We start from the raw sequence: 72,089 nt of genomic DNA, 5'->3' as shown, positions 1-72,089 counted from the left end.
AGTTTTCTGTACTACAACGCCGTTTTCTTCTATCTCTTGAAATAAATGTGCACCTAGGCCTTTGTATGATGAGTCCGTCGCCAAACAAAATTCTTTAGATAAATCCGGATGTGAAAGAAGTGGAGCAGCAACTAAAGCATCACGAAGTTGTTCAAATTCTGACTGAGCTCCCTCATCCCAACACCAATTAGATTTCTTTCCAGATAGTTCACATAAACGAGGTGTGGCCAAATCGTCCAATCTAACAAAGCGTCTAAGAAAATTACAGACACCAAGGAAACTACGAACATCACGTTTTGTGGTAGGAACAGCATAATTACGAATAGCATCTAGTTTCTCTGGATCAGGAAGAATACCTTCTGTAGATATAATGTGACCGAGAAATTTCACCTGAGAACGACCAAATTCAGATTTTTCCAAGTTCACTGTCATGCCAACTTTTGCAAAGATACGTAATAATGAGTCCAAAATTTTGTTGTGTTCACTCCAAGAACGTTTAGCGATAAGAATGTCGTCAACATAAGAAGTAACATTGTCACGAAGATAAACAGGTAAAATTTCATTTAAGCTACGAATGAATGCTGCTGAAGATACAGTAAGTCCAAACGGTAATTTTCGAAATTGGTAACAGTTACCAAAAGCTAAAAAGGCAGTATATTTTCTACAGTCAGGGTGGAGTTCTATTTGCCAAAAACTTGCGCGCATATCAATCGTGGATAAAACTTTAATTCCATGGAAATGTTGAAGAAGTTCATCTAAATTTTGTGGGCGGTCAGTTTCAGGAATGATGATGTTATTTATCTGTCTGGAATCCAGAACCAAACGAATTGACCCATCCCTTTTAAGAACAACGTGTAATGGGCTAGTATAAGGACTGACTGCAGGCTCAATAATGCCCTGATCTAACATGTACTGAAGTTCATTCTTAACCTTGTCTCTGTAAGCCAAAGGAATAGCGTACGTTTTTCCGCGAAATGGTGTGTGTTCTTTTACTTTAAATAAATATTGTAAGCCTTGTATAGTTCCTGTGTGATGACTAAACACTGTAGCATGTGAAGTCAAAATGTGGTGCAGCTCTTCTCTTGCAACGTCATCTGGCACTTCAGCTTTCTTAACCTTTTCATTAATTAATTCTTCGCTATTAATTATATCATCCATCGCGTCCCTGTATCTATTGTCATTGTCATGAATAAACACATTGTCGTCATAATGCTCAACGAAAACATCAGAAGTAAGAAACCTTAAACATTTTGTATCTGACTCAGATCTTGTTAAACACTCGAAGAATTTTAGACATTTCGGCATTCCAGCAACAGTCAAATTTACACTTCCTTCTTTAAAGTTCAAAATTGCCTTATGTGCGTTAAGAAACTCCATACCTAATATAATTTGTGTACTGAGTAATGGAACAATGATAAAATTAGCAGAAAATTCGTATCCTTGACAAATGAAATTTAAATTGGTCTGTTGTTTGACCTCCACACTTTTTCCAGAAATCGCACCTCGAATTGTAGTTTTAGAAATAGGTAACACAGGACAAGCGATAGTTCTTACACATATACGAAAAACTGATTCACTAATGACATTCAATGGGCTCCCAGAATCTAATACTGCAGTGAACTTATTCTTACCCACACATATTTCAATAACAGGGTGTAAAAATGCGTCTACATTATTTTCCTTTTCGTCTAATAAAATGTCTCTCATGTCTTCCAGGCGTACGTAGTGTAAAGTCGCAGTGTCATTACTTTCTGAGCTGTCTATATTGCTGCCAGAAGCCGAAGCTACAAGTCATTGTCGATTGTTTGCGTCACGTCTTTGATTATTCGCGTCATTTCGCGGATCAATTTCAACGATTTGTACTTGTCTCTCAGACGTTCTGTCACGTGGAGGATGCCAATTAGGTCCCTCCTGTCTGCTAGATGCAAATTCTGGGTTGTGTCTGTTATTAAAATTTCTATTTTCCTGTCTGTCTGCATAACTACTTCTTGTATAATTTCGACTGTTACTTCTGAAATTATTGTTGTATCTACTACCCTGGTTATTTCTGTAGTAAGAATTTCTATTACTGTATGAATAATTTCTGTCCTGATGATACCGATTACTGTTTCCGTATGATTGATCATTCCGGTACGAATTACCGCTATTGTCTGTGTAATTTCTGTTAGAACGTCTGTTATTGTCATAGGGCTGGTATCTATTGTCGTGTCTGTTACGTCTGTCATTCTCAAAATTACCCATATAACGCCCGTTCCGACCACTATCACTTTTCTCTGAAAATCTATTGTAATTACTGTTACTGAAAAAGTTACAAGAGGTCCCGTCGTCGTTGTCATACTCCAGTTCTTGCAACAAAGTCTTAAAAGTCTCAGTGTCGTCTTTACACCTTCCAGCTAGAGCAATTTGTCTTATGAATTGTGGCAGCTTAGTTAAACAAATGCGAATTAATTCAGTCGGGCTGTAAGGGTTGGACAGGAACTGATTCTTTCGAATCATGTCTTCAAAGTACTCTGCCGGCGTGCGGAACTCAGACTGTTTAAAATTACGCTGCATAATCAGACTATGTTTGACTCTGTCTTGTGTGTTTTCGGACCAGTATGCCGATAGAAATGCATGATAAAAATCATTTAGATTATTACAATCTCTAATGAGTGCACGCATCCGCGTCGCCGGTTCGTTTTCTAAATATCCACACATAAATTCCAGTTTGTGACTTAGTGGCCAATTTGGTGGAAGTGCGTACATAAATTGATCTAACCATGCACATGGATGTATGTCATTCTTAGAGTTGCGGAAGATCTTAAATTTCCGGACAGTCAAAAAGTGTTTATAGTCAAAGTTTTCGCCCCGTGGCGACAAAGACCTACCGCATCTGTCCCAGTCCGAATGTCGATTATTGTAAAGTTCGCGCGCCTGGCGCTCTCTTGTTGCATCCCGTAAATGAAACAAATTATTTTCTTCACACCCTTCTGCTAAACTAACACTTGTCAATTTATCTGAGATCTCCTCAACTCTTTCCGATGAGTCACTTAATTGTCCTTTCTGTTTATTTACGTCTTCCGTAAGTGTCGCGACTCGGGTTTCGGTATTGTCACATTTAGTAGTTAAGTGTTCACACTGTTGCGTTAAGTTATTTATTCTGTCATTTGGAACGGATTCCTCGATTCTCTCAATTATTTCTTCCTTATCGTGTGCACGTTGTAAATTTAATTCTGAAAATTTTTGTACTATCACGCGATCTTTTTCTTCCTGTTCCCTGTCCTGTTCCTCTTGTCTAATTCCTGTTGAAATTAAACTATTATTGTGAGCCTTCAAAATCGGTTGTACTTCTTCTCTAATTTCTTTATTTGATTCGTCATTCGTGTATTTGAAAAATGTCCCTGTTCGTGAGCCTAACTGAGTTTCCATTGTTCCCCTATCAGTTTCTAATTCAGATCGTAACTGTGATCCCACTGCTTTCATCTCGGTTTTAGTTGTTCCTATTTCTTTTTCAATTGTTCCTATTTTTGAGCAAAACCGTGTTGTCATTGCTTTCATCTCAGTTCTAAATGTTTTTATTTCAGATCGTAAAGAGTCTAACTGCGTTTCCATTGTTCCCATTTGTGATCCCAGATTTAATATTGCACCCATCAACTGCTCTATCTCTTCTGTCGTTAATCTCGTAATCTGTGAATTTTCTGATTGAGAAAAATTTTGAACTGTTTCCGGACTATTGTCCTTGCTTATCAAATTGTTTTCCACTACATTATTCATGACACTGTCTTCCTCTGTTGGCGAGTTCGCCATGTTAACAATTTCGTTATTCTGACTATTCATCATTTTTGCCTGTTTCATTGACCGCGTAATCATTTACAAAATATACGAAAAATTCGTCACTGTACGAAAATTACACCCAATGACTCTTTATCTCCAACAATACTATTCACATGAAATGTCTCCCTCAGACACGATCAGTCGAACAATTGAAATAATTGCACTAATTTGTCAACCGCGTATACAAGGCAATAAAAATTAAATTTTGAAAAATACCATTAGAAGAATGCCAATTACCAAATCTACACATGCAATATAACCTACAATTACTAAACTACAAATTGCTACAACAATACTACAGTCTACAATTTTCACAATCAGAAGAATCCAAGGGACGATCCGAAGCAGCGGTCGCCACGTGCATGGGGGCTTAATTAAATATATAATGAAAATGATTTTAGTAGCTGTAGCTGTATGTCCGATTACGCAGTGTCTCGTAATCGGTTGACCCTGACTAGTACTATTACGCTATCTGACTGCAACAAACAATGTAAGAAAATTTTCGTAAACACAGTTAATTAATTAAGTCCCCAGCAACTATAAAACCTACAACACCAATAAGCACAAGAGTAACTGTTCTGTATGTGGGAGTGTGACTCAACGTCCACATCTGGCACGGTTCTTTTCCAACAAGACAAGAATTTTTAAATACCAACTATACTGAGGTGACAAAAGAAAATTAGAAAACTATAATTACGCAAGAAAACCAGAATTCACTCTAATACAAGAACACAAGCCAGATGCTTTGTTGACTGAACCTGTAGTGACGCATTATTTCAGACACACAATTAATAAAAGAACATTGTAGTTTTTACCTTCATATATATTGACGAAAGGCACTCATTACAACAACATCTGCTATCTCTCCCATCAAATAACTGCATAAAACAAGGAACAACACTCTTTACTACCACATCTCACTCCGACTTCACGACAAGCAGTGCCCACTAGCACATCTCGGTACGAACTCTTAACACACACACTGTCCTCTACGAGCTCTCTACTAGCACTGACTGCTACGAGCTCTCGACTATCACTTCTCCGATCTCCTAACAAGCACTGACTGCTATGAATTCTCGACACGCACTGTCTGCTACGATCTCTTAACACGCACTGTGGAGGCGGCTTAATAGTACTCTTTGGCGCACTCTCTGGCGCAGTGGCACAGTGTAGCCACCTTTCAGCGTAACCCGAGTAACTTAATACGGCATCCGAGGCTGTTTATAGCAATGATACCGACGCGACGCGACTCCCGACACAGATGGTGTGCTATTCAGCGTCTGGAGAGAACTGGGGCCTTACGTCCTCACGCAGCGTTCTTATATATAAAGCCTTGGTGCGGACGGCTAAGGGAACGCCTGATCAAATCGGCTCTCCCGACTAGCCGCTGGGCTAGTAATGCACCACTTTAAGTTATCGAATAAATCATAGCTTCTTTTGCTGATGGTCGATGAAGCTCTCAATTTAAATGTGCATTCAGCACACAGGTAAGTAGTCATAATAAAAGTTTGACGTGGCTAAGTTAAATATTTTGGGCGAGAGAATTAATTTAATTACACTACACGCAGTAGACGAGCTCTGAACTTGCCCTTTGGAGATACGCTATCGCTATAGTTTTATAGTTATTCAATTGAAATTTCTCACATCTTTATGATTATAGCGAATCTCCCTTCTACTTAAATCTAAACATCCAAGCCTATTTATTAGCCTACTTAATCTATCTTGCTTCCTTAATTTTTAAGATAAAAACCAGAAAATATTGAATTTCAACTAAAATCTTAATTTGTGAAATCCAAACGACTGTTTCTATTAAATTATTATGAAGAAGGAATATAAATATAAAATTTTAAATCTCTAGCTCTTTTCTGTTGCGCCAAATTTCAAAAATGGTTAAAGTTATTGAACTGACATTCAGCACATATTGATTTAGTATTACTCCTGACATGCTAGAACCGTTTCAGGTTATTTGCTTGATTTTAAAAGTATTGCGCAACATTTATGACGTCAGAGCTAGATACAGCTGGCACACAATGGAAAGACTGACGTGAATTTATTACAGCGTGAGTAGGCTGCTTCCCTACAACGGACTCGACTGATATCTGAAGGAATGCTGGACATTTACCACGATTCTACCAGCACCGAAGGGTTGGGTCCCTTGTCTCCCTCTCCTCCTCCTCCTCATCGCTTACTGAGCCTTTCCGCTGGTTTACTTATGATAGAACCAGAATCTCTTTGGATTTTCCGCCACATTTCTAGAGAGAGTTTCGTTATGGAAACTATTAAATGCATCTCGCATTGAAATCCGCACCAAATTTCGAGCCTCAGTAAAAAACTTCGCCAGCCTTGGAGATTTTGCGCTCGTCTAAATTATACTTGCCTTTTTCGGTGCTCCTCCAGCAGCTCTTTGTCGTTTTTTTCTTTTTTTTTTTCGTACCATGGCGGATCACTTCCGTCTCTTATTAATTTATTTGGTATGAATCTCTCCAGTGCTGTTGATACTATTTCTTTGATCTTAATCCACATATGGTCTTCACTTGCATAGTTTCGAAGGATTGGAAACTGTCTTTTAGAAAGACGTCAACCGAATTTTTAGTTGCTTTTATAAACATATATATTTCGCGTTTAGTTTTGGTGAATTTCTTTGTTACGGAATTGAGCCTCACCACGACTGTTTCCCGTATTACACTCCTGAACCCACCGATTCCATATTCTGCTAACAGTCATGGGATCTCAACCAACGCGAGTAGCCATGTCGCGATACGATAGCCCGCAATCGCGATAGGCTACAATCCGACCTTTATCAAAGTCGCAATCGTCATGGTACGCATTTCTCCTCCTTACACGAGGCATCACAACAATGCTTCACCAGGCAACATCGTTCAACTACTGTTTGTGTGTGAGAAATCGGTTGGAAACTTTCCTCGTGTCTGCACGTTGTAGGTGTCGCCACCGGCGCCAACCTTGTCTGAATGCTCTGAAACGCTAATCATTTCCATATCACAGTATCTTCTTCCTGTAAATTAAATGTCGCGTCTGTAGCACGTCATCTTCGTGGTGTAGCAATTTTAATGGCCAGTAGTGTAGTTACAACTGAGGCACTGAGAACTATAAGGGCCTAAAGCACACCGGCCTAAAGCACGCCGTCGTTCTCCTGTAGACTGTTGATCTGATGGTGGATCAGTTTATCCGTACCTGTAGCCTTACACTGTATGTATGAACGTTCACGAAAAACTGTTTCACTGATCTCTCCAATATTCATTTCCACAAGCGCCAAAAACACAAAGCAAAATTTTGTTGCTCCGTGCTGCTCGTTGTTGACTAGAGTTGACAACATAATTTAGTGTCCATATCATGTACATAGTAGTAATACTTCATAATCGGAAATGTATTGGCAGTTTTACGTGAACATCAAGGCACAGAAGGTGCTCGATGAAACTGATGATTACGAAGAAAACAAACTGCTGCTTGGCGGCCGCTGTGGCCGAGCGGTTCTAGGCGCTACACTCTGGAACCACGCGCCCGCTACGGTCGCAGGTTCGAATCCTGGCGCGGGCATGGTTGTATCTGATGTTCTTAGGTTAGTTAGGTTTAAGTAGTTATAAGTTCTAGGGGACTGACGACCTCAGAAGTTAAGTCCCATAGTGCTCAGAACCATTTGAACAAACTGCTGGAACAGGTCATAACTGTGTGTGTATGGTCCATTTTGTATTTGTATTTCTATTACTAATTTTTGAGAACATTTCTCGTGCACAATGCTCTGATTGTAATTTCGCATTAGGTAATGGCGGCGAAAACACTGTGCAAATTCGAAAAATCTCAGAAAATGCTTGTCAAACGACAAAAGTGGTAGCACACCACAAACTATCTAATGAAGAAAAAATAACATAAAATCTTTGTTCTGGGCAACAGGCCTATACGAACATCGTTCTACGGTTGATTTCACGCATGGTACAATTCTACGGGCTTCATAGTGATCGACCTTTCAATTTTTGCAGTGGTTGGATTCACGTTATGAGTAGGAGATATTAGGTACTTAGGTACCAGGATTATATTTTCCCGGGTTCGATTCCCGGCGGGGTCAGGGATTTTCTCTGCCTCGTGATGGCTGGGTGTTGTGTGATGTCCTTAGGTTAGTTAGGTTTAAGTAGTTCTAAGTTCTAGGGGACTGATGACCTAAGATGTTAAGTCCCATAGTGCTCAGAGCCATTTGAACCATTTGATTATATTTTCAATAATCCCACTGTTGTCGCATATCAACATTGCATCTTGATATTTGATAAACACCCCGCTCACTTTCTGCACGAACATGGGGGAATACTGAGTAGGCTCAGCACCCACATGGTAAACATTGTCAAATCCTCATAGTTGGGGAAAACACGGAGGACGATTCAGTTCATCATATAGGAGCTCTAATTTATGGGGTTAACCACCGATAGGGATGGCACCCCTATCTAGTCACCGCGCGCCATCAAATTATGCCTCGAAACTTGCGGTTTCAAGCGTACATTTATTTTATCTTCACTTCATTTTTAGACGTTTAGGCTTACATTTGAAACTTCCTGACAGATTAAAACTGTGTGCCCGACCGAGACTCGAACTCGGGACCTTTGCCTTTCACTGGCAAGTGCTCTACCATCTGAGCTACCGAAGCACGACTCACGCCCGATCCTCACAGCTTTAATTCTGCCAGTATCTCGTCTCCTACCTTCCAAACTTTACAGAAGCTCTTCTGCGAATCTTGCAGAACTAGCACTCCTGAAAGAAAGGATACTGCGGAGACATGGCTGAGCCACAGCCTGGGGGATGTTTCCAGAATGAGATTTCCACTCTGCAGCGGAGTGTGCGCTGATATGAAACTTCATGACAGATTAAAACTGTATGCCCGACCGAGACTCGAACTCGGGACCTTTGCCTTTCGCGGGCAAGTGCTCTACCTTCTGAGCTACCGAAACCTCATTCAGGCTTACATTTACTTACGCATCGTGAACATTGTATCTTTACTTACAACGTTTTACAGTAGCTATCCTAAAAATTTCAGTTGCAAAACTTTTCACCGCTGTTAGTAAAGAAACAATGTTCACGACACGTAAATAACTGTAAACATCTGAAGATAGGTTTCCAGGCATCTTGAAATGTCATCGTGGGAAAATAAATGCCTATGAAATTTACTGCTTGCAGCAAATTTATTATGAAGTACAACAGTTGCAGTGTTTAGTATTTTATCCATCTTCAGCAACTGTAGTAGTGTTTATGGGAATTATCAGTAATCGGTGGCAAAAAGGAAATTTTATTTCGTTAGTGGTTTTCGGGCATTTATTGCCCTTCTTCTGTACGTTATAACCAATAAAAGAAGTGCCTAAAACCGGTTAAGGAAATAAAATTTCTTTTATGCAACTGGTTGCTGATTATTTCGATAAAATTATTGGATACAGTTCCCGCCTTTTATGCAACATAATGTTTTTTTCTTGTTACCCAAACGTGTTTCGGCAGCTCTGTGCTATCATCAGTGAGTTCTGTTTATTGAACCACTTGATTCTACATTATATACTTTGGAGGACCATCCGTATGGTGTCCAGCCCTGATAGCTTGCCATGTTTTGTCGTGATTGATCCTTCTTCTTCCGCATTCCAAGGACATTGTGCACACACATTAGATGTACATTGCGTAATTTCGGTTTTACAAACGTCTTTTCACTTCGCAAAACGTGGTGTACACGATGCTGTTGTGTGTCTTAACAAAATAAGACTTCGCAAAAACCGAAATAACGCAAAGTACATGTAATGTGCGTGTGCAGTGTCGTCGGAATGCGGAAGAAAAAGGATTGATCAGGACAAAAAATGACAAGCTATCATTACAGGACACCATACAGATGGTCCTGCAAAACCATATGATGTAAAATCAAGTTGTTCAATTCACTGATGATGGGAGTGAGCTGCCGAAACATGTTTAGGTAACAATAAAAAACAGTAGGAAGTGCAAAATAGCTAACCAGGGATGGCTAGAGTACAAATGTAAGGATGTAGAGGCTTGTCTCACTAGGGGTAAGATAGATACTGCCTACAGGAAAATTAAACAGGCCTTTGGAAAGAAGAGAACCACTTGTATGAATATCAAGAGCTCAGATGGCAACCCAGTTCTAAGCAAAGAAAGGAAGGCAGAAAGGTGGAAGGAGTATATAGAGGGTTTATACAAGGGCGATGTACTTGAGGACAATATTATGGAAATGGAAGAGGATGTAGATGAAGATGAAATGGGAGATAAGATACTGCGTGAAGAGTTTGACAGAGCACTGAAAGACCTGAGTCGAAACAAGGCCCCGGGAGTAGACAACATTCCATTAGAACTACTGATGGCCTTGGGAGAGCCAGTCATAACAAAACTCTACCATCTGGTGAGCAAGATGTATGAGACAGGCGAAATACCCACAGACTTCAAGAAGAATATAATAATTCCAATCCCAAAGAAAGCAGGTGTTGACAGATGTGAAAATTACCAAACTATCAGTTTAATAAGTCACAGCTGCAAAATACTAACGCGAATTCTTTACAGACGAATGGAAAAACTGGTAGAAGCGGACCTCGGGGAGGATCAGTTTGGATTCCGTAGAAATGTTGGAACACGTGAGGCAATACTAACCTTACGACTTATCTTAGAAGAAAGAGTAAGAAAAGGCAAACCTACGTTTCTAGCATTTGTAGACTTAGAGAAAGCTTTTGACAACGTTAACTGGAATACTCTCTTTCAAATTCTGAAGGTGGCACGGGTAAAATACAGGGAGCGAAAGGCTATTTACAATTTGTACAGAAACCAGATGGCAGTTATAAGAGTCGAGGGGCATGAAATGGAAGCAGTGGTTGGGAAAGGAGTGAGACAGGGCTGTAGCCTCTCCCCGATGTTATTCAATCTGTATATTGAGCAAGCAGTAAAGGAAACAAAAGAAAAATTCGGAGTAGGTATTAAAATTCATGGAGAAGAAGTAAAAACTTTGAGGTTCGCCGATGACATTGTAATTCTGTCAGAGACAGCAAAGGACTTGGAAGAGCAGTTGAATGGAATGGATAGTGTCTTGAAAGGAGGGTATAAGATGAACATCAACAAAAGCAAAACGAGGATAATGGAATGTAGTCAAATTAAATCGGGTGATGCTGAGGGGATTAGATTAGGAAATGAGACACTTAAAGTAGTAAAGGAGTTTTGCTATTTAGGGAGTAAAATAACTGATGATGGTCGAAGTAGAGAGGATATAAAATGTAGACTGGCAATGGCAAGGAAATCGTTTCTGAAGAAGAGAAATTTGCTATCATCGAGTATAGATTTAAGTGTCAGGAAGTCGTTTCTGAAAGTATTTGTATGGAGTGTAGCCATGTATGGAAGTGAAACATGGACGATAACCAGTTTGGACAAGAAGAGAATAGAAGCTTTAGAAATGTGGTGCTACAGAAGAATGCTGAAGATAAGGTGGGTAGATCACGTAACTAATGAGGAGGTAGTGAATAGGATTGGGGAGAAGAGAAGTTTGTGGCAGAACTTGACTAGAAGAAGGGATCGGTTGGTAGGACATGTTTTGAGGCATCAAGGGATCACAAATTTAGCATTGGAGGGCAGCGTGGAGGGTAAAAATCGTAGAGGGAGACCAAGAGATCAATACACTAAGCAGATTCATATGGATGTAGGTTGCAGTAAGTACTGGGAGATGAAGAAGCTTGCACAGGATAGAGTAGCATGGAGAGCTGCATCAAACCAGTCTCAGGACTGAACACCACAACAACAAAAAACAGTGTTATGCATAAAAGGCGTAACCTACAACCAATAATCTTAACTGCAAAGAGAAGAAAAATACAAGTGCCGCAAATCTTAAAGATGAATATTTCGATAAAACTTGTAGTGTTGTAATACGTCCGCAATGGACAAGAATTATTTGCTACTAATGTTAATACGAGAGAGAATAGAAAAACAAAATTCGTCAGTGAGATAGGCAATCCCAGTAGCCAGAGAATTAGGAGTGACTTCGCAGTTTGCTTCTCCGTGCCGAATCGAATCGAAACCAATCGCGTACAACATCCGGCCCGCGGGCTGCCGGTTGCCCACCCACGCAATACACATTTTTAGTAGTATACCTCACGATCAGTCACTGCATACAGCAGCACATAAAGTTACACGTCTTCAATGGGCCATACTAACAAAAACCATCTGTTGAGGCCAATAATATAGGTGTGATTTTTTTCCAGTGATAAATGACTTTCATCTCTGGGATTAGTTTGTTCAAGCAAAAAAACAGTGGTTCGGTTTCCACGCTGAATTCTAAGTCCTTCTACACTCAGGACTCCGAGACGATTTCCAATAAATGCTAGTCCGGTAGAAGCGTGTTTACGGAAGACTACACATGTACTATCTTCGATTTGATGGCTGCTTCATTTGTAATTCTAAGTGTATGTTGTACCAAGGTAAGCTCAAGTCGCGTAGCTAATACAGTTTCTGCACTGCTACTGCAGAACTCAACAACTTCTCTCTCTCGCTCTGTAATGAATTACTAGTGTAATTGCTACAACACTTAAACGATGTTTACCATTTCTTCTGTGTGTCTGTCAATAGTGCAAAGGAGAACCTAGTTAATGCCGCGTGACACTATGTTTTGCAATCAGATAATCTACTCTAAGTACAAGCAAGCAACTGGTGTTGAGCGGAAGTGGTCGCTGGTGGTCTGGGATGAGAATAGATGCGGGCCGTAACGGCGCAATAACTCCCTCGCTAATCGATACTTATAACGGTCGATACAATTGCTCTCGTGTACGCCGTGTTGCACAACATCGCAAAGTGGAACAATAATTCCCCACAGATTCCGGCGAAACAAGTTCCCTCGCAAACTATTGAGATATGGAACGTGGGTAGGGGTTATAATACACAGGTTTCATGACTAGACTATGCGTTATCTTGAGATCTCGGCTGACATATGCCATCGGTTACTCGTTCATAAAAAGAAAACTGTAGTACGTAAAGTTGAAAGACGGCATGTTGATTCTTCTTACGTTGTTAATCCGTAGACTGGTTTTCAGAAGATGGAATTCACTTCTGAGCCATCAACAGATTTTTCCTGAGGTGCACAGTTTAATTTATCTGTAATTTGCCTCTAGTAGCGAACTTTCGCTTGCCGCTTGTAGCCGTGGAATCAATTTTTTCCAGTTACTTGAGAAATAGTAATCCCAGCATAAAAATTTTTTCAGAAGAGCGCATTACGTACAGTACTACTCATCGTAAGATCTGTGTTCTAGTTTTGTTTCTTCAACGCCGCTTGAATATATTTATAACCTCATCAGGCAATTTAAAACGTCCATAAATGTCCCAACTCTGACCTTTTTCTAGTAAAAACTTGCATTCCGATCACTGTCCCTTTATTCGTAATTCTGCTCTTAGACACAATGAACCACCAGAGATATTATGAACGCTCTGACGCTGACGTACGTAGAACAATATGTTCTACAGCATTTCAGCCTGTGGAGCGCTTATCAGACAATCGCTCTACACAGAATTCTTAACGTTGTAAATATTACAGTTGATTTTTCTTTCAAAAGTAGTAATACTATTCGTGGTTTCCCCATTATCTTCACTTTATTTTTTAGTTTCTGTGCCGCACAGATTCGTCTTTTCAAGGGCATGGCATAAATCGTCAAACGAACAAATTTAGTCTTCATTCCGCTTGGCGCGTTGTACCATACACTTAAAAATGAGTCCAAAGCTGAAGCTGTGCTGTGGTGAAAAATAAAAATGCAAGGATATTCTAATCTAAATAAAGAAAGTCAGTACGGGAAATTACTGTCATTCAAAAACCTGATTTCGACTGTGAACCACTTTGAAACTAAAATACGGTAATTAACTGTTTCACAGTTTGCCTAAGCCACTCCAGATGAATTCCAGAACGGTTTCTTGAATAACGTAAGGATGGATTTTGCGAGCATTGCTGTCTCTAATCATCTCAGTTTCGACGGGATATTTCATTGCAGTTTTACTTTCCTTTCTCCGCCTTTTCACATTTCATTCGAACTTACCGTTATTTTGCGTTCAAGTCGAGTTACAAATCTACTGGATTTTAATATTACAAAGATCTGAATAAATTTAACACAAATCTTGATTAACGGATAATAGTTTCTCGACTGTATTAATCGCATTAGGGAAATAGTCTTACGATTAGCCAATTGCCTCTTTTTTTGTTTCGTTTCGTTACTCAGGAAGCACCAGTTGAGATTAAAATTGACCGAGACCTTTTCACCGAACAGTTATTCGAAAGCTGAAATAGACCGAGTATGAATTTTCATTAACTAGTCCTTACCACTTATATTTTAAATATGTTAGCGAGATACCAACGCATTTTCATAAGGTTGGAAAGTTCAACGGGCAATCAAGACAGCAGCATTTTCCTTCCCGCGTAAAACTGAATAATTTAGCATAATATTTATTGTAAATCTTGCCTCTCATTCCTTTGCCAACTGCTTTAGTTGCTTTTTTCCTGGTGAATATTGTTGATGAAGAAAAGATGTTGATTTCGGGTGGAAACTGTGGACGATTGGTGCTGGTATGACTTTCGTTGGTCTCGAAATTTGGATACATCCGTGACTACGTAGCAGTCGCTAATTAAACAGACATGTCGGTTATTATCTACTGACTCTTTATGTAACTGTCGCTAAAAAAAGTCAGCATGGTCGTTACTGTGTATCGATTCATATTCTTCCGAAAGCATCGGATATACTTACTTCAATACATTAGTTTGTTGGCTACGCTTAGCTCGTTATATTCCATCAAACGATTTTTACTAGTCATACAATGAAGGCTTTCACGACTGGATGTTTCAGCTGCCGAGAATTCTTCCGGGTTGGGTTGTATGGGGCCGTGGTCGATGGAACTCTTCTATCCGTGAGAATACCTGTACACGGTTTAAGGAACATAAAAGTCTTTGCCGACTAGGAAAAACAGTCATGTCTGTCGTGGCGGAACATGCTCTTCAGTCGGGCGATCACATAGTGAAATTTTCGGAAACTGAATTTTTATGTACTATGACGTACTATTATCCACGGGTATATAGAGAAGCCATCGAAATATATAAACATGGGGATAATTTTAATAGAAGAGAAGAAGCTGTGAAACTCCGCGATATATGGACAGTGGCGCTACAGAATCGATGAGAAGTTTTTGTCTTTGACGAACTATGATGGATAGTTATATTTTATCTTTGACAAGGTTTATATCTGCTATCACGTGAAATCCAGACCACGCCCACTTTCCACGGTATTTAGGCCGTTCTTCGACGTCCGACTCGTCAGTCGGAAAGACTCAGCACAACCAGGAGTACCTCCGAAGATGTCCAACGTAGCTTTGGACGAAACGTCAGGGATAGAAGAGTTCCATGGACCAGGGCCATCCAACCCGGAAGAATTCTCGGCAGCTGATTTTTACTAGGCCTGTACTAAAAGATATAATCGTCAGAGGAATTGCTTCGTTGGAACGAATGATGATAGTGATCGTTGTTTTACGTAGTTTAGTTCTGAAAACAACAATCATTGTCATCATCATCATCACCATAACCTTGATCAGTTCCAACAAAGCAGTTCCTCAGATCATTGTACTTTTTAGAATACACCATTTGTCGCCAATCTGATTCATCTTCTCCTTTCGGTTATTTTAGCTTACCCATATTTTTCTCAGAATTTCGAACATCTTGCACCATTTTATATTGTTGAACGCTTTTTCCAGGTATAGGAACTTGTCTTGATTTTTCTTTAGACTTGCTTCCATTATCGACGCAACGTGAGAACTCTCTGGTGCCTTTACCTTCCGTAAAGCCAAACTGATCGTCCTATCGCTTATCCCCAATTTTCTTTTCCATTTTTCTGTATATTGTTCCTGTCAGCAAATTGGATGCATTACCTGTTAAGCTGATTGTGCGATAATTCTCGCAGTTGTTGGCTATTGTAGTCTTCGCAATTGTGTGTATGATGTCTTTCTTTCTTCCCGAAAATCTGATGGTATACCGCCAGCCTCATATATTCTACGCAACAAAGTGAATAAACGTTTTGTTGCCACTTACCCAAATAATTTTAGAAATTCTGAAGGAATGTTATCTATCCCTTCTGCCTTAATTGATCTTAAACCTTACAATGCTCTTCTAAATTTCGATTCTAATACTAGATACCCTCTCCTAACCCTATCCCTGTTCCCACTTCTATCATGTCATCAGGTAAGTTCTCACCCTCTAATGCAAATCACATCCATTTCAACACGCTTATTGTATTCGTGCCTTTGCCTCCCTCTGCAGTTTCACCCTCCCTCACTCCATTACCGATTCGACGGCTCCTTGATGCTTCGGCATCTGCCCTGTCAACCGATCCCCTTTTTTAGTCAGGCTGTGTCATAAATTTCTTTTTTCCTCAATTCAATTCAGTACCAGTGGTGAACATCCTGGTGGTGCGGTGTAAACAGGAGCATGGGTGGGGCCACTGAAAATGCCAACTTCTTGGTCCTAATTTATGAGTGGGTGAAGTGTCTATACTTTGAACAACTTCATATAAATCAAGGAGGCTGGCGACAAAACCATGTACCCTCTGGGCCAGAGGTGGCATTCACTGTGTATCTCAGAGGTCGCGAGTAGACGACCCTTTGTGATCAACCAAGTTACTGAGAGCAGTGCGGGAGATTGACAGAATCCGGAAATGTATTCCCCTGCGTAGATGGCGTTTTCTGCTTAGGTATTATCTTGTTGTGCTCTCTGAGTGATGAGGAGTAGGGAGTGTGGATTTGTGCGGTAAGACAAAGGTTCAGAAGAAACGTACAATTATTAGCTACCTAGAAGTTAGAGAAACAAGTTGGACAAGTGCGAGTAGAACTCAAATTCTGAGGGTTCCATACAAACTTAATTATGTATATAGAAAGTTCATCTATAGGTTTTGATGAGCGAGTTTGTAAGTATCAAAATATGTGATGTATCATTTGATTACATCGAAAAGGTACTGTAGATATTAGTATCTGAAATAAATTTGAACTCCATACTCTATATGTCCCTGCGAAAAAAGGAGTCCTTGACACCTGGATGGACAGACAGACAGACAGACAGGCAGGCAGGCAACAAATTTATCGTGTGAGGTTTCCGTATCTCAGTCGGTAAAAACGGATCCCTAAAAACGAATGAGATTGGCTAGAGTGATTCGACACCAATAATCTTCGTTGAAATCTGTGAAAATCTGAGAGTGATATTTTCCCTGTTGGCATTGAACTGTGTTCCCACTTGGTTGGTAGCGTAATTATCAATGTCAGTTACTAACAGTCACTTGAAAATGATTTATTGAGTTTTCAGCAATGAATCTTCACAATCCAGTGGCTGGATCTAAGAATCTGAAAGCAGCTAGGTAGCAACAGGCGTTTTCAGTTTTTTAATTCTGAGGTGTAGAGTAGGTTAGAGTGCAGAGTGTTTTCGACGGCGAGGTCTCTCAGAGACAGATTTCTGCGTCAGTTTGTTCTAAGATAGAGCAGATAAAAAGATGCAGGGGGCGGGTGACTCGGTGAAGGAATCGATCTGGTATATGGCTTAAGTGTATTAGGTGAACAACGGAAATTCTAAATCGTAATAAAAGGAGAAGAGTACTTTTAATCTTAGCGTTATCATAACTACCCATGAAACTGTAAATTGCTTCAGAATAAGGAGTATCTTAAGTGTTTCCTTCGTACAGCAATGAAAAAAAAATCTCTGTGTTAAAGTCTAACGGAGTGGTCATCATATTAGAACATGCTGACGAAACGTCATAACAACTGGTTTTTATATTACCGAAAGAGTTGTTTCACATACTGATATCTTGCCTTTTATACACAGTTTTACCTGTTCCGGTGCCCTGTGGAAATCGCAGGAATAATGAAAAGAAAATACCTGTCATGTAAGAGACGGTACATAGGTTAGTTTTTTTTCAGCGGAATGGCATACTTAAGGTCAGCGCTGCTGCACTTATTGTATAGCACTTGGCAGGACACGAATTTATTAGTGACCGTTGGTCATATAAATGCACTGAATTCGTGTACTGAAATTCCGTGGATTCTTGTCTGTGTGCATCAGCAGCATGTTTAAGAACTCGTATAACCTGCTGGCTGGACCTCTAGAGGGTTCGATTATGGGCTGGAATGCGGCTAAGTTAGAATGTCAACGTTCTGCAAGTTTTAAGTACCCCAGACCAAATTTTCTACTTCATAATTAACAAGTGTGGTACCAAATATGTCTTGCTGTGATTTGGATTTTTATTTTTGTCTTCTTTCGTCTAATCATCATAAACTGCGGCTGTCTTATCACATTGACACCGGTGTGTCAGACCCACCATACATGCTCCGGACACTGCGAGAGGGCTGTACAAGCAATGATCACACGCACGGCACAGCGGACACACCAGGAACCGCGGTGTTGGCCGTCCAATGGCGCTAGCTGCGCAGCATTTGTGCACCGCCGCCGTCAGTGTCAGCCAGTTTGCCGTGGCATACGGAGCTCCATCGCAGTCTTTAAAACTGGTAGCATGCCACGACAGCGTGGACGTGAACCGTATGTGCAGTTGACGGACTTTGAGCGAGGGCGTATAGTGGGCATGCGGGAGGCCGGGTGGACGTACCGCCGAATTGCTCAACACGTGGGGCGTGAGGTCTCCACAGTACATCGATGTTGTCGCCAGTGATCGGCGGAAGGTGCACGTGCCCGTCGACCTGGGACCGGACCGCAGCGACGCACGGATGCACGCCAAGACCGTAGGATCCTACGCAGTGCCGTAGGGGACCACACCGCCACTTCCCAGCAAATTAGGGACACTGTTGCTCCTGGGGTATCGGCGAGGACCATTCGCAACCGTCTCCATGAAGCTGGGCTACGGTCCCGCACACCGTTAGGCCGTGTTCCGCTCACGCCCCAACATCGTGCAGCCCGCCTCCAGCGGTGTCGCGACAGGCGTGAATGGAGGGACGAATGGAGACGTGTCGTCTTGAGCGATGAGAGTCGCTTCTGCCTTGGTGCCAATGATGGTCGTATGCGTGTTTGGCGCCGTGCAGGTGAGCGCCACAATCAGGACTGCATACGACCGAGGCACACAGGGCCAACACCCGGCATCATGGTGTGGGGAGCGATCTTCTACACTGGCCGTACACCACTGGTGATCGTCGAGGGGACACTGAATAGTGCACGGTACATCCAAACCGTCATCGAACCCATCGTTCTACCATTCCTAGACCGGCAAGGGAACTTGCTGTTCCAACAGGACAATGCACGTCCGCATGTATCCCGTGCCACCCAACGTGCTCTAGAAGGTGTAAGTCAGCTACCCTGGCCAGCAAGATCTCCGGATCTGTCCCCCATTGAGCATGTTTGGGACTGGATGAAGCGTCGTCTCACGCGGTCTGCACGTCCAGCACGAACGCTGGTCCAACTGAGGCGCCAGGTGGAAATGGCATGGCAAGCCGTTCCACAGGACTACATCCAGCATCTCTACGATCGTCTCCATGGGAGAATAGCAGCCTGCATTGCTGCGAAAGGTGGATATACACTGTACTAGTGCCGACATTGTGCATGCTCTGTTGCCTGTGTCTATGTGCCTGTGGTTCTGTCAGTGTGATCATGTGATGTATCTGACCCCAGGAATGTGTCAATAAAGTTTCCCCTTCCTGGTACAATGAATTCACGGTGTTCTTATTTCAATTTCCAGGAGTGTAGCAGCGTGGAACAAGTCAGAACGCGTACTTCAAGATTTCCAATTTTACCAATACGCGAAAAATTCTGGAAGAAGTCTGTTTCTCCTCTCCTCCTTTTATCATTGTGCTATGGCGTAGCAAGTACCGGGAAAAAAGATAATTCAGTTTGTGTATTTTGATGTTTTCACTCAGTCTTAAAGCAATGTAACTATAATTAAGTGGAATTTTCTATAATTTACAAAATCCAACAACCGTGCATTACACTCATGTTAATTTATCAATGATCAGAGCCACTTAATCCAAACGAGCGACAAATCCAAGTGCTTCGACGTTTGCTGACCATAAAGCATCTCATCATTCAAGTGGTAAGCTTAATTCAACTTTTGTGGAGGATAAAGTTTGCATGTTAGAACTTACTTCTTTAGACATTTACCACATGGCCTGGACACCGGATTTTCGGACTGAGTATTGGACATCATCTTCTTTGGTAAGATACATAATTTGTACTTAACGCGTTCAAGTGCACCGAGAAGGACCTTTCATATATCTAAGCTTTCTTGACCTTTATAATTATTTGTATAGCCATGTGGACCTCAGAGTCAACTTCTAAACTGAATGACGAATGTACGGTGATGAGCCTAAAAGCTATGATCATCGCCCACCGCAAGGATGAATGCCATTTGGTTGTAGAGATGGCGGTTATCGGTGAAACAACCGGTTTTCGTTTATATGTGTGATTTTTTTTCGGCGATAGTTTAACCGAAATGTTAATACCGCTCTAAATAATTGGTTCCTAAAAATAACTGATTTTCGACTTTTTATTCCAATTATTTCCTATAATAAACGTGCACTCAAATAAAAATTGAAAAAAGACATAGTTTCTAGATATGTAGAATGAAATTATTAAATTAAATAGGCAAATAAAAGAAAACTTACGAAAACGAATGCTCCAAACCAGCTGCAATAAGGTAACATGTTTTTTAAAGTTTATGTGACAGGCCTGTTTCAGCTTATTGACATTATCAAGTGACTTGCGAAATAACATTAGTAAGATTATCTGTACACAAATTGTGGCTGTTTTACGTTTATGTTTACGCTGGTACTTACGTTTAGTTGGAAGCGACGACCATATTGCATTTACGGTAAAGTTTTTTTGTCATGTTTCGGTAAGTATAACAGTTCTTGTAGTTATCGAAATGTAAAAATACGTTTTTGTAAGATATTTTGACAGTAGAGTTTTGGCAGTTCTTTACTATGATGCTATATCTTTACAAAGTGTATACAGCTTACCAGAGATGTTATCTACCGTTGTCCTTATTTGCCTTTAAATGTTATCTATGGTCTGTGTAAGCTTTTTAAAAATTTGTATAGGCACAAGTCTTTAATGTTTCAATTCTCAGTCTGAAATAACTTCGCATTACACGTTTTTATAAATGAACAGAAAGTAAATGTAATCCTTTACTGTTTATTTGAAAGCAAATAAAAACCAAAACTCTGCAATCTTTAAAGAATTTCAGAGGATCGCATAGTATTTGTACTTGATTGGATCGAGAAGTGAATTACAGACGAAAAGTATCACTGACGAGTTCCATTAGAAGCTTCCACTTTTCACTCACAGGCTTATATCTGTTCCCTTCAGGCAACGCAAAAGAAACACCTTGTATGTCAACAGGGGCGACGGTTGGAATATCAGCAGACAAAACGAGAAAAAGGAATGCCCTTGCGAAATTCCAGTAGCGGTTCGGGAACCAGAAATTCTTTTTTTGTATGCTTTCTTGCCACTTTAGGGAATCGAGTTCGCAAGTATCATGTCGCGACACATTCCGTGGCCGTCATACGATCGTTTATTTTGCGTTCTTTTTCTTGCTCAGTCGACGTGCTGTTATTTATTCACGGAATTTCATATCCATCTGTGCCACGCACGATCGATGTCTCCTGTCCTATGAAGTTATCTTTCCAATTATTTCGCTCCTTTTCTTCTACATTAAAATGTATATTTAACAGGCTGATATCATCTGTTGAGCTCTTACGAAGTTTAGGTCTTGTATTCCACCTTTCTGCATCAGCAATGTGAAGGAATGGATAGCTCCTTGCTCCGTAGATTTACTCGGAAACATTTACCGGCGGACTCGGAGTAGTCTTCCGCAACACACGTTATCAAACCAGTCTAAGTAAGGATCGCCAGCCTGGCTTTGACCCGCGTGACCGGATCAAAATTCTGATTGCTCCAAAGTCAATAACTGAAGCCCTATAGCGTACTACTTTCAGGAAGGTCCAGATATCAGTCCACTTGTTTGGAAAATGCATTCCATTAACAGTTCACACACAGCCTCCAGGCGTCTCCTACGAATTTCCATCGATAATCTCCACAAAAAACAAAACTAGGATACATTTTCAGAAGTTGGTACTCCATAGCATGTAAATATTTGAAGACTGTCATGATTACCGCCAAGAATTTCTCATACAATTTATTTGTTTAACATCCACTTTCGGTCCACCGACTATCGCCAGGTTCGTAAAAGCATTTGCAGCATCATACTGGACGACTTCGGATATTGGCGACAGAAAATGACAAATGGCATCGAAAGTGGGAAATTTAATAAGCAATGTCTGTCTCTGAACGTAACGCCTACACGTGCATGGATCAGGATAAAATGACGAATTCCGTGTTTTATTATCTGACACTAATGATTTTATATCGCCTAATATGATGTTATAAATGTTTCAAGACCCTGATGATGGTCCTTGGACCGAAATTGGTTGATAAATAAAGACGTTGTATTAACAGCTCTTGGCGGTAATCAGGAAGTTCTTCAAAACTGGAATACGTCGAAGTCAATAGAAGAAAAATTCACACCAAAGCACCACACTTAAATTACTACTAAATAAACTGGAATTAATTAGCTTCAATTAAACACCTCCCAGTCCACTTTACTTACTGAAGACAACCTCCAGGTAGCTACATCTACCCGGATAGCGTTTTTTTCCGGAAGAAATCTCATAGTTCAGCTGACTCTGATCACGGTTCCGTGCAGAACCTATGTGGTTGCTTTCTGTCGTGATATGCGCACTGACTTCAGGAATCTTTTCGTGTTTGGAGCATAGGCATGTCCTAAACACATTTTTCAAATTATTTATACACTACTGGCCATTAAAATTGCTACACTAAGAAGAAATGCAGATGATAAACTGGTACTCATTGAACAAATATATTATACTAGACTGACATCCGTTTACATTTTCACGCAATTTGGGTGCATCTATCCTGAGAAATCAGTACCCAGAACAACCACCTCCGGCCGTAATAACGGCCTTGATACGACTGGGCATTGAGTCAAACAGAGCTTGGAAGGCGTGTACAGGTACAGCTGCCCATGCAGCTTCAACACGATACCACAGTTCATCAAGAGTAGTGACTGGCGTATTGTGACAAGCCAGTTGCTCGGTCACCATTGACCAGACGTTTTCAATTGGTGAGAGATCTGGAGAATGTGCTGGCCAGGGCAGCAGTCGAACATTTTCTGTACCCATAAAGGCCCGTGCAGGACCTACGACATGCGGTCGTGCATTATCCTGCTGAAACGTAGGGTTTCGCAGGGATCGAATGAAGGGTAGAGCCACGGGTCTTAACACATATGAAATGTAACATCCACAGTTCAAAGTGCCGTCAATGCGGACAACAGGTGACCGAGACGTGTAACCAATGACACACAATACCATCACACCGGGTGATACGCCAGTAAGGCGATGACAAATACACGCTTCCAATGTGGGTTAACCACGATGTCGCCAAACACGGATGCGACCATCATGATGCTGAAAACAGAACCTTGATTCATCCGAAAAAATGACGTTTTGCCATTCGTGCACCCAGGTTTGTCGTTGAGTACACCATCGCAGGCGCTCCTGTCTGTGATGCAGCGTCAAGGGTAACCGCAGCCACGGTCTCCGAGCTGATAGTCCATGCTGCCGCAAACGTCGTCGAACTGTTCGTGCAGATGGTTCTTGTCTTGCAAACGTCCCCATGTGCTGACTCAGGAATCGAGACGTGGCTGCACGATCAGTTACAGCCATGCGGATAATCTCGACTGCTAGTGATACGAGGCCGTTGGGATCCAGCACGGCGTTCCGTATTACCCTCCTGAACCCACCGATTCCATATTCTGCTAACAGTCATTGGATCTCGACCAACGCGAGCAGCAATGTCGCGATACGATAAAACGCAATCGCGATAGGCTACCGTCCGATCTTCATCAAAGTCGGAAACGTGATGGTACGCATTTCTCCTCCTTACACGAGGCATCACAACAACGTTTCACCAGGCAACGCCGGTCAACTGCTGTTTGTGTATGCTAAATCGGTTGGAAACTTTCCTCATGTCAGCACGTTGTAGGTGTCGCCACCGGCGCCAACCTTGTGTGAATGCTCCGAAAACGTAATCATTTCCATGTCTCAGCATCTTCTTCCTGTCGGCTACATTTCGCGTCTGTAGCACGTCATCTTCGTGGTGTAGTAATTTGAATGGCCAGTAGTGTAAATACCAGTGACGGTGTAAAGCTTGTACACAGGCGATTTCTGGCTACGTCTTGTCTTCGCTGTTGTTCAAAATGGTTCAAATGGCTATAAGCACTATGGGACTTAACATCTGAGGTCATCTGTCCTCTAGACTTAGAACTACTTAAACCTAATTAACCTAAGGACATCACACACATCCATGCCCGAGGCAGGATTCAAACCTGCGACCATAGCAGTAGTGTGGTTCCGGACTGAAGCGCCTAGAACCGCTCTGCCACAGCGGCCGGTTCCTCGCTATTGTAAATGCCAATAATGAATGGAAGATGCGCAGTCTCGTGCTTCATTAAACTTCGCCAATACACGCTGCGTGGTGATACGGAACTGCAGCGTACAATTTCCGTTGAAAACTATATAACCTTCTCTTTTCCACTTAGTACAGCAGGCATTTAATATTGCTTTTAGCCTTCAGTCTAGGATATATTTGCAGAAGCTTGTTATATGTATTGCAGCTTTTGACGTGATAACCTTCATATTGAGAGGCACCCACATGCCTTGCTCATACTGTGGCATCAAGCAGTCAGGCCTGCAAGATGAGTGGTCTGCCAAGCGAGTGGATTCATTCTTATTTATCGAGTAATATGAACTCTCGTACTCTCAATTAAGTTACAAATTATCCTCCTGTATGAATAATACGCAACGGAAACACGCATCTGACTATCAGTAATTTACAGAACTCTGACTGTTCACTACGCACTGGCAATACCACATTTTCTTTTTGTCTTTTGTTTAACGGCTTTTATCAACTCGTGGCCACCGCACTGAATGTGAATGGCGCACACATTATAAATTCGGGACATCATGACAACATACAATTCGAAGGAAAAGTCCACCAATCTTTTTCTTTTCACTATCTTATTTATTCCGATAAATTCTCTAACCTAAACACACAAATTCTATAACCTACAACAATAACACATGAGAAATTCCGCCCAGTGGGCATGGCTTTACATTGGTGGATCCCTATATTATGGTCTCGTAATTATTTAACGCTACAGTGCACTTTCTGGATAGGATGGTGGATCTTTTATTATTTCTCACACTTCGACTCTCACAATCATCATCACGAAACTATCCTCCAGACCGAGCAGTACAGAAGGAACAAGCATAACCCACTAATCTTTTGAAACTACCTTGCTACTCTCCCATGCAAACCACACATACCCAAATTACATGACATACATCACACTACAATATGAAATACTACACAGAGAATAGTCACAACATTATCACTTTCAGCTTTCCCATTTAAATTAATATTTATCCCAGTGTCACACGACACTGCCCCACTTCGTAATTCTACTTTCCTACTATGAACTCTGGAGATATATGCACGTGTTCCTGTGCAATGCAAGCCAAGTGGCGTTGCTGGATAGACGGCTGACTCACCTTGTTTCTCTCTCAGAGTGTTATAGTTTGAATCAAGCGTCACACGGAAACATATCTCGCAAAGTCATATTAAGAACATATCCATCACACACACGAGTCCTCCACTGATACCATGGACAAGTACTTCTCTTTATCTTTTGTCTCATACACAGTTTGAGACTCACACAGTACTCACCACATGGAAGTACTCGTCTCTAATTTCAAGTCCTACTCACGCGATTTCTTAAATGTTTCAACTTATGGTACACACGCTATTTCTTAAATATTTCAACTTATTGTACACACGCTAGTAATTCAGCTTAACTTAAGCACACGGAAGTATTTCAACTTATTGCTACACGTGGTTTCATTGTGACCGTTGGTCACTTCCGAAGATTACTACAATCCCATTAATATTACCTTCCTGACATTTAATTCTCCCCACAAAAGTTCCTGAAATAGAGAAATTATTATTTCAAACTACTCTTAAATATTCTACATGCATACCACGCCTCCACTCTTTTGTCTTTACGGAGCACAACTAAGACAGGTCTTAACAGCACAAGATCCAGCGGCAGAGTGCTGAAACATGGCCGTTCTTCAGGTCGTCTAGCACCTCTGTCGAAGTGGGGGAGCACCTTGCTACCGTATTGGTCAGCCACATTTCAGGCGCTCAAAGCTCAGGTAAATTTCATCTCTTTGGTCCCACCAAAGGTGGCCAAAGGATCGTCTCAAAGATGATCATATATTCACATTCACTATCTGCAGTTAGCAGACGACCATACATTCATTCATTTCACAGATCTCACCAAACTGGATGTAGGGATTTATTTTTGTGGGAGTGCACATGTGATCAATTAAATAAATAAATTGTCATTCTTTCCCACACTGGTATCCGGCTTCGCTGTATTAATTGAAATTGAGTTATTATTAAAATAAATGTGTTGTTCAGACAAGAATAATGAAGTATGTTGTACCTATTTCCAATGTCGGGCGGTACTGTACCCTTTCAATATATGTTCCCCAGTGTATTGTCATCAGTAAACAGGATGACACTTTCCATTTTAAACTTCTTATCGGCAGTAGGTTAGAATTCTTTCACTGCTTCCATCACCTCTTCTCAATCCTGACGCATCACTACCGCTTGAAGCGACGTGTCCGTCAATATCACCACTAGCATAACAGTTATGTGTTACCGGTACAACGGTATTCGATTCTAACAGGTGATAATATTTTTTCGCTACAACAGACACCAGAAAACAAGCGAATGATTCACCTCCTGCACCAGTAACATCTTAACAAAGAAGAGTTCATGGTAACTCCATCTCAAGCAGTCGCAGTACTTTAGTAGTGTTGACTACCAATCGGCGAATCATCTTACGGTTCATCACACAAATACCATCACAAAACACAACTTCAGGCACACATCACACCGTCTCCACCGGTCTCGACTGGCGTAGCGGCAGACAAAGGTCGCATTCGGCATGGCATACTCAGCAGTCTCCGATGAGGACTGCAGAGGTTTGTATATAAACTAATATCATAGGTGCAATAAGGAGCCTTTAAATGACCCCTCACGGGAATGTGGTTTAAATGTGTTTCTTCGAGCCCAAAGATTTCCCTGTTAGCAATATCCCTAATTTGACGTACTTACGATGGTCCCACTAATCATACAATTACACACTATTGAGTCCTTATTCTTGTTGTATGAATTGTCTTACATTCACATACATTTAAAGATAGCTGCTATTTATTACACGAAATGGAAATTTTGTACAAGTCTATCTGCATTTCCTGGCGATTGTCCAAAGACGATACTAGCAGATAACAGCACCCTCAGTGAATAACAAATCGGTTATACGTACAGAGAATATCATAGGTCCTATGACGCATCCATAGGTCATACCCTACGCTAATTATGTTTCCGTCTATCATTCACCGTCCAGTATGACGTGCTGAGTTCTATTAGTCGTAATTTTCCCCGAGTCAGTCAAGTATCTGCTGACGTATGCCGTACTCTCGTATCGTGGTTAGCAGTTAGCGATGTGGTACAGTGTTATACGCTTTACGGAAGTCTAGGAAGACAGTCCACCAGTTCACCAGCATCTATTGTTTTCAATATGTCGTGTACGCTTTTCAAACAAGTGATTTTTCCTGGATCCATCCTGATTCCCTATGACAAATCTGTTTTCCTCCTCGGCAAATAACAAAAAAATCGCTCTGAGCACTATGGGACTTAACATCTGAGGTCATCAGTCCCCTAGAACTTAGAACTACTTAAACCTAACTAACCTAAGGAGATCACACACATCCATGCCCGAGGCAGGATTCGAAGCTGCGACCGTAGTGGTCTCTCGGTTCCGGACTCAAGCGCATAGAACCGTTTGGCAAATTACACTGCCTGGCAAGAGAAAGGAAGCTCGCAAAAGACAAGGACAGATGTCAATATAACATCGTACCAGTATGCGCCATCAGCGGGTATATGAATGATTAAGTTGTAATTTCTTCAACAGTTGAACGGCCGCCAGAGAGCATTAGCGTTGTTCGTGGCCATTGTTGTTACCTGGCCTGCTAAGACGTACACCGATCAGCCAGAGCATTATGGAAGCCGACCTACTGTCGATATAAACCCGTCCAGGCGGTACCAGTGTTAACTGGAGAGGAATGACCGGCACTCAGACATAAGCACGGTGCATGTAGCATCAGTGACCGTGCTGTCCCTGTGTAGAATGGGGAAGTGCAGACTGCGAGACCCAGAAGCACAGCACGAGCATTTCGGAAACTGCACGACTTGTCGGGTGTTGCTACGGTGAGTGCCTTCAAGACGTGGCGAAACCGAGAAGAAACCATGTCCACACGTCGTGGGTTTGGGCAGCCGCCTCTCATTATAGATGTCGGACGTCGTAGGCTGGACAGACTGGAAAAACAGGACAGGCGGCGAACTGTGGCAGAGTACAAGAGTGTCTGAGCACACAGTGCACCGAACACTCGTCGCGATGGGTCTCCGCAGCCGACGATCCATGCATGTGCCAGTCTTAACGCCACGACACCGGCATCTACGACTGAAATGGTCACGTGACCATGAAAGGTCTCTGTTGGATTCCTTCCATGTTAATTTCTTAAATATGTTGTCATTTACGGCATAAATTCCTCTTCTAAATTTACTGTGGTGTTTCTGACTATCTGGGAGGAGACTGAGTAGTGAAACGTGTTACTTTTACACATAAACAAGAACGATCTGTCACACTACTACACTTTAAGACACAGTTTATATGTAATTCATGTCACACAGTCTCATACGGAACCTACATCCGCTTTCTTTTATATACTGTGTATGATAAGATACTGTCATCCCCCTTCCCTTCTGTGTGAGAGGATGAATGAGCAAATGTGGTGGTGGTGGTTAGTGTTTAACGTCCCGTCGACAACGAGGTCATTAGAGACGGAGCGCAAGCCCAGGTTAGGGAAGGATTGGGAAGGAAATCGGCCGTGCCCTTTCAAAGGAACCATCCCGGCATTTGCCTGAAACGATTTAGGGAAATCACGGAAAACCTAAATCAGGATGGCCGGAGACGGGATTGAACCGTCGTCCTCCCGAATGCGAGTCCAGTGTGCTAACCACTGCGCCACCTCGCTCGGTGAGCAAATGTATTTCTAGTTGCATGCTGGATGGTAGCAGACAAGCCTGTCTGCTAGAGAACAGTAGGACCAACGTCGGAACAGGTAGCTACGCTTTCTAAAAGCAAAGAGTTTTCTATCCTTAGTATGGTCTTGTCCGTCCCTTGTCATGTTGGTATAGGAAGCTGCCCCTCTGGTCACTTCCGTTTTATATACGGAAGCACCCTTGGTAGGAGCCCAGGTCAGTCTGTCCGTGGCGAGCGTCTGAAGTGGTAAGATCTCCGGCTAAGTGCGTCTCTGCTAACTCCGTAGCACAATGGATTTCTTAAGTTCAGCCTAACTGAAAATTTAATCACCTTTATTTCAGGTTTAGCTCTAAAATATCTAATGTTATCTTAAATTGGAACGCAGTGTATTTCGAGTGTGAAGTTCAGAATATCTTCCAGTAGTAGCTTTGTCACTACTTTGTGAGTAAAGTGGAACCACGTGTTGATCAGTAACTCTAACTAGCATCATCAATCTTCAATGCGAATGTGCGTGAGATTACAACGTCTCGTCTTGACAATATTTTTCAATATAGCTGCCGGCCGAAGTGGCCGCGCGGTTAAAGGCGCTGCAGTCTGGAACCGCAAGACCGCTACGGTCGCAGGTTCGAATCCTGCCTCGGGCATGGATGTTTGTGATGTCCTTAGGTTAGTTAGGTTTAACTAGTTCTAAGTTCTAGGGGACTAATGACCTCAGCAGTTGAGTCCCATAGTGCTCAGAGCCATTTGAACCATTTTTTTTCAATATAGCAACTTTTCTTTATGTTCAACCCACGTGGGGTGTACTTTGTGAGACCAGTACCACGTTCTTATACAATTGTTTGACGCCTCAGGTTAATAGTAAGACGTTAGTAGCCAGTTCGAGGATTTCTTTTGTAAATTGTTTTTCGATCTAATTTATTTTAATTATCCAAATTATTGTGGAGTTACACTCTTTGTGTAAACCAAGTTGATCACGCGAAGCATGTGGTGTAATCATCAAAGTAGCCCTCAGCTATTCTTTTCGGGAAGATTCCACAGAGAGTTAGTATGATTTTAGTATACCAGTGTGTGGTAATTACATGACGGACAGGATTGCGCTACGAACGTAACTTCTTTGGGTGAAAATTGAATCGGTTGGTTGTGGTTAATTTCCTCTTGCATATGTTTCAACGTTCTTCGTGTGTTATTTTATGAATGCAGTGTTGTATGCAGTCTCCCCATCTTGGCTCCATATTTGATGTGTTCCGTAAGATTACAATCTCACATTTTCACAATCCTAAATAAGGCACCAGTTCATTTATGAATCAAGTTTAATATGCTGAAATTTCAATGATCAATGTTGAAATAAATTTCCAAATATAAACTGATTTCTTTTGATTTAAATTCTCTTTTATATATATATATATATATATATATATATATATATATATATATATATATACTCCTGGAAATGGAAAAAAGAACACATTGACACCGGTGTGTCAGACCCACCATACTTGCTCCGGACACTGCGAGAGGGCTGTACAAGCAATGATCACACGCACGGCACAGCGGACACACCAGGAACCGCGGTGTTGGCCGTCGAATGGCGCTAGCTGCGCAGCATTTGTGCACCGCCGCCGTCAGTGTCAGCCAGTTTGCCGTGGCATATGGAGCTCCATCGCAGTCTTTAACACTGGTAGCATGCCGCGACAGCGTGGACGTGAACCGTATGTGCAGTTGACGGACTTTGAGCGAGGGCGTATAGTGGGCATGCGGGAGGCCGGGTGGACGTACCGCCGAATTGCTCAACACGTGGGGCGTGAGGTCTCCAGAGTACATCGATGTTGTCGCCAGTGGTCGGCGGAAGGTGCACGTGCCCGTCGACCTGGGACCGGACCGCTGCGACGCACGGATGCACGCCAAGACCGTAGGATCCTACGCAGTGCCGTAGGGGACCGCACCGCCACTTCCCAGCAAATTAGGGACACTGTTGCTCCTGGAGTATCGGCGAGGACCATTCGCAACCGTCTCCATGAAGCTGGGCTACGGTCCCGCACACCGTTAGGCCGTCTTCCGCTCACGCCCCAACATCGTGCAGCCCGCCTCCAGTGGTGTCGCGACAGGCGTGAATGGAGGGACGAATGGAGACGTGTCGTCTTCAGCGATGAGAGTCGCTTCTGCCTTGGTGCCAATGATGGTCGTATGCGTGTTTGGCGCCGTGCAGGTGAGCGCCACAATCAGGACTGCATACGAGCGAGGCACACAGGGCCAACACCCGGCATCATGTTGTGGGGAGCGATCTCCTACACTGGCCGTACACCACTGGTGATCGTCGAGGGGACACTGAATAGTGCACGGTACATCCAAACCGTCATCGAACCCATCGTTCTACCATTCCTAGACCGGCAAGGGAACTTGCTGTTCCAACAGGACAATGCACGTCCGCATGAATCCCGTGCCACCCGACGTGCTCTAGAAGGTGTAAGTCAACTACCCTGGCCAGCAAGATCTCCGGATCTGTCCCCCATTGAGCATGTTTGGGACTGGATGAAGCGTCGTCTCACGCGGTCTGCACGTCCAGCACGAACGCTGGTCCAACTGAGGCGCCAGGTGGAAATGGCATGGCAAGCCGTTCCACAGGACTACATCCAGCATCTCTACGATCGTCTCCAAGGGAGAATAGCAGCCTGCATTGCTGCGAAAGGTGGATATACACTGTACTAGTGCCGACATTGTGCATGCTCTGTTGCCTGTGTCTATGTGCCTGTGGTTCTGTCAGTGTGATCATGTGATGTATCTGACCCCAGGAATGTGTCAATAAAGTTTCCCCTTCCTGGGACAATGAATTCACGGTGTTCTTATTTCAATTTCCAGGAGTGTATATATCACCGGTTGTCGTATGACTATTAAAAGATTATAATTAATGTTAGTCTGGTTGGGGATTTGGTAAGCTAGACTAGATACCTGGTAAAACAGTTGCGCAGTAATGCAAGGTTAACTTCCCCAGACAGCTCACACCTTTTAACCCGCTTTTATTATCTATCAGCACCGCTGTTAGAACAAATTAAAGCAACAACGTTACAACCATCAGCACTCGACGTTGGCGTCGTGGCACAGCGTTGCATGGTCTGATGGGTCCCGATAGCTTCTTCTTCATGCCGATGGGAGGCAGCGAATTCGTCGTCTTCTAGGGAAGTAATTCGTTGACGCCTGTACTGCGGCAGGGGACGAGCTGGCGGCGGATCCATGACCCTCAGAGAAACATTCACGTGGTCGTCCAAGGGTGCGTGGGGCTCGTGCTGGACACCATGACGGTCGAGGAGTATTGTACACTGGCTGCAGACCACATATACCCTTTCATTGCGACTGTAGTGTCATTTTTCAACAAGATTTGCTGCGCCGGTCACAAGGCCACGAGTTCCACTTGATGTGTTGCCCCCCCCTCACCCCCCCCCCCCCCCCCCCGCTCCCCTTCAACACGCCAGATCTGTGAACCCGACCGAACCATTTGGGATGTGACTGAACATGAACAGAATCTACGGCAATTAGGTGACATGTGTGTGCACATATGTGGTGCCATCTCCCTTCAGCGACTTGCCAACGCCTCAATGCTTCCATGCCACGAAGTTTCGCCGCTGTTATTCGGGCCAAAGGTAGACGGTCCAAATGGTTCTAACAAGGAAACCTCCCCATCGCACCCCCTTCAGATTTAGTTATAAGTTGGCACAGTGGATAGGCCTTGAAAAACTGAACACATATCAATTGAGAAAACAGGAAGAAGTTGTGTAGAACTGTGAAAAAATAAGCAAAATATACCAACTGAGTAGTTCAAGGGAAGATAAGCAACAATACGGAGGATAGGAACGCAGGGGCGCCGTGGTCTCGTGGTAACGTGAGCAGCTGCGCGACGAAAGGTCCTTGGTTCAAACCTTCCATCAAGTGTAAATTTTAATTTTTTATTTTCAGTTTATGTGACAAACTCTTATGTTTTCATCACTTTTTTGGGAGTGATTATCACATCCACAAGAAAACCTAAATCGGGCAAGGTAGAAGAATCTTTTTACCCATTCGCCAAGTGTACACGTTAGGTGGGTCGACAACATATTCCTGTCATGTGAAGCACATGCCGTCACCAGTGTCGTATAGAATATATCAGATGTGTTTTCCTGTGGAGGAATCGGTTGACCTATGACCTTACGATCAAATGTTTTCTGTTCCCATTGGAGAGGCACGTCCTTTCGTCTACTAATCGCACGGTTTTGCGGTGCGGTCGCTAAACACAGACACTAAACTTATTACAGTGAACAGAGATGTCAATGAACGAACGGACAGATAATAACTATGCAAAAATAAAGAAAGTAAAGTTTTCAGTCGAGGGAAGACTTGAACCAAGGATCTCTCGTTCAGCAGCTGCTCACGCTACCACGGGACCACGGCGCTTCTAAGTACAATTCGTCCATGATGTTGCTTATGTGGCCCATGGCCTACTCAGTCTGTATATTTTGCTTATTTTTTCACAGTTCCATACAATTTCTTCCTGTTTTCTCAATTGATCTGTGTTCAGTTTATCAAGGCCTATCCACTGTGCCAACTTATAACTAAATCTGAGGGGGGTGCGATGGGGAGGTTCCCTTGTAAGTAGTATGGAACTTAACATGTGAGGTCATCAGTCCCCTACACTTAGAACTACTTAAACCTAACCTAAGGACATCACACACATCCATGCCCGAGGCAGGATTCGAACCTGCGACCGTAGCAGCAGCGCGGTTCCGGACTGAAGCGCCTAGAACCGCTCGGTCACAGAGGCCGGCGCCAAACGTAGACATACCGGATATTAGGTAGGTGGCCAAATGTTCTGGCTGATCAGTGTATAAGAGGAGCGAACAGCGTCAGATTTTGAGTGTTCGCTATGAAGCACACCAAGATGCAGAGCACTCCTGCAAGACATTGTCACCATCACCAGACAGGGGCCTTATTGTAGGTCTCCATTCGGCTGGCTGATCAGATCTTGCTGTATCCAAAGTTCCATGGTAATCAGACGTGGCCTGATGTTGCACTCGTCGGCCATGTCTGACCACCACTAGGTGGGGGGGGGGGGGGAGGGGGATGACTGTATTGTGCACCAAGCATATCGTAATCCCTTCACATCTGCTCCTGCAATGCGATAACATGTATTGCCTTTGTAATACCCCACCGATGGTCGGAGACTAGCAGCACCCGGCAATTACCGTCCCACTACTGTTAATGCCACAACACAAACGTCTACATCTGGAGTGGTGCCATGGGCGGAAAGCATGAACTGTTGATGAACGGCGACGCACTGTGTCCAGTGATGAACCGGCGTTCCGCACTGCTCCAGATGAGCGTCGTCGGCGGGTATGGCGGCAATATTTGGGGGAGGTCACGTTTTTCTATGTTTTGCAGAGGCGAAGTGATGTTACTCCAGGCATCGTGAAGCGGGGAGCCATTGTGTATGAGTGTGGCTGAGCATCTTTGACGACGCAACCGTATGCCACGAACATCCTACATCCTCATACATTACCCCTCATGCGACAGTATCACGGTGCCATTTTTCAGCAGGATAAGTCTATCCCACACATTGTAACACCATAGCTCTAATACTCTACTGATATACTTTGCCCTTTTTTTTTTTTTTTTTCAATGTTACATCGTTGAGCTTATGTAAATGTGTTTGATTGAATCGATAACACAAAATTGTATACTCCTTTCTTTGTAAAAACTTTGATGTCTTTTAGAGTGTAGGAATTGAAATCTCTGTAATATGTAGAATATGAGCAAATTATATCTTTTGTCTTTGTCATATAATTTGTCATATAACTCTTGCAAGCAATTAAAGGTCTTTACATGGATAGTCAGGCAGCAGTTAGAGTGGACAGTAAATTGAGTTCATGGTTCAGAGTAGTTTCAGGGGTAAGACAAGGCTGCAACCTGTCTCCACTGTTGTTCATATTATTTATGGATCATATGTTGAAAACAATAGACTGGCTGGGTGAGATTAAGATATGTGAACACAAAATAAGCAGTCTTGCATATGCGGATGACTTAGTTGTGATGGCAGATTCGATTGAAAGTTTGCAAAGTAATATTTCAGAGCTAGATCAGAAGTGTAAGGACTACGGTATGAAGATTAGCATCTCCAAAACGAAAGTAACGTCAGTGGGAAAGAAATATAAACGGATTGAGTGCCAAATAGGAGGAACAAAGTTAGAACAGGTGGACGGTTTCAAGTACTTAGGATGCATATTCTCACAGGATGGCAACATAGTGAAAGAACTGGAAGCGAGGTGTAGCAAAGCTAATGCAGTGAGCGCTCAGCTACGATCTACTCTCTTCTGCAAGAAGGAAGTCAGTACCAAGACTAAGTTATCTGTGCACCGTTCAATCTTTCGACCAACTTTGTTGTATGGGAGCGAAAGCTGGGTGGATTCAGGTTACCTTATCAACAAGGTTGAGGTTACGGATATGAAAGTAGCTAGGATGATTGTAGGTACTAGTAGATGGGAACAATGGCAGGAGGGTGTCCACAATGAGGAAATCAAAGAAAAACTGGGAATGAACTCTATAGATGTAGCAGTCAGGGCGAACAGGCTTAGATGGTGGGGTCATGTTACACGCATGGGAGAAGCAGGGTTACCCAAGAGACTCATGGATTCAGCAGTAGAGGGTAGGAGGAGTCGGGGCAGACCAAGGAGAAGGTACCTGGATTCGGTTAAGAATGATTTTGAAGTAATAGGTTTAACATCAGAAGAGGCACCAATGTTAGCACTGAATAGGGGATCATGGAGGAACTGTATAAGGGGGGCTATGCTCCAGACTGAACGCTGAAAGGCATAATCAGTCTTAAATGATGATGATGATGATGATGATGATATAATTTCTTTGGTTATCTTTAAAATTAAATAATTTTATTTAAATAATTTTGTGTAGAACTACCAATATGTGCAAATTTTCTGTTTTATTTAAAATGTTTGTTTGTTGTTATGTAAACTGCTGACCTTCACTTAGGGTTTTAATTATTTTGTATGTAAAAGGTGTTGTGGTTCCCCTCGGGAACGGAACTGTGTAGCCCGCGCAAATTGTGGTTGGCCTATGTGGAAAAGGTGGAACAAGGAGTAAGTCGGGGACGAGCTACCAAACTATCAACTGCTCATGTAAAAGTTGTGTATTGTGCTGGTTCCGAGAGAGGCTTTTCGTGACGCTTTCCAATGCCTCGGATGGATGGATAAAGAGCTGGAACTATTCTGGAATTGATGTCTATCGTCGCCACCAAGAAATGACAGAGTCCAGCAATTCTACCTGCAAATCCACCTGCCAACATGCACTCGCCACCACATTGCGCAATCAATGTAATGGAAAACTATACTAATGTACAGTGAAGGATCAGCTCATAGGATGTTATAGTGTACCCAAATACAAGGTAAAATTTGACTGAACTCTTGTACCTACCGCGATTTATCCGTAGTCACAGATTCACTTAGGGTCCCTCCCACGCTGAAGTGTTTGCCGAGTGTCCTTCACTGAGAGCATATTAAAATTAATATGGCAATAGAATGTGCTAAATTTAATATTTTTTTGTTGAAAGGATCTTACAAATATCTCAAGTTTGTGTTTCAATGCAGTAAAAGTTCAGAACTGCAACTGTTGATAATTATACGTTCATGCTTGTTAAGTGCTTGTTTCACTGATGTAATGAAAGTGTGTTTAGTTTGCTCTGCTACAGTAGTCAAGATTAAGGGCCCCCCTACATTGAAAGTAGTTCAAATGCACAAAGTTACTTAATTATGGAAAGTTTTAATTACTCTTGCTATTGAAGACAAATTCTGTACAATATTGGGTTCCTCTTGTGTATTGAAAGTGCGTATTAATAATGTAATAGGATCCACAGTTTATCCTTTATGCTCCTCTATGCTCCTTTAGAAAGACAACTATCTATGAAAACAGTAACTTCTTTATTCAAAAGACAGTGAGAAGTAATTTGTTAGTGAAATACATTTAACTTTCATTATAAATAGGAAAGTATATAGCTGAGACAGACTTAACCTATGACCAGTTCATAATTTTGCAGTAAATTACAGTTACAATTTTTTGTCAGATAGGAAAATGTTTGGAAAGTAGTATTGAACCTATGTCGAAATTTTGATTCTAAAGTGCAGTGTAACAGTAATGTTGATGAAACCACTCAGTTTGACTAGGCCCTGAAGACAGCAGTGTGTATCGTTATCTGTTATATTCATGCAAATAGTTTGTTCTACTCTAGTTGTCAACTCCAAACTTAACGTTAACATATGCAGGTGCCAGAGTTCATTGCGCTCTCGAGTGACAAAAGTATAGGCTGTGTCTACCCATTGAAGTTAATTATTTTCAGTTCTTGAATAAGAATGTTAATCATTCTCTTGTCTAATTAGGCTGGCAACCGTTTTCTTTATTCTTTGAACAGTGTAGATAGGTAAAATATTGTTTGTTACTGTTTAAATATTTACGTAATTTTGACTTCCGTTAAGCCACCTCCGTTAGGTACAACACGGTCAATATAACAAAATTCCTCTCAGAGGGTAACACTGCTCTGCTTCTTTATGCTATAATTGCTTGAATAAAAATAATTTCCTTATACGAACTGCCGCCAGCTTTAAGGTGATAGTGTAACAGAAGCGGACGATAGTGTTATACGTGGCTTTTCCGTGACAGGACTACTTGTTCTGTTGGGGCATTGTACGTAACAAACCATGTTTGGTATTTGATTGCACAAGCTACGTAAATCGGTTGCAGTTGCAGTGTTATAACATCACACATGTATGATTTTGTATCGATGATTCCGTGGTACGCCTGTGGGCATCGAAGAACACATGCTCGACCAGTTTTGACGCCAACTACATCCCAGCACCAGTATTCGTGATACTAAGAACTATTTACAACAGTTGCAGCCCAGCTTGCCTCAGGAGAGTAATACTCTTCCCAACAAAATCAGTGCCTTCATCCATGCCAGAGGAGGTACAACGTCATACTGATAAGTAGGTTCACACAGCCAAGTTATTAGTAAATCTGACTCGACTTTGTAATCGCTGAAATAATATCACACACCCTCGTATCACGCGAAATTTGATTTCGTTTCCACCTCCTGGGCGCTTCACTTTTCTATCACTGCCACCATTGTACCCAAAACTTCGAAGTGTAGAGTGCAGTGATACATCCCATTTCTAACAATACCACCACTTGCAAAGTAGATTAGAAATCAGATTAATAATGTTGCTCACGCAGCATATGTTCGCTTTATCGGGCAACAACAAAGTTATTGACTGGGGATGGTATCGGTCAGAATCGAAATAATGAGGTCACTGAAAAGAAGTCATTAATTTGGCACTTATCTTGAATGGATTCCCAAATAGATTTCGTCGAAGTCGTTATGGCTCATCTTGTTGATTCTAGGGTGGTTCCACTTGGGCTGCTAGAAGGTCCGGATCTGTATTTTAGCAATATTTGAAGACCTAACAAATGCGTTTTTCAGGAAATTCTTAATGATCAAACAATCCCAGATCAGAGCAATGGTATGGTAGAAATAATTTTTGACTTTGTGTTCACGATCCACATTTTTAATAAACTTCTTGTAAATTCACATATACTTCATCTTAATTGTCACATCATCAAGAAAACAGTTTTGTATCAATCTTCACATATTTAATTTCCACTTTAACCAGACACAAGATTTGACTGTTCTTTTACAAAGCGAAATAACAACATAACTTCTGCAAAGTGAAACAAAGCTGCTCTGTGCACATTCACGCCAAGACGATTACAAGTAAGCCAAAGATTATGATAGTCTCACAGAAATGCATACACACAAGAACCATAGCACTGTAATATACCGATACATCGGAGTACCTATACATTAATAAAACCAAATGTGAATATTGTTACAAAAATATGTCTGTTACTTCGCAGAAAAGTAGTTCGATATTACTGGTATCGAGAACTGGGGTTGGAGTGCCGTAATGGTCACGTAAATAAAGAACCATTACACATTCCTTGAACGAGAGGTATCACTTCATTAAATACATACGTCAGAGAAAAGACGTTCGTAACTGGGAGTAGTCGATAAATTGTGAGCACCCCACAATTGGCAGATGTTTTAAATCGCAGGTACTGACATCAGAACTAGCGATGCAGTGACTGTACGGAAGTGGATAGCAATCAAACGAACCAATCTGCTGAGGTGGAGGTAGGAGGGAAGGCGCGGTGCGGAAGAAAGAGCTCCAAGAAATCTAAGAAATTTCAAAGATAATAAATGTGTTGTAATTATCAGTTATCAAGTTGAATATCAGATCTGTTATGAACGTGCCTGCCGGGGTAGCCGAGCTGTTCTAGGCGCTACAGTCTGGAACCGCGCGACCGCTACGGTCGCAGGTTCGAATCCTGCCTTGGGCATGGATGTGTGTGATGCTCTTAGGTTAGGTTGAAGTAGTTCTAATTTCTAGGGGACTGATTACCTCAGTATTTTAAGTCCCACAGTGCTCAGAGCCATTTGAACTATTTGTTATGAACGTAGTAGAGAGAGGCAGTATACGAATTATCATGTATTGAGTCTAAATTTTGAAGATAATGAAAGAAGATTAATTGAATCTCACCTCTTGTTTATGTGATGGAGCGAATGAAAACGAGAAGTTAATTTTCAGCAGCTTTATCTGCAGCCTGTAAGGAGGGGAATTCTGAGTCAAGTTAGAGGATTAAGGGCACAGACCTGACTAATAATACTTAACGGCGACGGAATATTCGTAAGCAACATTCATTTTATATAAAAGGAGTACTCAGGTGGCAACTTATATAAGTGTTTGGTGCGTGGCGCGAAGTATAACAAACCACCACGCTGTCCATTACAACCTGAAACACTTCAAAAGTTTTTCTTCAGTATTTTTCCCATTTTACATTAAAACCCCTAGTATTATTTTGTAGTGGGAAGTAATGTTAATTATGTTTCTAATCATTTGTATCTTATATACACTGTCTTTACTACATCATCGTAAACACCACTTCTGTCAGGTAGGAGTGTGGGCATAGTAGTACAAGGACATGTTACGGAACACATTTAATCTAAGAACCGAAGGCAATGGGGCTGGGGAAGTTCTAATAGGGAATAACCGAGTACTTGCTAGAATTTATTGAGTAGGCATGTATGCTGCTTACGCTGATATCAATTTCATCATTGACGTCTGTACATCAAAGCCCGATAATAATCAGACTGAAAACATAGATTTTTCTGATGATTTTATAGAACAGCGTAAAAAACAGCATACAAACATGTCTAACTGGTGGCCGCTCTAGTTGTGTAACCATGCCGTTGCCCTGCTGAAGACGTTGCGCATGTGCAGTAGCTTCTGCGTGGACACCGAAGTGTCGTTTATACTGAGCTTGTCAGTAAATGGAATGACTTGTGAAGTGTTATTACTAATGACGCACACTGGTTTTTTACTGTCATCTCCTATTTCTTCTGTTTATTATAATGACACTACAATATAATATTGCCTACAGCTTCTAATTCCTCCCAGATACCATGACCTTTCATCTAAAAATCAATAGCCTCAGAAGGACTTATTTCCCTACGATCCTGTCGTCCGGAAGTTTTAAATGAACAAATTACCGGTAGTGAGAGCCTACTTCGTATAATATCATGTATATCAATCAATAATTACACCAATAATTAACATCACAATCACCCAACCTCTTGTATACAGAGAGAAAAAAGAATGTTGTTTAGAGAAGTTTCTTCTTCAGTCGCTTTTGAGAAAAATCTTTCACCAGCTGTTTTTGCTCCTTTGGACAGGTAGTATCAATGATCTTATTGCTTATGTACAATGGATTATGTTTAAGATCTAGAAGGCGATCCTTCGGATACTAATTGAACTCTTTCGGTTTCTGTTCCAGTTTGTAAATTTTTCGTTCCCTACACTGTCTTATTATGTTCACTCCCTAAATCAAATTTGGTTTCTTTGTTTTCTTGTAATGTGTGAATGTCTTGCACTTAATCACTGGTAGTCTGTTCAACAGTTGAAAGAAATTCTTCATGGTTTTGATTGTCTCCGTAGATGCTAAATCCATTTGAGGATGTATGTTATTTTATCAAGGATCGAGGAACGTTGATATGGCTAATTTGTTAATATGTTCAGTTGGTAGTAAGCGCTTTTTGATTCGTGTTGTGACGTTACTCTTCAGATTCTTTCCAATAGTCTGCATTGGTTGCATGTTTAACATACTATTTACTGCTCGCAAAGTACTTTACTAAGCAAATTTATTTAGCACTCGCTTCTACAGGCCACAGAAAGTCACCACCATCGTCCAAATCTACAACTGTGGCTGTTAGTAAGGATGGTGCACTAGCACCTCAGGTAATGGTTCTGTCGATTACTGAACGCAGCAACAAAAATCTGTCAGTCTTACCGAACGTGGAATTCCATCTGTTGGATACTTCTTGAGTTAGTTTAGGGTATTATCCTACTCTTAGTTCATCACTGCCTATTTGATTTTGTTTGAACCACATTACAATCCTTGTCATGGCAGTAATCAGCTCAGGCAGATCTCAAATGTTGCATGGGGGCTTAATTAAATAATGAATGCTAATAATTTGTAATTTTAGTAGCTGACTGTCCGATTACGAAGTCTCGTAACCGGTTGGCCCTGACCAGTAATAGTACGCAATCTGACTGCATAGAACAACAACAAAGAATGAAACGAAATTTCCGTTAACACAATTAATTAATTAAGTCCCCAGCAACTATAAAACCTAGGAAACAACAAAACACAAGTGTAGCTGTTCTGTGTGTGGAAGTGTGATTCAACGTACACATCTGGCACGGTTCTTCCTCAATAAGACCAGATATTTTAAACACCATTTATACTGAAGTAATTAAAAAAATAAACAAAAATACTATAATTGCACATAGAAACCAGAAATACAGTCTAATACAAGAACACGAGCCAGATGCTTTGTTGACTGAACCTGTGACCAAGAGGCATTATTGTTTAAGACATTGAAATAATGAAAAAAAAGGAATTTTTTACCTTCATATATATTGACGAAAAGCACACTCTGATCATTACAGCATCCCCAATCCAACAACATCTGGTGTCTAGCCCATCAAAACAATACTACAAGTTCTGAACAAGCACTCACTACTGCAACTTCTCAACCACGACTCGCTACTGCCACATCTCAACAAGCACTGCCTACTACGACTTTTCGACAAGAACTGCCAGTGGAGGCGGCTGAATAATACTCTTTGCCGCAATCTCTGCCGCTGTGACTCAGTGTAGCCCCCTTTCAGTGTTTTCAACAGATTTTTTATGTACCAAATTGTGTGTGTGGGAAAAACTGTAAATATGGTCTTTGCTGAAAATGGAACACTGCTGAACAAAATTTAAGGGCGAATATAACTTTCAGACGATGCGGTCCTGCCAAGTAACATAGCTGGATCAAACCTGGACCGTACATAGGAAAGTGCTACAGTAAAGAAAATAATGTAATTAAAATAAGCAATGATGAACGGAAATGTGACTTACTCAAGCACAGTAGTTATACCGAGGTCACTGCTATACATGATGGTCCCATGGACATTATTCACTGTGGACCACTGTGGTTTTTAAGTGGGTGTGCGATCACAGAGGATCGCAACGCATGCTCTGCGACGGGCTCCCAAACTGGCCGCAAAGTTAATAAGGACTTCTTGTGATGCATCCCACATGTGCTCGATCGGATTTAAGACGGCTGAAAGATTAGTCCATATACTCTCATTCCAAGACTTTGGACACGGTTCGCTCACAGCTCAGTGTTGTTGTAACACCGTACCGCATCTAACAGTGAGGGTGGAGCAGCTTTTATAATAAGAAGACATTTGGCGAGTGGACTGGACTGCCCATTTCCCCAATTTGCATCCCAACGAGCTTGTGGGATGCATTAGAGAAACGTGCTACAGAACGTCCGCATCTCCCAACAACCAGGCAGCAATTGTCAACCGCACTGGTAGAGGAATGCAACGCCCTACTTCCATAGCTCATTACCAGCCTTGTAGCCAGCATGGAAGCACTTTGCGGAGCACGCTCTTCCGTCTGGTGACGACCTTATATCCTGTCCTGTACCATGTCTCGCATTTTGTAATGTCCAGGTGACCATGACGAATCGCGGTGACTTGAGTGTAATTGTTGTCTTTGAATAAAAGTGTCATTTCTGTTCATATCGCTCCGTGATTCTTTCTGTACTATAGCAGTTCTATCTACAGCGTCAGTCACTAACTATTGCCACCTAGAATAACTCCGAAAGTATGATAGTAGCTGAAACGTTTGTGGGACAAATGTTGCATGGGACAACGGGTGCCATAAAATGACGTTGCTTTTTTGTTGATGGGTGGGGTCGCGTCAGAGATATGAAGGTCAACTTTGGCTTTTTTTAGATGAGATGCTATAGTTTGGTACTTATTTTGTGATAGCGGCTATCGAAACGAATCCAACGATGTGTAACGTTTCTGAAGGTTGAAAGGGTACAGTACCGCCCGACATTGAAAATAGGTACAACATACTTCATTATTCTTGTCTGAACAACATATTTTTTCTAATAATAACTCAATTTCAATTAACACAGCGGAGCCAGATACCAGTCTAGGACAGAATGACAATTTATTTATTTAATTGATCACATGTGCACTCCCACAAAATAAATCCCTACATCCAGTTTGGTGAGATCTGTGAAATGAATGAATGTATGATCGTCTGCTAACCGCAGATAGTGAATGTGAATATATGATCATCTTTGAGACGATCCTTTGGCCACCTTTGGTGGGACCAAAGAGATGAAATTTACCTGAGCTTTGAGCGCCTGAAATGTGGCTGACCAATACGGTAGCAAGGTGCCTCCCCACTTCGACAGAGGTGCAAGAGGACCTGAAGAACGGCCATGTTTCAGCACTCTGCCGCTGGATCTTGTGCTGTTAAGACCTGTTTTAGTTGTGTTCCGTAATGACGAAAGAGTGGAGACATGGTATGCATGTGGAATATTTATGAGTAGTTTGAAATAATCATTTCTCTATTTCAGGAACTTTTGTGGGGAGAATTAAGTGTCAGGCAGGTAATATTAATGGGATCGTAGTAATCTTCGGAAGTGACCAACGGTCACAATGAAACCACATGTAGCAATAAGTTGAAATACTTTCGTGTGCTTAAGTTAAGCTGAATAACTAGTGTGTGTACTATAAGTTGAAATATTTAAGAAATGGCGTGTGCAGGACTTGAAATTAGAGACGAGTACTTCCACGTGGTGAGTACTGTGTGAGTCTCAATCTGTGTATGAGACAAAGGATAAAGAGAAGTACTCGTCCATGGTATCAGTTGAGGACTCGTGTGTGTGATGAATATGTTCTTAATATTGCTTTGCGAGATATGTTTCCGTGTGACGCTTGATTCAAACTACAACACTCTGAGAGAGAAACAAGGTGAGTCAGCCGTCTATCCAGCAACGTCACTTGGCTTGCATTGCACAGGAAGACGTGCAAATATCTCCAGAGTTCATAGTAGGAAAGTAGAATTACGAAGTGGGGCAGTGTCGTGTGAAACTGGGATAAATATTAATTGAAGTGGGAAAGCTGAAAGTGATAATGTTGTGACTATTGCCTGTGTTATATTTCATGTTGGAGTATGGTGTATGTCATGTAATTTAAGTATGTGTGGTTTGCATGGGAGAGTAGCAAGGTAGTTACAGAGGTAGTGGGTTATGCGTGTTCCTTTTGTACTGCTCGGTCTGGAGGAAAGTTTCATGATGATTGTGAGAGTTGAAGTGTGAGAAATAATAAAAGATCCACCATCCTATCCAGAAAGTGCACTGTAGCGTTAAATAATTACGAGACCATAATATAGAGATTCACCAATGTAAAGCCATGCCCACTGGGCGGAATTTCTCATGTGTTATTGTTGTAGGTTATAGAATTTGCGTGTTTAGGTTATAGAATTTATCGGAATAAATAAGATAGTGAAAAGAAAAAGATTGGTGGACTTTTCCTTCGAATTGTATGTTGTCATGATATCCAGAATTTATAATGTGTGCGCCACTCATATTCAGTGCGATGGCCATGTGTTGATAAAAGCCGTTAAATAAAAAACAAGGAAAATGTGGTATTGCCAGTGCGTAGTGAACAGTCGGAGTTCTGTAAATTCCTGATAGTCCGAGTGCGTTTCCCTTGCGTATTATTCATATAGGAGGATAATTTGTAACTTAGTTGTGGGTACGAGAGTTCATGTTACTCGATAAATGAGAATGAATCCACTCGCTTGGCAGACCACTCATCTTGCAGGCCTGACTGCTTGATGCCACAGTATGAGCAAGGCATGTGGGTGCCTCTCAAGGTCAACGAAGGTCAAAAAGGTAGCGTGAACGTCTGTTTACAGAGGGTGTTCGAAGTGATGACCACTGGTATCAATGCAGTGCTGAAATCTTCTGATCATGCATTGAGTGTTATTCCTTAACACTTCTGCACTTACCGAAGCTCATGCTCTGACAATTCTCTGTCGCAAATCTTCAGGTGTAGTTGGAACGTCTTTATAATCAAAATCTTTCACGAATCCCCACAAGAACCTGCTAATTGCCCCTCATTAAAGCAAACTACATGCGTGATAAATATCGAGAGTAACAAAATAGCAGCAACCCAAACTACAGAATATTTCATACTACAAGCTACGCTCGAAAACCAAATACGTATGAGGGAAAGATAAAAGCACCGCGTAGAGTATTTTCTAACAGGACCGTCAAGTTGAATAACAGTTGCATAGTGTAAGTTTCTCGAATAGGGGTCTAACGACAACACCGACGTGCGCAAACAGCGGAAACATGGGTGTCGGCACACTCCGAGATATCTTCAAGTTGGTTTTCAAACAACTTCCTTATGTCCAATTCAGCTCTTTTAGCCGAAGTCTTGTTCAAAAAACTCTAAACATCGATCTAAGATGGAGTAACAAAAAATCGATTTTTTTGAAGGAGATTGACAGGTAAGTTACCTTAATGTCTCGACTTCGATATTTGGCAAATATCGATAACCGTCGTACATTCCTGGTAGTTAGGCGCGGATGAAAACGGTATCAGGTTCTTCAGAGTCATTGCAATGGATTCCTGGAATAGGTAGCTGGCGATAGCAGGTTGTAACGCGAAGGACGGGTTTGCGGATATAGCCAGACCTTACGCCTGTGTCCCGACACTATTAGCCACGCGTAGGAGGCGACAGACTTCTGACCGGCAGGCTGTAAACGTCAGCAGACCAGACCAGCGGGAGGCCGATACAGGCGGCGGTCGGCCAGCCAGGCCAAGCCGTTAAACGCATCGCCGCCGGCTGCCGATTTTAATTGCCGAGACCGACAGGTTGGCCGCACTGGTCTGCTCCGCAGGAAGCAGCAAACTGCCTCCACCAGCCACCATCTGGCGGGCCGCTCCCTGATAGCCATCGGCAGTGCAGCGGGTGGCGAGCACGAGTGGGTCCACTGCGCAGGCGCGGGCAGCTGAACGGGGGTTCCCCACAGGGAGGCAGATGGCCGCGCAGAAACCCTGCGGACGGGTATGGAGGTAAAGTCTGTCTGTAATAGAGGTGGGTCGAACTCGTTCATTCCCGTGAAGTACTTCATTCATTTCACTCTTTGCCGTGAAGTGTTCAAATGAAGTAGTTCATTCATGAAGTACGGAAGCCTGGCGAAGTTGCCCAGTTCGCCGCTCAGCCGCGGCTACGCTCGCTTCGCCTCGCTCTTACAATAAAGCTTCGTAATACTTCATAATTTTACCAACAGGTGGCCGAACTATGAAGTAACGTCCACGTAACGTTTTGTGTCTTACAGCGTCTGAGTTAAATACAGCATGGTCGAAGAGGACAAAGGAAAGATAAATAGAGAAGCCTGTCACATATAAAGAAGGTATTACGTTTAACCTTGCTCGACATTTTCTCATGAATGGCCAAAAAGAGTCTTCATCTGCCAAGTGAAATCTTATTTGTTGTATTTATGGACTGAAAACTAGGGCTACTAACGAAATTCAGTCCAATTTTATGTTCCTTTTAAAATTTAATCCAAAATAGAATGAGTATGTTTACCACTGTCACAAAGTCTATATACCTACGTTAAGTAATTATTCAGAAGTTTTCCTGTAGATTTTATTTTTGTTGAGAATAATAACCCTCTAAATTCAGAACGTAAACTGTCACCTGTAGTCATTGGTACGATTTCAGGTAAAATCCCTCTTTATTTTATTCGAAGAGCAATTTTTGTGTCTGTTCACGCTTATACAATGGCTAGCAACTCGCGATCGCGTAGAAGTAGTGAATTTGGGGTTTCTTCGCTGATTTAGGTGATGGGAAAGCAAACTGCAACTGTTGTTGTCAGTGTACTTTACCGCGCGATTCGTCGACAGGCAGTAGAGGGAGGACTGAAGTGAAGGGAGAATGAGTGACGTAGCGCCAATATAGTGGGAGAGGGAGAGGGAGAGGGGAAGAGAATGAGTGAACGAACTAGAAAAAAAGTGTGGAGTGTGCTATCTGTGGAGAGTTTGAAGTACCAGTTCATTGAAATTGAGTGATTAGTTCACACTTCACTGGAGTGAAGCGTTCATTTGAACGACTCATTCACGAGCTCCCCATCACTAGTCTGTAAAATGAAGAGCGAGCAACGCTTTTGGTGGGGGAAGCGGCCTTTCCCGGAAGAACGCTGCCACCGGACTACAGGGGCACCCAAAGTCTGTTGCCGGATACCCGTCTAGCGGTGTAGATCGGCGTGCGGTGATATACGTCGTTTCTTTTCGTGGGATCTTAGTTGCCAGTGTCAGTCAGTTAACTTTGTATACTTAGTGATATGCTTCGATATCCGGAGGTGATGGATAATGGTCTAGCATTGCAAGAAAATGTGTAGAATACGAAGAAGAGGAGCTATTTGCGGAGTAACGAGCGTTCAGTCGTCTCTAATGTTATTACAGCGTGTATTGAAGAGGCGACCCAAAAAGAACTATAATAATATTACCAGTCCCAATCAAAGGGCGGCAATTTATGTTTACGTCAGCCTCGCGCAATAGGACGCATAAGGAAGGAACGTGAAAATAAGCCGCATGGTTTACTGGAATCGTCACGAAGGAAATTAATAATTTTGTGAGGAAACCCATCGTTATAGACAGTTTCAAAATCACGTAAAACCTTTGATGCTGATGGTACACTAAATCTCTGTCTCGGTCACTATTCACCCGATTCTAAGACATATTGCTTAAAACATCTGCGCAATTTTCTTCGAAACACATACCCCGATTCTGGAATTCCAAGCAGAAAGCTTGACATACGAGGTGCGCTTTTATGTTTTGGTAAGAACTTTATTTGTTAGTCTACAGCAATGTTATACTCTTCAAAATATTCCCCATTACATACTACTTATGCCAGTGCTTTTTCCAATTCCCGAAACACTTTAGGAACTGTTTCTTCGGGATAGTTTATAGGTCTTCTAACTGCACATTTTAAATCCCATTCATACTTATAAAACTGCTGCCGTTTAAGACCCACTTTGAAATGTTTATACCACTTGTATGCCATTGGTTTACTCATAACAAGTTCACCAAAAGCAATATTCAACATTTCTAAAAAAAAATCATACATTTTATTCCATTCTTACAACAAAATTTGATACAGATTCTCTAATCTATTTTTATACAAAACAAATAATCGTTGATGCTACCAAAACACATGTAATCTTTTTGAAAACTGACAACAGAGTAAATAGCCAATATGCATAACATTGTACACATACTGTAGAGACATGTTCACGAAGACAGTGACAAAAAAGTAGTGCAAATCGGACTAACACACAAAATTATAAATTTCTGCTTACTTTTTAAATTCTACAGATTGATTGAATTATGTGCGGTTCGTTTTACGAATAGCAGTAGAGGAACATATGCCATATTCACATGAACAGGCATTCGGTTCTATGTTTGTAGTAGAATCCTGACTTCAGTTCTTATGTTAATATTATTTACTCTACTGTTGTATTTCGAAAGAAGCTATCGTCTTTTGTATTCCTTATGGTCCTAATGCATTTGTCTAAAAATAAACGCAGCCGAGACGTATCCGTGTACGGCGTCGCCACAGATTTAAATCGCGCGCCGCGACAGGGCCGGCACTACGTTGTGAAACGGCCTATAGAAGCGCCCTGTGACGTAACTGGGTTGGCAGAGTGGGGACTCGCTCGCTCGCTCTTCAGTTTACCGACAGACTATACAGGAAGCGCTGTGCGGATCTGCACTGACGTTTAGGCAATGCGGATAGCCACTCGCTTGGTAGTACAGGATGTTGTGTGCAACACTGGCTCCGTTTCAAAAACTACAGTACATGACCTAAGTTCATGGCTTGTAGAAAATAAAGTAACGCTAAATCACAGTAAGACTCAGTATTTACAGTTTATAACACACAGCCGGCCGGAGTGGCCGAGCGGTTAAAGGCGCTACAGTCTGGAACCGCACGACCGCTACGGTCGCAGGATCGAATCCTGCCTCGGGCATGGATGTGTGTGATGTCCTTAGGTTAGTTAGGTTTAAGTAGTTCTAAGTTCTAGGGGACTTATGACCACAGCAGTTGAGTCCCATAGTGCTCAGAGCCATTTTTTTTATAACACACAATTCATCTACATCTACATACATACACGGCAATCCACCATACGGTGCGTGGCGGAGGGTACCTCGTACCAGAACTAGTATCTTCTCTCCCTGTTCCACTCCCAAACAGAACGAGGGAAAAATTACTGCCTATATGCCTCTGTAAGAGCCCTAATCTCTCTTATCTTATCTTTGTGGTCATACCGCAAAATATAAGTTGGCGGCAGTAAAATTGTACTGCAGTCAGCCTCAAATGCTTGTTCTCTAAATTTCCTCAGTAGCGATTCACGAAAAGAACGCCTCCTTTCCTCTAGAGACTCCCACCCGAGTTCCTGAAGCATTTCCGTAACACTCGCGTGATGATCAAACCTACCAGTAACAAATCTAGCTGCCCGCCTCTGAATTGCTTCTATGTCCTCCCTCAATCCGACCTGATAGGGATCCCAAACGCTCGAGCAGTACTCAAGAATAGGTCACATTAGTGTTTTATTAGCGGTCTCCTTCACAGGTGAACCACATATTCCCAAAAGTCTACCAATAAACCGAAGACGACTATCCGCCATCCCCACAACTGCCATTACATTCTTGTCCCACCTCATATCGCTCTGCAATGTTACGCCCAAATATTTAATCGACTCGACTGTGTCAAGCGCTACACTACTAATGGAGTATTCAAACACTACAGGATTCTTTTTCCTATTCAACTGCATTAATTTTCATTTATCTATATTTAGAGTTAACTGCCATTCTTTACATCTATCACAAATCCTGTCCAAGTCATCTTGTATCCTCCTACAGTCACTCAACGACGACACCTTCCCGTACACCACAGCATCATCAGTAAACAGCCGCACATTGCTATCCATCCTATCCAAAAGATCATTTATGTAGATAGAAAACAACAGCGGATCAACCACACTTCCCTGGGCCACTCCAGATGATACCCTCACTTCCGATGAACACTCACCATCGACGACAACGTACTGGGTTATATTACTTAAGAGGTCTTCGAGCCACTCACATACTTGGGAACCAATGCCATATGCTCGTACCTTAGGAGTCTGCAGTGGGGCACCGAGTCAAACGCTTTCCGGAAGTCAACGAATATGGCATCCGTCTGATACCCTTCATCCATGGTTCGCAAGATATAATGTGACGTTTTAATTTCACAGAACGGGCACACGGTTAGTGAAACTAAACGGTTCAAGAATGAGATTTTCACTCTGCAGCGGAGTGTGCGCTGATATGAAACTTCCTGGCAGATTAAAACTGTGTGCCCGACCGAGACTCGAACTCGGGACCTTTGCCTTTCGCGGGCAAGTGCTCTACCAACTGAGCTACCGAAGCACGACTCACGCCCGGTACTCACAGCTTTACTTCTGCCAGTACCTCGTCTCCTACCTTCCAAACTTTACAGAAGCTCTCCTGCGAACCTTGCAGAACTAGCACTCCTGAAAGAAAGGATATTGCGGAGACATGGCTTAGCCACAGCCTGGGGGATGTTTCCAGAATGAGATTTTCACTCTGCAGCGGAGTGTGCGCTGATATGAAACTTCCTGGCAGATTAAAACTGTGTGCCCGACCGAGACTCGAACTCGGGACCTTTGCCTTTCGCGGGCAAGTGCTCTACCAACTGAGCTACCGAAGCACGACTCACGCCCGGTACTCACAGCTTTACTTCTGCCAGTACCTCGTCTCCTACCTTCCAAACTTTACAGAAGCTCTCCTGCGAACCTTGCAGAACTAGCACTCCTGAAAGAAAGGATATTGAGGAGACATGGCTTAGCCACAGCCTGGGGGATGTTTCCAGAATGAGATTTTCACTCTGCAGCGGAGTGTGCGCTGATATGAAACTTCCTGGCAGATTAAAACTGTGTGCCCGACCGAGACTCGAACTCGGGACCTTTGCCTTTCGCGGGCAAGTGCTCTACCAACTCAGCTACTGAAGCACGACTCACGCCCGGTACTCACAGTTTTACTTCTGCCAGTACCTCGTCTCCTACCTTCCAAACTTTACAGAAGCTCTCCTGCGAACCTTGCAGAAATAGCACTCCTGAAAGAAAGGATATTGCGGAGACATGGCTTAGCCACAGCCTGGGGGATGTTTCCAGAATGAGATTTTCACTCTGCAGCGGAGTGTGCGCTGATATGAAACTTCCTGGCAGATTAAAACTGTGTGCCCGACCGAGACTCGAACTCGGGACCTTTGCCTTTCGCGGGCAAGTGCTCTACCAACTCAGCTACTGAAGCACGACTCACGCCCGGTACTCACAGCTTTACTTCTGCCAGTACCTCGTCTCCTACCTTCCAAACTTTACAGAAGCTCTCCTGCGAACCTTGCAGAAATAGCACTCCTGAAAGAAAGGATATTGCGGAGACATGGCTTAGCCACAGCCTGGGGGATGTTTCCAGAATGAGATTTTCACTCTGCAGCGGAGTGTGCGCTGATATGAAACTTCCTGGCAGATTAAAACTGTGTGCCCGACCGAGACTCGAACTCGGGACCTTTGCCTTTCGCGGGCAAGTGCTCTACCAACTCAGCTACCGAAGCACGACTCACGCCCGGTACTCACAGCTTTACTTCTGCCAGTACCTCGTCTCCTACCTTCCAAACTTTACAGAAGCTCTCCTGCGAACCTTGCAGAACTAGCACTCCTGAAAGAAAGGATATTGCGGAGACATGGCTTAGCCACAGCCTGGGGGATGTTTCCAGAATGAGATTTTCACTCTGCAGCGGAGTGTGCGCTGATATGAAACTTCCTGGCAGATTAAAACTGTGTGCCCGACCGAGACTCGAACTCGGGACCTTTGCCTTTCGCGGGCAAGTGCTCTACCAACTGAGCTACCGAAGCACGACTCACGCCCGGTACTCACAGCTTTACTTCTGCCAGTACCTCGTCTCCTACCTTCCAAACTTTACAGAAGCTCTCCTGCGAACCTTGCAGAACTAGCACTCCTGAAAGAAAGGATATTGCGGAGACATGGCTTAGCCACAGCCTGGGGGATGTTTCCAGAATGAGATTTTCACTCTGCAGCGGAGTGTGCGCTGATATGAAACTTCCTGGCAGATTAAAGCTGTGTGCCCGACCGAGACTCGAACTCGGGACCTTTGCCTTTCGCGGGCAAGTGCTCTACCAACTCAGCTACTGAAGCACGACTCACGCCCGGTACTCACAGCTTTACTTCTGCCAGTACCTCGTCTCCTACCTTCCAAACTTTACAGAAGCTCTCCTGCGAACCTTACAGAAATAGCACTCCTGAAAGAAAGGATATTGCGGAGACATGGCTTAGCCACAGCCTGGGGGATGTTTCCAGAATGAGATTTTCACTCTGCAGCGGAGTGTGCGCTGATATGAAACTTCCTGGCAGATTAAAACTGTGTGCCCGACCGAGACTCGAACTCGGGACCTTTGCCTTTCGCGGGCAAGTGCTCTACCAACTCAGCTACTGAAGCACGACTCACGCCCGGTACTCACAGCTTTACTTCTGCCAGTACCTCGTCTCCTACCTTCCAAACTTTACAGAAGCACTCCTGCGAACCTTGCAGAAATAGCACTCTTGCAAGAAAGGATATTGCGGAGACATGGCTTAGCCACAGCCTGGGGGATGTTTCCAGAATGAGATTTTCACTCTGCAGCGGAGTGTGCGCTGATATGAAACTTCCTGGCAGATTAAAACTGTGTGCCCGACCGAGACTCGAACTCGGGACCTTTGCCTTTCGCGGGCAAGTGCTCTACCAACTCAGCTACTGAAGCACGACTCACGCCCGGTACTCACAGCTTTACTTCTGCCAGTACCTCGTCTCCTAACTTCCAAACTTTACAGAAGCTCTCCTGCGAACCTTGCAGAAATAGCACTCCTGAAAGAAAGGATATTGCGGAGACATGGCTTAGCCACAGCCTGGGGGATGTTTCCAGAATGAGATTTTCACTCTGCAGCGGAGTGTGCGCTGATATGAAACTTCCTGGCAGATTAAAACTGTGTGCCCGACCGAGACTCGAACTCGGGACCTTTGCCTTTCGCGGGCAAGTGCTCTACCAACTCAGCTACCGAAGCACGACTCACGCCCGGTACTCACAGCTTTACTTCTGCCAGTACCTCGTCTCCTACCTTCCAAACTTTACAGAAGCTCTCCTGCGAACCTTGCAGAACTAGCACTCCTGAAAGAAAGGATATTGCGGAGACATGGCTTAGCCACAGCCTGGGGGATGTTTCCAGAATGAGATTTTCACTCTGCAGCGGAGTGTGCGCTGATATGAAACTTCCTGGCAGATTAAAACTGTGTGCCCGACCGAGACTCGAACTCGGGACCTTTGCCTTTCGCGGGCAAGTGCTCTACCAACTGAGCTACCGAAGCACGACTCACGCACGGTACTCACAGCTTTACTTCTGCCAGTACCTCGTCTCCTACCTTCCAAACTTTACAGAAGCTCTCCTGCGAACCTTGCAGAACTAGCACTCCTGAAAGAAAGGATATTGCGGAGACATGGCTTAGCCACAGCCTGGGGGATGTTTCCAGAATGAGATTTTCACTCTGCAGCGGAGTGTGCGCTGATATGAAACTTCCTGGCAGATTAAAGCTGTGTGCCCGACCGAGACTCGAACTCGGGACCTTTGCCTTTCGCGGGCAAGTGCTCTACCAACTCAGCTACTGAAGCACGACTCACGCCCGGTACTCACAGCTTTACTTCTGCCAGTACCTCGTCTCCTACCTTCCAAACTTTACAGAAGCTCTCCTGCGAACCTTACAGAAATAGCACTCCTGAAAGAAAGGATATTGCGGAGACATGGCTTAGCCACAGCCTGGGGGATGTTTCCAGAATGAGATTTTCACTCTGCAGCGGAGTGTGCGCTGATATGAAACTTCCTGGCAGATTAAAACTGTGTGCCCGACCGAGACTCGAACTCGGGACCTTTGCCTTTCGCGGGCAAGTGCTCTACCAACTCAGCTACTGAAGCACGACTCACGCCCGGTACTCACAGCTTTACTTCTGCCAGTACCTCGTCTCCTACCTTCCAAACTTTACAGAAGCACTCCTGCGAACCTTGCAGAAATAGCACTCCTGAAAGAAAGGATATTGCGGAGACATGGCTTAGCCACAGCCTGGGGGATGTTTCCAGAATGAGATTTTCACTCTGCAGCGGAGTGTGCGCTGATATGAAACTTCCTGGCAGATTAAAACTGTGTGCCCGACCGAGACTCGAACTCGGGACCTTTGCCTTTCGCGGGCAAGTGCTCTACCAACTCAGCTACCGAAGCACGACTCACGCCCGGTACTCACAGCTTTACTTCTGCCAGTACCTCGTCTCCTACCTTCCAAACTTTACAGAAGCTCTCCTGCGAACCTTGCAAGGTTCGCAGGAGAGCTTCTGTAAAGTTTGGAAGGTAGGAGACGAGGTACTGGCAGAAGTAAAGCTGTGAGTACCGGGCGTGAGTCGTGCTTCGGTAGTTCAGTTGGTAGAGCACTTGCCCGCGAAAGGCAAAGGTCCCGAGTTCGAGTCTCGGTCGGGCACACAGTTTTAATCTGCCAGGAAGTTTCATATCAGCGCACACTCCGCTGCAGAGTGAAAATCTCATTCTGGAAACATCCCCCAGGCTGTGGCTAAGCCATGTCTCCGCAATATCCTTTCTTTCAGGAGTGCTAGTTCTGCAAGGTTCGCAGGAGAGCTTCTGTAAAGTTTGGAAGGTAGGAGACGAGGTACTGGCAGAAGTAAAGCTGTGAGTACCGGGCGTGAGTCGTGCTTCGGTAGCTCAGTTGGTAGAGCACTTGCCCGCGAAAGGCAAAGGTCCCGAGTTCGAGTCTCGGTCGGGCACACAGTTTTAATCTGCCAGGAAGTTTCATAAACGGTTCAAATTTCTAGGTGTTCAGATAGACAGTAAAAGCTGTCGTGGAAGGCGCACGTTGAGGATCTTGTTCAAAGACTTAATGCGGCCATTTTTACTATTCGAACGGTACCAGAAGTGAGTGATCGTACGACACGAAAATTAGTCTACTCTGCTTATTTTCATTCGCTTACGTCGCATGGTGTCAGCAGCTCATGGTTTCGCGGTAGCGTTCTCGCGTCCCGAGGACGGGCTCCCGGGTTCGAATCCCGGCGGGGTCAGGGATTTTCACCTGCCTCGTGATGACTGTGTGTTGTGTCGTCTTCATCACCTCTACTAGGATCTTGCCTAGTACAGCGGTGCGGGTCTCCCGCATCCTCCCCTACGCTCTGTCAAGGAGTCTGGGACTTCATCATCATCATCATGTCGTATGGTATTATATTTTAAGGTAATTCTTCCCATTCTAAAACGATATTTTTGGCTCAGAAATGGACGGTGGTGTGAGTTCACGAACCTCTTGTCGACATCTGTTCACGAGACTGGGTATTTTGACATTGGCCTCTCAATATGTATATCCCTCATTGTCGTTTCCTGTTACCAACATTAGTTTATTCCCAAGAATAAGCAGCTTTCACTCAGTTAATACTCGGCAGAAATCAAACCTGCATTTGGATCGAACTTCCATAACTCTTGAGCAAAAAGGTGTGCAGTATACTGCTGCATCAATTTTCAATAAGTTGCCACTCGAATTCAAAAATAGTAGCAGTAATCCACGCACTTTCAAATCGAAACTGAAGAGTTTCCTCGTGGGTCACTCCTTCTATTCTGTCGAGGAGTTCCTTGATACATTAAGCTGTATTGCTGATAGCGTTTACTTAAACTTATCGACTAACTTTTTTCAGGTTCATGAACATTTATTTTTGTCTGTTAATACTTTTATGTTGTAATTTCATGTACTGACACGTTCAATGATCTTGGAGATATGCTCCTTCAGGTTCATGAACATTTATTTTCATCTGTTATTACTTTTATGGTGTAATTTCATGCACCGACACGTTCAATGAGCTTGGAGATTTGCTCCTCAATTTGGTCTTACGGAACTTGAAGTGTAAATAAATAAATAAAAGGATGAACTTACCGATAACCGCAATAAAAATTAGTTCGCAGTTATAAGTTAAAGTCCAATTAGGCCTCCGAGTAAGATTAATGTTTGCAGTGTAAGTGATCGATAATTGTGATTGTTGTTGTTTAACGCCAAGATAGTTTATGAGAGAACCAATGCGCGTTACATGTGTGATCCAGTGGTAAAGGGAAGACTGCTAATGTTTTGCAGAATTCTCATAATTTGATATTGCATCTGTAGGGTGTGCAGTCTGCATGTTTCACTGTCAATCCTCTGGTTGCTTGATGTCTCGGGAAAAAAATTGCACTGGGAAAGAAAGATACGATTGTCTAGGGAAAGAGAGTTGCTGCAGATCCAAGTGCTGCGTACGAACCTGTGAATTTTTAGGATCACTTATCAGCGGAAGGGGAAATAAGGAGGAAGTACACAGGATGTGCTAGGAGAAACAAGGAAACTAGAACAAACATGTTACGTAGGATGTGTCAAAGTGCTTTGTGCTGAACGTTTCACACCGTATCAAAAGTAGGATGACGAGATGACTGTAACATTACTCTCGAATTTTTCGCCTCGGTAGTTGCACAATCAGCGTGGCGGATTGCTGACCGAAGAGGCCCGGATTCGATTTCCGCACGCGGACTGTGTTGTCCTTGAAATGGCTGTATGGGCACGTCCCGAAAGCCAATGAATTAAAAAAAAAAAAAGAGACTTGAATTTGCATGTAGTGACACGGTGTTTATCATTTGGAATAATCTAGCGAAATGTCAACTAATTGTAAATAAGAACACTTTTCAAGTGCTTTTCTGAAAACATATATCGCAAATCACAATCATCAGTATCCTGTATCATAAATGAAGAATATAAGCGCGTATACTAATGTTTCTTTGGGGGGGGGGGGGGGCGACGGTTATTTCCCGCCATGACACCGTTTGCCGGATCCACCTTGTGATAGCACACTCCATACGCTGGAACCATCGCTTCATGGTCTTGCTCCTGTACGCGTCTTATGTGCGACATTAACAGTGCCAGGTATAAAATATGTGGTGGTATTGAAGTTTATCTCAAAAGTACTTACAGTAAGTTTAGCAGGCTAACATATTTTTACATCATGGTGAATTACCGTAAATTTGACAAAAGAAATACGTTAGAAACATTTAACAGTATGAAAGATGTGATGACAGCCTATGACACAACTTTATTTGACTTAATTAATGTTCTGGAAATCGTCCACAGAAAATTGCACAAAGTTAGTTTCAGTAATTACGACAAATATTTGTAATTCATAAAACGTATCAAGAATACGACAAAAACTGTTGTAGTAAAAACTGGTTACGGTCGTGACGTTACATTTCATTGACGTGCTTCGTGAATGAAACGTAAATTATAACGTTCTACTTCAGCAAATTGCAGTTTGTGGTAAGGACAATGGGACCAAACTGCTGAGGTCATCGTTCCCTAGACTTACACAATACTTAATATAACTGAAACTAACTTACGCTAAGGACACACACCCGTGCCCGAGCGAGGATTCGAACCTCCGACGGGGGGAGCCGCCGAAAAACCGTGACAAGGCGCCATAGACCGCACGGCTACCCCGCTCGGTTCGACTTCAGCAGATGAAATTTCAGGTCGAGAGCAAGCTTTACAACAGGGGTTATGGAGTTACCTATCCTTGCAGTCGATAAAAATAAAGTCTGATCCACCATTCAAAATAGCACAAATATTCCACAAATCCAACTTGCGGGTCTAACATTTATTTTTCTTTAACAAAAAGCTCCTGATTATCAGGGTGTATATTTCCAGGTATGAACAAATCCGGTGATTTTTTTTATATAAATAAATAAATAACCGCAGCCTGAAGTATTCTGTGATAATTAAACCGAAAATTGTCGTGTACATACACTGTTGTGGATATAATTCACGATTTACCGCCGAACGTCCTCGAAATATTTTTCCGTTGTTTCGCACTTAATCTTCAGGTATATGCGAGGATTCCACCCTTGTTCGTGGGTGACTTCAGGCCTTTATGTTCGCTTAGCTGTTTCCAAAGGAGCTTGTGGTCACTGCGGTTCTCAGTCCGTTGACTGGTTTGATGCAGCTCTCCAAGCTATCCTTCATCCAACTGAATTGCTTATTGTACTCATTTCTTAGTTTCCCCTACAATTAGCTTCGCTATATTATCAAACTGACTATTTCTTCGTTCCTCAGGATGTGTCCTACGAACCTCTCTCTCCTTTTGGTGAAGTTGTGTCACAAATTCCTTTTTTCCCCAATTACATTCAGTGCCTCCACATGTAGTCGAATTAAGTCGCGTGATGCTGAGGCAGTTAGACTAGGAAATGAGACACTTAAAGTAGTAAATGAGTTTTGCTATCTGACGAGAACAATAACTAATGATGGTCGAAGTAGAGAGGATATAAAAAGTAGACTGGCAATGGTAAGGAAAACGTTTCTGAAGAAGAGAAATTTGTTAACATCGAGTTTAGATTTAAGTGTCAGGAAGTCGTTTCTGAAAGTATTTGTATGGAATGTAGCCATGTATGGAAGTGAAACATGGACGATAAATAGTTTGGACAGGAAGAGAATAGAAGCTTTCGAAATGTGGTGCTACAGAAGAATGCTGAAGATTAGATTGGTAGATCACATAACTAATGAGGAGGTATGGAATAGAATTGGGGAGAAGAGAAATTTGTGGCACAACATGACAAGAATAAGGGATCGGCTGGTAGGACATCTTCTTAGGCATGAAGGGATCATCAATTTAGTATTGGAGGGCAGCGTGGAGAGTAAAAATCGTAGAGGGAGACCAAGAGATGAATACACTAAGCAAATTCAGAGTGTTGTAGGTTGCAGTAGGTACTGGGAGATGATGAAGCTTGCACAGGATAGAGTAGCATGGAGAGCTGCATCAAACCAGTCTCTGGACTGAAGCCCACAACAACAACAACAACAACATCTCCACATTACTCGATCTACCCATCTAGTATTCAGCACTCGCGAGAAGCACTAAATTTCAAAAGCTTCTGTTCTCTTCTAGTTAGAGCTGATTATCGTCCCCGATTCGCTTTCTTAAAAGGCTGAACTTCTGACAGATTCCCTCAGACACGGTTCCTAACAATTATTTTCATATTATATGTTAACAAATTCCTCTTTTTCAGAAATGGTTTTGGTGGTGTAGCCTGCTTCATTTCATATCGTCACTACTTCGTCCATAGTCAGTCACCTTACTGCCAAATGACAAAACTCACCTAGTACTTTAAGTTCATGCAGAAGACATAAAAAATTTGAGGTTTTTCTGGTCACAGTGTAATTATGTCCAAGACAGCAAGGGCTTGGAAGAGCAGTTAAATTGCAAAGATGGTGTCATGAAAAGCGTTTACGAGATGAACATCAACAAAAGTTGCCTTCTCTAAATTACTAGAGCAGCCAAGGCGTTATTATTCAAGATGTCTCCTTATTTGTAAACTAGAACAGCTAAGCGGTTATTATTCAAGATGTCTCCTGATTTAATTGGATTACACCCTATTATCGTTGTTTTACTTTAGTTGATGTTCATCTTATAAACGCTTTTCAAGACACCATCCTTTCACTTCAACTGTTCTTCCAAGCCCTTCCTGTCTTAGACAGTATTACATTGTCACCAGCAAAACCTCAAAGTTTTTATTTGTTCAAAATGACTTCAGTTTCGTCTCCAAGTTTCTCTTTGATTTCCTTTACTGATATTTGCTACAACCTTGCCTCACTCCGTTCTCAACAACTGCTTCCATATCATGTACTTTGACTTTAATAGCTAATTTTTATATAACTTGTAAATAATCCTTCGCTCCCTGTATTTTATCAGTGCTACTTACAGTATTTCAAAGAGTTTATTCCATTCAACAACGTCAGAAGCTTTCTCTAAATTTACAAATTAGTCCACAGTTGTGACGCTGGTAATTTACAACCTGTTGTTTCCGGTGAGTTACGCAAAGTACTGCAGAGACTTTCAAATGTGTGACACATTGTATGTGTTGTAAAAGCAGTAAATACCATTTTCTGATGAAAACACGCGTATTATTTGTTTTCCCTGTGTTTCGGTTACCTGTCCAGTCCCGAATCCGCATTAACCCGGGTGCTTACTGTAATTAACATCTTTTTTAATTTTACGTTATAGTGCAACACTGTATCCAGAAGGAATTTAATAATATTCTGATTAGTACCTCGCGTGACGAGGAAGGAAGTCATCTACAATTTAGATCTGTTAGTGGTGAATTTGTCGGTACGATGAGGACCAGTCTGTTCGTTGCTCTGAATGTAGAGCACGATAAAAAAATGAGGAAAAAAAGTTACGCGGAGAAGTTGGCGTGTTGCAGGAGTGCGCGGGCGATGATGCATCACCGGCAATTTGCGGACACTTGAGTATCGAGAGGCACGCAGCCGGTATTAATCTCGAAGCGGACTAATGAGCGTCCAGCGGGGGCAGGGCCCGCACGAAATATGCGGCTGATGTGGCGTAAATCTGGGACACGTCCACGCGCCCTCCCCATTGCCGTCTTCCGTCTACAATAACAGGCTGCGCACGCACAGGACATGCTGTGCACACTTGACCAGCCACCTCCGTGAAAAGATAAAGCTGACGAGTTACCGTTTAGAATCCTGGCGCATTAAGGAGTTATCCTCCCTGTATTCCACCAACCTCGGAGAGGATCAGTCCCACAGCTTCAGCACTTGAATCACTCCAGTTATTTACCAGCATTCTCTACCACAAGTCCACTGAGTGGGCGGCGAATATGACTACCATGAGGAAGACACTGGTTCAGTTACCAATATTACCGAGAAATTTTTCCTGGATGGGAGTACTGGAACTGGGTCCCCTGAGTTCCATGAGTCCCACTGAAGAACTGCTTGGATGAGATCTTTGTACATCCGTATTTAAGCTGGATGAATATGGGACAAGGCTGGTATAATTTTCATTAAAAATGAAATTCCTCCAGCTGTACTTAAGATTTTTTACTTACTTCGCTACTAGTTTCCGCGTTGCGTTAACGCCATCTTCAGGCCCGTACACTTCGCTGAAATCAGTCGTGTGTGGCTCAGTCTAGAACTCCGAGGTGAGTTCAACACGTGCTCGACATGGATGGCGGCCAGTGGCTGGTGCGAAGTTTAAACCAGTCAACTGGCTGACTGGTTGACTGGTTTAAACTTCGCCCATAACAGAAACTAAATGCGCACAGTACAGTCATCGCCACTTTACGATTACATACGTCATAAAATACCACCCATACAATTCCGGAGACGAAAGATCGCATAGTCAGTTTGGGAGGGTTTACGTTTCTGACAAGAATTGTATTCAGAAAATATTGGAAAATAAAATGGAGGACATATTAGATAACTGTTTGTCTTTAGGGAAGGCAAAGGCACCGGCGCTAGTTATGACCTTGCCCTTGACAACTGGGATAAGATTTCCGAAGTGGAGCACGTGTTGCTCTCACCGCGGACTTTTAGACTGAGCCACACACGACTGATTTCAGCAAAGTGTACGGGTCTGAAGATGGCGTTGACGCCAATGCCGAAACTAGTAGAGAAGTAAATAAAAAATCTTAAGTACAGCTGGAGGAATTTCATTTTTAATAAAAAATAAAAACTTGAATGAGAAGTAGCAGCTCCAAGGTCAGGAAGCCGCCAGTGTCCGGAGTGTAGTCTGCTGCCCTCATGGCTCACCATACCATACCATACCCGGGTGACACCATATGCAAAAGGACGAGACAGCGGTGGTCGCCATTGCACGGTAGTCTGGTCCTGATCGCATAATATAGTTTTAGTTTTCAGGGTTGCGTAACTCTATCGGTAGAAACGGAACCATTATAGAACCGCTTTGTTGTTCGTTTCCCTGACTTTCTGTTAGTCCGACTGTTAAAAACCCTTTTTCTCAGGAACGGGTAGATGCATCAGTTTGAATTTCATCTTGCATACTGAGATGTATATTCCCTTGGAGGTGTAAAAAAATTCCATCTTGTAAGTCAGTGCATTCGAAAGATACGGCCATTTATGTCACATGTTGTGATACTCGCAAACTCACTCATAAAAATTTATGGGGTACTTCCTGTTGGCCTAGAATCATGAAATCTGGCAAGAATCAAGGATCAACTGTACACTCAAAGGAAAAAAAAATCCGAAAACTGTGTTAATTTTTAATTATATCAGACGAAACAAGGTTTCTTTCGTCATCTGTTCTTCGACATCAAACCTGAAATTAAAACATTCAGTACTTCGGCGTTCAGGCTGACTAGGTCCCAATAGTAAAAGTCAGACATCAGGTAAGGAATGACTTTGTTGCTCATATGACGCGTTTTAGAATTTATTCATCGTCAGATATCCAGCAATCGCTCCTGGATATCTGATGATGGATATATTCCAAAACCCGTCAGATGAGCAAAAATGTTACTCCGCGCCTGACGTTTGACTTTTACTATTGAGGCCAAGTCAGCCTGAATGGAGAAGGACTGATTATTGTTATAATAATCGCCTGTCCCCCCGCATGACTTTCTGTCGAATAAACATTATTGAAATTAAAACATTTTCGAAAATCTTGCAATCCCTGGGACGCATATCTTGCCAGTATCAATGTCGATAAAGACAAATATGGTCGAGATCCTCGATTTCCGGAACGGCTGAGCTGTCTATATACGAATCCCTCAGCGCACCACTCCTACTCGCTCCTACACAGTTTTCTATAATCTGCTACGAACTTTAAAGGAGGGATTAAAACGGGTAACGTTTGTTGATGACTCAGGCGTATTATTAAACGTCCAAAACGCCATCATATTTGATACAGTGTAGATGATAGGTGAACAGCTTACAGCCAGTTTACAGGAAATATTTAAAGTGTTTACCTTACAAAGACCTAAGGTACTCAACATCAAAAGAAAAGCCGGCCGGAGTGGTCGAGCGGTTCTAGGCGCTACAGTCTGGAACCGCGCGACCGCTACGGTCGCAGGTTCGAATCCTGCCTCGGGCAGGGATGTGTGTGATGTGCTTAGGTTAGTTAGGTTTAAGTAGTTCTAAGTTCTAGGGGACTGATGACCTCAGAAGTTAAGTCCCATAGTGCTCAGAGCCATTTGAACCAATCAAACGAAAAACTTACCACACGTAGTCATGTGGAGAGAGCAGCTTATTGGAAATAAAATAAATTGTTACTCAGTAATATTGTATCTCATTTTAAGGTGTATGTTTGATCGTAGAAGATTAGTTTCAACTGGGCTAGTCCGCTTCTTATAATCTTCTTAGCGTTTTTACCCTGCGTCAAAAGTTATTTTGCTTCCAAGGTAGCAGAATTCCTCCAGGAAAAGAAACAACACCGCTTAGAAGAAGATCAGTGATTGACGTAATCTGAACGGTTATTTCAGACACAATCACATTCCACGACACAATCATAACCAGTTTCTGTCTGAATAACCACATCCAGAGGTTACTGATCACAGAGGGCATTTGTTCAAGGAAACGTTCTTAACATGCGTTGTTAAACTCAACGCATATAATGAACATTTTGTTCAGCAAATGCCATCCATAACAATGGCGTCTAAAGATGTCCCACACAGAAAGAAAGCTGATATAATTGTTTCACGAAAGATGTCTGCGTCTGAAATATAAGGAAGTTCAAAATTCTTCCACTTTATCTATCACGTGGTCCCAAATTTTGCTGTTACGTTTCCTGTTAATACTCGGTACTTTTATCGTTATTTGGTTAATTTTGAATCCACATTCTATATACATTAGACTGTTTACTCAAACAGGTCCAGAAATTCTCCCTCACTTTTACTGAGTGTAGTAGTGTCATCATTGAACATTTTCATTCATATCCTTTCTCTTTGAATTTTGATCTCACTTCTAAATCTTGCTTTCACTCCACTCATTGATTCTTCGATAGAAATGCAAAACATTATTGTAAAAAAATTGGCGTCCTTGCTTGACACCCTTTTTCAACCGAGTGCTTTTCTCTCGGTCTTTCATTCTCGTGTCACTTCTTGTACATACTGTACGTTGGCTGTGTTTCCATCTAGCGTGTCCATATATTTTTTCCTGGTGATTCCAAACATCTCGTACAACTTTACGTTGTCAAAAACTGTTTCTGGGTCAACAAATGCCATGAAAATGTCTCGATTTCTCGGAAATCTTATCTCAGTTGTCAAGCGCAAGGTCATAACTGGTCCTGGTGCCCTTGCCTTTCCTAAAGTTAAACAGTTATCTAATATGTCCTCCATTTTATTTTCTATTCTTCCCAATATAATTCTTGTCAGAAACTTAAATGTATAAGCTACCAAACTGACTGTGCAATCTTTCGTCTCCGGAATTTTTGACGCATGCCATCGTAAAGTGGCGATGACTGTATTGTGCTCATTTAGTTTCTGTTATTGGCCACTAACGAAAGAAAGGAGCAGGGTAAAAGTCGTTGTTCTTGCTATGTGACACTTCGTCGATAAACGCAGAGGGAACATTGGTGCCTCGATTGGGGGCGGAAGTTTTACTCTTCGACGACACGGCCTCATTGGTCGGTGATATCAGTCATCCATTAGAGTTGAAGGTATCAGTCAGCTAGATGTAGGACTGTTGAAGAGATAGTTCAATACGTGAGCTTGTAAACATGCTGATTACTAGTGTTTATGAAACTCACTGTTTTCGTCTCTGGTGAACACCCTGCAAGTGTTCGTGGTCATACAGACGGTTGTTTCTTATTGTGGTTTGGTTGACTCACACTCTTAATTAACTTGTCCGAGCTGCGCGGAGTAGCCGCGCGGTCTTAAGCGTCTTATCACGGTTCGCGCAGCTCTCCCCGTCTGAGGTTCGAGTCGTGCCTCGGGCATAAGTGTGTGTGTCGTCCTTAGTGTAAGTTAGATTAAGTAGTTTTAAGCTTAGGGACCGATGACGTCAGCAGTTAGGTTCCATAAGAACTTATCACAAGTTTCCATTTAACTTGTTCGAATTCTTAAAGGTTATATCTTCTGAAGAAAGAGTGACCACCGGCTCGCTGACGTCATCAGATGCAAGGACATGGATCGTGGCTCAGTTGGCAAAGCTTTTACCCGTAACTCCTGAAAGCCAACGATTCGCACTTAAGTAATAAACGGTCCAGCTAATTTGTCAGGGAAGTCAGAGTCAACTTATACTCTGTTGACGAGCTCACGTTATTAGAAGCTCATTAAAGTAAACAATGAACAGGCACGAACACTATTTTCTCCTTTAGATTCAGCAACGTGTGGATCTTCCGCGAGTGTCCTTAACGAGATGGATATGATTCCTTGTGTGACAACTTTGGTCGTTCCATGAACAACGCAAAGAGTGAAGGAGTTTGCTACAACAGAAAGACTTACCGAGCACAAAAAACAGTATATCGGTGCACACGCGACAGCATGCGCTACCTAATATGTTCCATAACGCGGAGCATAAAACCGGGATTCTTCAGGGGCTTATAGCTCGGGTTCTGTTGGTGACAGAAAGATAAGGTCAGGTGTTTTCGATTGCCCTTGGGCGAGGGACTATTTGTGTAGCCAAAACAAGGATCGCCGTAGTGTCACGATCCTACAGTATAGAGTCAAAGTATGTATATTATCCGATTCCTCCTACTGAGGCAAGTGGAGGAAATAGTTTGGTTCTATTTGCACGTGATGTGGTTTACGGTGAACCGTAAGGGGATTTTGGAGGCTCCATTAGTTCATGGGCAGCTTCTTAGACAACCAGCCACCAAAATATTTTCTTACCATAATTTCGTACCAAAACCGAGCAGCGGATTCCTAGACAGCTATGCATGGAAAACTGCTGAAATTTTTACAATATGTTCATAAGATCCTGATCTCGAACAAACACGAAACTTTTCATGGTATCTTTATCGGCTTCCGAGGTACAGAAATTCAGACTTACGTTACATGTACCTGTAGAAATCCGGTGTGAGGTGAAATCCAAACAATAGATAACTGCAGAAAATTGCTCTAATTTTAAAGTTGTATTCTCCAGGCATTTATCTAGAGGCGCCATATTCCCGTTTTCGAAAATATTTATTCGTTATCGAGAAAAACCACCCTAAATCTTGGTTTTTGGGTACCAAAACCGAACCGCAGATTCCAAGAGGACTATGCACAGAAAACGGGTGAAACTTTTACGAAGTATTCCTAATATTTAGATCTCGAATGATCTTGAAAATTTTCTTGATATATTTATCCGTCTCCGAGATAGAGAGCCTCAAAGTTACTCTACTTGTTCACCTAAAATACGCACGCAAATCTGTTGTGAGGCCAAATCCTTTGTGAGAAATATGCTCTAAAGTGTCTCCATTATCACCAGAAGGGCTATGGTAACCCCATTTTGTAGTCCTGAAGCACATGTCAAACTTTTTTGCACGCGAAACCCGGTCTGAAGAGTAAAATTAGTTTAGCGTTATTTCGATTTCAAATAAGTAAACTCTAATATTCTGCGTGTTGTCTGTTGTTCTATGTCGTGTCTCCTTACCACTTTCGCGCAACGACGCTCTGAGCGTGTGTTTTAGGGAGCTGACTAGTTTGAACCTGGGTCCTGTTGCTGGTAAGGAGACGCCAGACCACACATGACTTGTAGAGTTCAGAAGAGTTCAGTGAGACTAGCGATGATATAACCAAATACTTAATGATTTCAGCGTCAGCTCCACTGCACTCCCTGTAAAAGAATCTTAATACTAACTAAATTTAGTGGAAGGGGTTAAAGGCTTTCCTAGTTTTAGTTAGCTGGTAAAATAACGTCGTCGAAAAAGCAGTTAAGTTTACCATTGGAAATTTTATTCTACTCACAAAACATTGTTTATAAATTGCACTATTGATAAAAGGAAATGTTTTAATACAGGATGATAAAAACCAAATGCGTTCAACAAAAATGTGAACGAATATTCCCTGAATGGGTTTCCAAGTTCTACAATGGATCGAACGATGACCTATGCCATATCAGATCTATAATCTAGGTTTAAATCAAGTTTCACAAAAGAGAAAACTATCAAAATGGTCTACAGTGACCCTCAATTATCTTTAATTACTGATCTAACTTGTCGTAAATTACAGTGGCTGATGTGGCTTCTCAATAACTATATAACAGAAAAATCATCGCGTTTCAGAGTTTAACTTACGTAGCAAATGTGAATACCATGACCTTTAATTGACGATCGACACCAGTATTACGCAAAAAGGGGGTGTAACAGATGAGACTTCTGCACTTCTGAGTGAAGCTTTATGCGCTGTTATGCGGCATCGCGTGCGTTCATTACCCTGTCGGCGTACGTCAGGGGGCGGCGGCTGGCGCAGCTCCATACAGCTCGCCGTCTCGAAAGCAACTCTCTCCTAGCTTCTCTTTACTACAATTTACCGAAGTTGGTTTAAAAAAAAACTATCTGGCTGTGTTTTCATCTGACCAATGAGGGTCTCAATGTTAACCTTAAGCTCCGCCTACAAAAATTCTCTCTATCCAATGAGAAACGTTATACTTTTCGTGGTGGGGCAATGTTTTTAAAGTTTGCAACGTAACAGAGACGCGAAAAAGTCTCACGCTAAAACTTGCGGCTGGTGTGGCCCTTTTTGTGGTATCGTAAGATCTATACTGTTCTTCTGCAGGGCTTTTAACATGGGCCGGGGGGTGGTCCTGGTTGTTAGCTGGCTACGTGGGTGTCCGTCCCTTATCGTAGGGCCTTCTCGCTTAACACGGTTCTGCTCTCGGCTTCTGTTCTCGTTTCTCCCCTCGGAACTGCGTCTTTCTCACGGTGGGAAGGTATGACATTTAGGCATTCTTGTGTTAGTCTGTTGTATTCCATTTGCTCACTCGTTACTCGTATTACTTTGGTTAATTTAATGTCACGATTTATTCGGAGCTATGTGACATACTACTGGATTTGCTTATCAAGTCAGGGTTTTCATGGAAGGTGTTGGATTTGCCTGACACCTTACAAAACTATCAAAATTTTATTGACCCTTAAAGTTCTTTTCATATGAGTGACTTGCTCTTCTGTGGCAGCAGGTAACCAGCGGAAAAAATGCTCCTATCGGAGCACAAAAAAAGGCGAATCTGCGACTGTTTCAAAGATCGACGGAAAAACTAGTTACCAGCTGACTCACTCCAACTTGCTCAACACCTTTACAAACATTTTCCAGAAATTTTGTCATGCATACATATTCGCTCTTTTTTTGCTGACAGAGAAGGAGGCAGTGGCAGTGGAAAAGAGACAGAAAAGTAATAAATTATGGAAGACAGTAGACAGTGGTTGTGGTATAGAAAGAGTGGAGGACACGATAGCGCTGTGAAAGAAAGAGTGACAGTGGATCATAGGTTACAGTGAAATAACTGTACTAGGAAGAGAGTGCAGGAGACAATTCCAGCGGAGGAGTACTAAAGAGGAGAAAGTGAGAGTGAGAGCCAGTGATAAAAAGAGACAGAGTCTATAAAAATGACAACGAGGAAGAGAGAGATAATGATGGTGAGAAGGGACAGAAACAGTGTGAAGGAATGAATGAGGCAGTAGCAGTAAGAGAGAACGAGAAGGAGACAGTTACAGTGGCAGGAGACGATGGTAGTAGGACAGAAAGAAAGAGACTATGGCTGTCACGCAGGATAGTCTGGCAGTTAGAGAGACACAAAGAGGTAATGACAATGAGTTGGGCTGAGTGAGTGACAACGGCCAAGAGTGGGTGGGCGAGAGAGAGTAGTGGGTGTGAGCGAGTTACAGTTAAGGGAGCTTGTGGGCGTGATATGTGGGTTGCATGTTAAAAAGAGCGCAAATACGTTCGCATACCAAAATGTTAGGGAAAATTTGTGGAGGTGCTGAGTAAGATAGAATGAGGCAGTTAGTAGCTCGCTTTGAGGTCGGCGTATGTTAAACAGGAGCTTGTTTGCTTTTTTTGTGCTCCGATAGGTGTACTTTACCGCAGGGTGTTTATGCAGGTGTCAGGTGTTGCTCCACCGATAAACTACCAGGAAAGTGGTTTTATTGACAGCATACAACATGCCGCCATACCAGATGAAAGGCGTTAATTAAGAGAAAACAAGGTCATAAACTAGAGCGTAGACTAGTTCGTTAAAGCTTTGCTACTTTTCGCCTTAGTGCTTCCCCGTAACCAGATGAATAATCTTCGGAATACGATTGTCTATGGGGAAGTTTTCCATGAGAGAAGTTCATCTTCTCTCATTCCCCCTCAAACACACTTTGCATCGATCAAGAAATCACAGAACACTACTGAAATATTGTACTAATAACTAATATTTTACGAGGGTAATCCCAAAAGTAAGGTGTCCTATTTTTTTATAAGTACCGGTATATAGACCTGTTTATTTCTACAGTGCTTTACATCAGTTTACAGCTCGAACATTTAGCTATTTTTCGACATAATCACCATTTCTGTCGACGCATTTTTGTAGACGCTGTGGCAGTTTTTGTATGCCCATGTCATACCAGCTCTCCGCCATGCTGTTCAGAAAGTTATGAACCTCTTCTTTCACCTCGTCGTCGGAGCTGAATCGCTTTCCGGCCAAATGTTCTTTTAACCTAGGGAACAGGTGATAGTCACTGGGCGCCAAGTCAGGACTATAGGGTGGGTGGGTGATTATGCTCCACTGAAACTGTTGCAGGAGAGCAACGGTTTGCCGAGCGATGTGTGGTCGAGCGTTGTCATGGAGAATGTGTACGCCCTTGCTCTCTTCTCCGGTTCTGAATTGCATATTTTAGTTTTTTCAGAGTCTCACAGTACCTGTCAGCGTTAATTGTGGTCCCAGCGATTCAGCTCCGACGACGAGGTGAAAGAAGAGGTTCATAACTTTCTAAACAGCATGGCGGCGAGCTGGTATGAAATGGGCGTACAAGAACTGCCACAGCGTCTACAAAAAAGCATCGACAGAAATGGTGATTGTGTCGAAAAATAGCTAAATGTTCAAGCTGTTAACTGATGTAAACCATTGTAAAAATAAACAAGTCTATGTAATTATAAAAAATAGAAGGCCTTACTTTTGGGATTACCCTCGGTGGTTAGTCTAATTACAACTGAAGGAAACGAATTTTTTTGCGCCATACGTGTTTCGCCTTTGGTTTTTGAAGGGCATCACAAATTTTCTGAAATATATACACATTTGTGTTTATTTTGTTTTACAAACTGGACAGTGTACATTGACGTTATAAACAGCCTTGGCAATGTCTGATTTTTTGTGGCGTAATGAAAGGTTAAATTTCTACTTACAAATTTCGTAGATGCCGCTTTACATGCGGTCTTGTTCTGGTTTTATATCTTATTACCCTACGCAATTTTGTTTGTATAGCAATAGAAATGAACACTCCTTACTCCATGACGTTTTGTTTAGGCTGTTAAGGCGGACAGGTTAAATGTAGCTGCAACACTTCTGTCTCTATGCTGTTCATTTTTGGAACACAACCTACGATCAGCTTAGAGACAGAAGTGATGACACTTTCTGCAGGACCTGATCATCATTTTGCAGGACAATGCTCAAGCACGTACAACGCAAGCTGCTACTTATGTGTTTGACTGATGCGGCTGCTAAGTGCTATACCACATATTGCACTCCCCTGACTTATTTCCTCGTGAGTTCAACTCGATTTCTAAACTGAAGCAAGCACTTCACAGCATTCACTTCAGAACTGCTACAAATTCGTCTGGCTATAGACCTCGCCGCTCAAACTGTCAACACAACAGGCACTGCTAAGAGTATCCTACGACTTCCACGTCACTGGCAACGGGTTATACACAGTGCTGGTGACTACTTTGAAGGTCAGTAAAACTTTGAAACACGTATCTACTTTGTACGAGCTGTAAATAAATAGTTGCCACTATTAAAGTTCCAACCCCTGTATTTTACCATCTGTTCAAATGCAAAGGAAAACGAAAATTTTGTCTTTTGGAAAAATACTGCTCGACCACGTAGTGACTTAGCTGAATGTATCACGTTGTATACTAAAAATAAAAGTGTGTGTCGGTGACCAGTTCCATTTTAACAAGCAGTGTATTAGCGTAATAGTTAATCTCTGGAGAGAGAGAGAAAAATTAGACCGTCTTAGGACAGCATTTCATTCCCATAACATACTACTGGCTGCGTGGCTACGTCATGGTATCATAAATCCACATTTCAGCTACTACTCACACACCCTTAGTGTCTTTGCCATAGGAATCAGTACCTGTCAATGAAGAAAAGGCAGCATGTGTGTCGCAGCTCACTCACTATGAACGAATCTCACGGGCTTCGACTTCCAGCAGCAAATTTATCCATTTCGCCAGACCTCGAGAAACTGCATTGCTATTTAGCTGTCTGTAATCGGCGAGATAGCATTCCAGTGCTCACTGCATTATGCAACCAGCCGTGCTGGCTGGATTCCCGCCCACCTGCAACAGGTAGCAGCAGACACCTGCCGACGTCACTGACCACCGCGGCTGT

Source organism: Schistocerca piceifrons, chromosome 3 (assembly GCF_021461385.2).
Source record: "Schistocerca piceifrons isolate TAMUIC-IGC-003096 chromosome 3, iqSchPice1.1, whole genome shotgun sequence".
Classification (NCBI taxonomy): domain Eukaryota; kingdom Metazoa; phylum Arthropoda; class Insecta; order Orthoptera; family Acrididae; genus Schistocerca; species Schistocerca piceifrons.
The sequence above is the reverse complement of the archived record's forward strand: the minus strand, read 5'-3'. Positions refer to the sequence as shown.